The sequence below is a fragment of the Vigna umbellata genome, chromosome 5 (assembly GCF_029865625.1).
Source record: "Vigna umbellata cultivar VRB3 chromosome 5, Vumbellata_1.0, whole genome shotgun sequence".
Lineage (NCBI taxonomy): Eukaryota > Viridiplantae > Streptophyta > Magnoliopsida > Fabales > Fabaceae > Vigna > Vigna umbellata.
Window position 1 is genome coordinate 14,853,250 of NC_142169.1, and position 72,089 is coordinate 14,925,338.

Consider the following 72,089-nt stretch of genomic DNA (forward strand, 5'->3'; position numbering starts at 1 on the left):
TACCGAAGGCCTATTTATATCAATCACACGCAGCTTCTTTGACGCACTGCACATCCAACAACCTGAGCCCACTGCCTCATACTTGTCTTCACGGTCTGAGGGTTATCACCTTCATAATTAATTCACATCAAACAACCCAATAATTCAGAAAAAATTTCATCACATCTTAATCTACTTCAATCACAATCAACACAAATTAAGCATAGAAAGACCAAGATTTAAATGTCCTTATCTATATTTCTCAAAGAATTTGATAACCAAGAGATCAGCTAAGTGTTTACCTGTGGTGAAGATGGCAGATCTGGGGACTGCCATGCGGGGAAGGAGTGTCTTCGCAGTCAGATGCGGCAGAGGAAGACGGCGTGGTCCTGGTGGTCGTGGTCTTGGGGACGGTTCATCAACCAAGCAATCACCAAGGAAGATTCCACACTACACATAATATATACACAAAACAGAGATTTGGATTCAGTGATACATGAGTGTGTTAGATTTAGAAGGAAGAGAAACCTGATTTTGGAAAGAGTCGAAAAAGTGAAGAGGGTGAGCTGCAAGATAGGGAAAGGATTTGAGATGTGATTGAGAAGCACCATGAGTGATCAAGAAGAGGGCAAGTTGCAAATGCCCTGCCTCAGCAGCACAATGCAGGGGAGCGTAGCCAGCATCATCCACAGTATCAACCTCACCACCGTGTTCAAGCAGCACCTTCACGCTCTTTATTCGACCCTTGAATGCAGCCCAATGCAGTGGGGTCCACCCGTTCTGGTCCCTCCCGTTCACACTCGCCCCTTCCCCCAAACACCTCTTCACGCCCTGAACATCGTCAACCCTCACCGCACGCATCAGCGCGTCGCCCAACCCCAGCAAATCCACCAAACGCCTGCGCGCGTTGGACTCTTCACTCTCCGCCGCAACACAAAACGCCGTTCTCCCCTCCCTGTCCTTCACGCACTTCACGTCTGAGCATTCTAACAAACACTCCACGGCCTTCACGTGTCCCTTCCACGCCGCGTAATGGAGCGGGGTCCTCCCCTTACAGTCCACGCGATTAGGGTTTCCTCCCATCGAGACGCAGAACTCGATAACCCTCACGTGCCCCTCCCTCGCCGCCACGTGAATCGGAGTTCTCCCCTCCGAGTCCACCGAATCCACCTCCAACTTCTCGTCGCAATGCTCCAGCAGAAACTCCATCACGTCGATTCGATCCGTTGCCGCGGCCTCGTGCAGAACTGACTCCACGATTTCGCAACCAGAAGCTTCCAGAAGCTTCACCACGTCGAGGCTCCCCGACCTGATTGCGGGTGGCATGAGAGACTCTGCCGTCGCGGTAGCGTCCGCGCCGGCGTCGAGCAAGTAGGCGACGGCGTCTGCGCTGCCGTTTTCGACGGTGGTGCATGGACGTCCGGTTCCGGTGAATGGAAGAGGGAAATCCCAGGAAGAGTGGCGGTGGCGCGGGGACGGGAGTGAAAATTTGGGAGAAGCTTTCCCAAAAAGCATTTGGAAAATGGACGAGGGAAATCCCAAATTCAGATTTTGTCAAGTGAATGCATATACCGAGGGCCAAAAGCCTTCGGTAAATCGTGTGTGTATTACCGAAGGGCAAAAGCCTTGGTAATGACCAACTTTAATGACCGTCGGGAAATCCTTCGGTATTGTCATTTTTTAATTTCAATGATATATTCATTTCTTAACCTATATATATATATATATATATATATATATATATATATATATATATATATATATATATATATATATATATATATATATATATCCAACATAATATTTATAATTCTCTATTTTAATACAGTCTTAATGATCTATTACATAATACATGATCCTTTGTGTAGTAATTAAAAGAAATTATATCAACAGTTCCTAGATCTTTTATAAAACTTCATCCTTAATTGGAAATGCATTATTGAAAATCCACGTAATATAATATTTAGATAATTAACATTAGATATTTAATATACTTGAGTTAACCGTATTATTTCCTTCCATGAGTCAATAATGTTTGCGGATATAACTGTATATATGTGTTTCATCACATAATATTCACACTTATAATTTTTCGGTTAATGAACACAACAAGTTAAATATAAATAATATAGGTTTAATACTTATTTTGGTCCCTACTTTTATGGGTTTGATTCAAAATGATCATACCTTTCAAAAAAGTTCAGTAAGACCCCGTAATTTGTTAAAAAATGTTCAGTCTGGTCCTTTTCGCTCATACCGTTAAAAATCTAACCATGCAAATGCCACCGTGGCGCAACCTTATTAAGTTGTCAAGTTTGATGAATACGTGCATGTTACACTGTGTAAATATTAAAAAAAAAATTAAAATGACACATCAGCTTCCGCCTCCACCAGCTTCCCAAGCACACCCTCTCCCTCCCACTCTGATTTCGCCGGCTCCCACCTTCAGTTCCACTCCAACTCCGATGAAGAGGGATACAAATATCAGAGCAAAACCCTTTTATTTTTCACTCTCACACGCCCTAATCTCTTTGTGCACAGATTCTCTGGAAACCCCAAATCCCAAAAACTCAGAAACTTTGTGAACCCCAAATCCCAGAAACTCAGTCTTCGCTGGAAAATGGAGAATAAGCTTTATTTGAACCGAAACCTCGCCAAAGAAGATGCGTCGCTGATTCGATTTCTAGGGTTTCAATTTCTTAACATTTTTCATCGTGCTTTTAATGTCTCAGTAATTAGTGCAGTTTCTTTTGATGTGTGGACTCATTCATGGAATGTACTTTAATAAACCCAAATGTACAGGTGAACTCAAAATTGCAAAAATAACAATGTACAGGTGAACTCAAAATTGCCAAAGCTACCTGTTCACAAATTCAAGCTTCAACAAAAAAGCTGTAACAGCTTAAAACCAAGAAAAAGGTAGAAAGAGAAAAAGGTAGAAAGAGCAAGCGACAATTTAATTCCATGTTAGTAGGACTTGCATGCTAATTCCATGTTAGTAGGACTTGCAAGCAACAATTATGTAATCCTTGCTTTTTATTGTGGGGAGGAGAGGGAGAGGGGGAGGAAGAAGGAGACGACGACCTCTAATGTCACGTGGGAAAAAACCTAAATTCACAGTGAAGATGGAAGATGAAGTTTTAAATTTTTTTTTAATATTTACACAGTGTAACATCCACGTATTCATCAAACTTGACAACTCAATAAGGTTGCGCTATGGTGGCATTTGCACCGTTAGATTTTTAACGGTGTGAGCGAAAAGGACCAAACTGAACATTTTTTAACAAATTACGGGGTCTTACTGAACTTTTTTGAAAGATATGATCATTTTGAACCAAACCCATAAAATTAGGAACCAAAATAGGTATTAAACCAATAATATAATATAATTGATGCACTGTGGTTGAATAGTAGTAAAATGAACTAATTATATTTGGTGTAACATACTATAATTTTTTTCTAACAACTTGTAGAAATCTCTACAACCCCAAATGAGCTTTCGCTGCTCTATAAAAAGTAATGTACATTCATTAACTACTAAACTTAATAAAATAAATTATATTACACAAGAAATTGATTCATTAAAAACTTAAGCATCTAATATATTTCTAATTGATAAAATGTTTGTTTTTTTATACAATGAACACAAAAGAACTATAAGAGATTGTTGAGAAATAATTATTATTAGTTGTGAATGACCCTCTACAACTTTAAATAATCTTGGTAATAATTAAGTTTTACATAGATGGCATTAATTTATAAAATGTATAGTTATTGATGAAGTAAAGTTGAGGAAAATTTGCCTAAGTTGAGTCACATTGACTTAAGTTGAGATGAGTTTGCCCAAGCCAAAGGTTAGGATGAGTGTTGAAGAACTTTTTAGTCGCATTAAAGCCAACAAAATCTAAATTCCTCACTAATGTAGTAAAGAGCAACCTAGGATCTAATTCGTGGACTTGGTACTTGTTAAGGCTAGAATTGTAGAATTAAAACCTAATTGTTATTTATTAAAACTAAAACTAGGTGGAGAAAAGAAAAATTAGATGATATCTAAAGAGAGTAATTAATAAGTAATGCATATATCTAAGTAAAACTAATGAATGAATGGAAAGAAAGCAATGCATGATATATATCCTATACTAATGCAACCAACATAATCTCGACTAATGGAAAACAAAACCTAAACTTAGAATTCAATTTACACAATGTGGAGAACAATTACTATAAAGAAACCGCAATTGGGTATTACACTAAATGAAAGAAACAAAACAATATAAAATTGTAAATGTAAATGGACAAATAAAAGAAAATAAAGGAAAATGTCATCAATCAATTAATAGCACTCAGAAACAATAATTGTGAACAGAATTGAAAGAACTTAAAACAATAATTGTGAATGGAAGTTTAAAAAACTAATAACACCAAGAAATAGAATTTAAAACTAATCATAATCACATATCAAAGAACTCATAAAAGATTTTAGAGAAAAGAGAACATATAGATCATGCACAAATTTATTATTGAATTAAACCTGAATCCTTAAAGCAACTCATGATCTCAAGAAGACATCTTGAAAAGTTAGACCTATTTGGATCCTATAGTATCTAACCTAGACACTGGACATGGTTTTCTTTAAGTCTCAAGTCAAAGTCAATTACAAAAATACACTTACCAATACTCTAACACCTCTAAAATGTCTAAACAGATTTCCTATCTATACTATATCAGTTAAAGACACAAAGCAAATGATCTTCAAAAGAAATGGACACTAAGGAATGCTACTGGAAGTGGACAGAATAGCAACACAAATTTAGGGTTCATATTAACACTAATCCAAGGCTAAATTTATTCCGAAAATGCAAGTAAAGGGAAGCAAGAAACAAATTGAGTTAAAACTGGAACAAAGCAATAAAAGTCTAACAAAATCTCTAAAGTGCTATTCCTAATCAAACAATATCAATATTAAGTGCAGAAATTATAAAGGAACAAGACTAAGGGTGTGTTTACTTTGGGGAGATGATTTGGGAGAGAGTGAGGGGATGAATTTGAGGGTAAATTTTTTGTTGTTTATTTGAGTGAATTTGGAGGTGAGTGAGAATGAATTTGGAAGTGAAATTTGAAAATTAGTGTAAAATTTGACTAATGTGATAGATAAAAAAAATATTTAATTAATAAAAATTAAAGATTACCAAAATGCTCCTAGTAATAAAAGTAATATAAAATAATAATTGTTAATGTTATATTTAATTTTGAAAATGTTTATAAAGAGAAAAAAAAATTAAAATTAATTATTAAAAATAATTTTAAAAATTTGTAATTTAGTAAAATGAAATATTTTTTTTAAATATAATATTTTTGTAATATAATTTATTACCAAGTAGTATGTTGTTATTTGTTATTGAAGTGAAATTTAATATTTATAATTTTTATAAAAAAAATATGTTGCTTTAAAATTAATGTTATTAAAAAAATTGTAGTAAGATAACATCCACTCATATAACTTACAAGACTCATATATATTTAGATAATTTCATTTTTATTTCTTTCAATCCTCTGCTTTCCTTCATTAAAACATTAAACATACGAAATATTTGCAACAAGATAGATAATAAAATAAAAAAAGAAAAGAAAACAACAATCCATAAAGAAACAAAAACTGAAACCCTGGTGGTGGAGGATTAATTGAAGTCACTACATGAATATGGAAGAGATGATTCTCTCTGCTTTTATTCCTTTTCAAGAAAGCAAAGAAAGATAGCTCCTTCCAAATAATAAACAACAAGGCATTGAAGGATAGAAACACACAAACTCAAAAATAATCATGTAAAGAGGATTTGTTAGGAGATTGGCAGAGAAAAAGTGTGAACGGTAAAGAGAAAGGTGTCTCTGTCAACTCATCTCAAATGGATCTCCTTGCCTTGCATCACTCTCACAACACAAGAACACAGAGTGAAAGCGACCCTTTCCCACGTCAATTAAGACCATGCCATGGCATAATTTGCAATAGCTGAAATAAGATCCCACCGTGTTGTTTTTGTTGTGCATAAAGTGGTCCATGGTTGGGAACCGAGCAGGTTTTGAGTAATGATGGAACCGAATAAAACCAAGTGAGAACCGAATATAGCTTGCATGTAAATTCCTCTTAAGATTGGAACCGAATACGAGTACTGTGGGAACCGAATACGTCTCCAACAAATCACTGTTTTTTATCTTCTTCAGTTTCAAAACTCGTCTTCGTCTTTCAATCACTTTGTTCTTCTTCATCATCATCTACGATACACAAGGCTCCTTCTTGGTCATAATCTACAACCCTGCAACCTCAAAAACAACAACAAAATTGGCTAAAGAACGAACCGCCTTAGCGTTGTTCTTTATCCTCAATACACTCAACACTATTTACAGAGGGTAAATAAGACTTTCCACAATAAATCCTTCCAAATCTCTTCATTTTAGCAGGTGATAAAAAACTTATGTCTCCCGCAAATCGTATCAAATCATTGCTCCCATTTCTTCTCATTTGAACACATAAATTAGCTCATTTCATCGCTCTTAATTTCCTCTCAACAGTAAATTTTGTCCATGTGAACACAGTGTAAATCGAAAAGCAACATTAAAATTCATACATGAATGAAAAATCTAACAGTAGTAATGTAAGAAAGGTTAAACAAGAAAAAGAAAAAGCAAAAGCCTATAACAACAAAAAGAATTTTAATTTTATTTTCTGAATATTTTTCTAAAAAGGAAAACGACCTATTTATTTAAAACCCTATTTAATTAAATAAAAAGGGAAAATTAACTCTATTTCTATCAAAAACCTAGTTTTACCCTATTTACACTAATCTATCTTATTATTTCTAGAAAATTATAGACTAAAAGGACCTAAAAGAGGAATCTTATAATAGAAAAATGGGGAAAATATAGAAAAGGTATACAAAATCAAATAGCAACTGAAAACAGAATTTAAAAAACCAATCCTAATCATCTAACAAGTGGAACAATTCAGAAAAGGTAAAAACGGCCAAGTCCAGATTTGACATTGAGTTTAACCTAATTACTTAAAACATAACATGTCTTCAAGAAGACATCTTGAAAAGTTAGGCCTTCTTTGGAGCTTATGGCATCTGATTCAGATGCAGAAAATGTGCATGGTTCCCTTTAATACTCAAATTAATTCCAATTACCAAAATTTCACTTTTTACTATACTAGAACATCTAAATTAAATCGCGTATTATGCCTCGGTTTTTGAAAACCCGAGACATATAAAAACGCGGTGGCAAAAATGTAATTTTGGAAACACTATATGCCTTGGTTCTTTTAAACTCGTTTTTGAAAAGAGTATATTGCACCGGTTCTTTTAAATCCGCTTTTGAAAAGAGTATACTGCACCGATTGGAAATTAAACGAGACATTTATGATGCGGTTTTATTTTAACCAAGGCCTATATTTGCCTCGATTACTGGGTTTGAGGGTTAAAGTTCAAAACTTTATTCACGCAAAACCTCTCTTCCCGCAAAACCTCTCAGACTCTCGCTCATATCTCACGCTCTCGCTCATATCTCGCGCTCTCGCTCTCATCTTTGCCTCCCTCCCTCCGATTTCTCCTATCCACCAAACCCCATCATCAGCGCCGCAAGCAGCGCCTTTCAACCACGCCGCCGGCCACCACGCGCAAACCCGCAAGCACCGCCGTTCAACCACGCCGCGACTGCATCGCCTCTCGAGTGAAGAGCAAGCGGTGGCAGATCCAGATCCAGATCCTGTGCCAGTGGTGGAGTCGCTTGCCAAAGGGAGCCGCTTGTCGTTGACGATTTTTAGAAACTAGGAAATGGGGTTTGAGGCTGGGTTTCAAAAGTATGAATCCTTGGTTTCTTTGATTTTTTTTCCATTTGTTATATGCTTTGTAATGTATCTGAACTTTTATTTTCTGATTTTCTGATGTATCTGAACTTTGATGCTTTGATATGATTTTCGGATTTTATTTTCTGATTTTGTTTCCATTTGTTATATGCTCTGTAATGAACAACATGAATTCTTTCATCCCAGTGGCTTTCTGTAATGTATCTGAACTTTGATCTCTATAATGAACTTTGATGCTCTGTAATGAACTTTGATGCTCTGTGATGAACTTGATGCTCTGTGATGAATCCCAACAGGTTCAGCAGTATTTTGAATTTTTTTTTATTGAATTTTCTAAGATACGGTCTCGGTTCAAAGGATACAGTAAACAAATTACCCAGAACAAAATAGCATAACCTAAACTCAACAATGTTTAACAAAGGTAAGGAACCATTTTCCTAATCTAACCTCAAGCAAGTAAATAGAAACAAGGCACACAATGAACAAGGAAATTAAAATGCATTCTCCATAAGGTAATAGGCAATGAAAATAAATGTTGGAAAGAGACAATTCATGCAATGATAGAAATTAAAGACAATAACAAGTAAGAATAATAAGAAACACAAATTCAAAATTCAAAATTGGAACAATCTAAAGTTGGAAATATAAAGAAAGTGAAAGAAAAGAAATAGCACCAACTCAAGAATAGTAAAGAACAATAAAGCTATGACTAAAAGAATTCATAAAATACAATTTCAGATATTTCATAGCGGTGCAACGGAATGGTTAGCGTGTACAACAAACCAAGAGGGGGAGTGAATTAATTTCTTATCGTAAATAATACTTTTAGTAAATTTCTCCTAAAATATAAATTTCTTAACAATAATTTAAACAAAACAAAGAGTAAGGAAGAGAGAAAATTGTACAAGTGATTTTTATATCCAATTATTAATATCAAGCGAGAATTAACACTTCACTATCACAAACTAACAAACTATTACAATCACAAAGAAAATAACACAATATCTCCTAGCATATTCACAAACCCTCTTTCAATTTCTCTCAACCCTCACGAACCCTAGCTCAAAGGGTATTGAATTGGGGAAAGATCCACTTGCTCAAGCATTTCCCTCAATTTGCATTCCAGTAGCTTTTACACTAAAGTATTGTGTTCCATTAATTGGCATTTCGCTTTAGGACTTCAGTTCTTCTCTTTTGACCAATTTCAGCCCCTTTGACCATGGGTTGTTCTACAGATAAGAAAAAGAAATAAGGGTCGAAAATCAATTAATGCAAAAAGAAACCTATATAATCAAAAACATTTTTTTCAAAAATAATTTTTCTCTTTCTAAAGAAGAAGGACATTTATTAGTTCTAAAATATATTTAAAAACACTTTTTTAACTACATTTTTACAAAACTAAAGATTTAAAGGAAAAACTCAAAACTATCCTAATTCTAGAATCTTAAGAAACTAAAATAGACTTTTAAGACTAGAAAAAGAGGGAAAACTTAGGAGTTATCAGTGAGTTGCACTCATGACCTCAACTACCTATAAATATAGCCAACTAAACTACCTCATCTTCTTGTTATATTAACGACATAATAAATAGTTATATGTTGTCACTCATTTAATTGTATTTTACTAAATAAAATATTTCTTGGGTCTTACACATAGAAAATCTCACTTTTTATCTCAAACCGTCCCCCAACACCTTCTCATTCCCCAAAACCCTAAAGCTCAAGACCAAGCAACGAGAACTCCTCATTTTTTTTCCATAATTGCCCTTATTGATGTCCTTGCCTTCATTACGCGCCTCTTCATAGGCGATGTGCTTTACCACAAGCTCATGCTCACCACTTTCCTTCACTCTCTACTATACTTTCTTCGCCTCTTCGTTTAGATCTGCGAGGTCTATGTTCTCACCACCCCTTTATTTGCTTTCAATACTACTATCGTCGCGTACTTATTCGCCAAGGAGGTTTGAGACTTTGGCTCTGACATCACAAACACAATAAACACATTATTACATCTACATTTATTTCAATAGGAATAAAGAACCCTAAATTTGCGGAGCGAAAGGAGGAAAGTGTGAGTGCAAAACAAGAATGCTGGGGAAGAAGGAAATTAAACAGATTATTAACCGGCATAGAAAGTCTTCTACTTTATTATGAAATTATCACTACATTCCCTTTCTATATCGGTTCTAGTGATAACCAGCATAGAAAGTCTTATTATATTTACATCTTTTCCACCACATCACTTATTATGCTGGTTGGATTATACAAGCATAATAAGTTGTCATACATTACTGAATAATTATTTGAAGAATGAATCATCTTCAAAGTCTTCTCATATTAAGAAGAACATGGTTGCATTGACAAATCTCTACATTTTTCTACTAGTTTAGACATACTTGCACAACAAAACTACCACCTTTTTTTCTCTAGGAATTTAGTTTCTATCTATAGTATGAGCTTCATAAGAACCCTAAGGTGTAGTTGTCCAAGGTTATTATTACCTATTTGATACCTCCTTAGATAATAAGCTCTTAATTGTAGAAAATATATAGAAGCTTCTTTAGAGGACAAGCATCTAGCTAATAAGCATGAAAGGAAAATGTTGGAGTATCAAAAGCTAAATATTGAAAAGGTCAAAGATGAAGCCAAAGTGAAAGTTGATTCAAGAGCCAAAACCAAAGTTGAAAGATAAACTCTTACTTAAGTGAAAGATATTGTTGTTACAAACCATATGTAATACTTGATACTATTATATGCTCCTTCATCTAAATCACAAAGCATAACACCCATACTAAATCATTGTAGATTGTGTAACATCTACGAATATATTAGACTTGATTCAGTTGGCAATAAGAAACCATCTAAGAATAACGCAAAAAGACTCAATCTTAATTAATTACTTGAGATGGAACAAAAGAAAAATGTAATGACTAATTTTGTGAAAACATTTTTGTCACAACTTCAAAGGTTAATGACACAGCTAAATCACAAGGCGTAACACCCATGCTAAATCTTTCCCTATACCCACATCACCTCCTACATTGAAAACACCACTTATACCATCACCTTCATGGTCACAAAATGATGGACTAAAGATTATCACAAAAGGGAAAGAAATACACAATTTTATATGTCAAACATGTTAAACACATTATAAGCATCCCATGTTTTTAAAAGACTTGATTAATAATTCAGTCCTTATTATTGCTTTTTTTATATCTTTTTTATCAACTAAATTTCTATTTCAGTCCAAATTTTCTTTTCTTTCTCAACTATAATATTCTCTAATATTCTTTAATGATATAATTCCATACCTATCCTAACAACCACAACTATAATCGTGAGTCAATTAAGTATAAAAAAAAAGCAAAAATAACTTAAATAGAATAATTTAATTTCTTTCAAATTTTAGTTAGTTTTGTAAAGACCCGTTCTTTTCTTCTTTTCCTCTGTCACTCTCCTTCCTGTCTTCCTCTTCTCTCATCACTTTCCCTTTCTCTTCTTTCATTTCTCTGAAAACCCTAGGGTCATAGAAGGATGTGGGCTTGAGGGAAAAGGAGTTGTAGGAGGAAACTCATTCCTCTTTGCGATGCAATTGTCTCCGTTCGGGGGTGCGACAGCAGCGGCGTTCTCTTCACGACAACGGAGTTGCGACTTCTTCACGGTGATTTTCTGGTGACTCTAACACGACGTTCTTTCCCGATCGTTTTAAGGTTTGAATTTTGGGTTTCTTTTCTCTTTCTGATTTGTGGTGATTTGGGGTTTAGGGTTTCAAAGAGGGTTTCCTTCCACGTATCGTGATCTTGAGTGCTACCGTGAAGAAGAAGAGTTTTAGGTAAGGGAAGCTAGTTTTGTATCTTTAAATTATGTTGGTTGTATAATTTTGGTGCTTGCATGTAGGATAAATTGATTTAATTAGAATTTCACTTGCATGTTTGCGTTGGTTCATTTGAATGGGTATATTTGGTTAGTTGATGATTGATTTATGATAATATGTGATATTGATGTTATTGTGATGATGAACTGTGTGTTATTAAGTTGTGTTGATGTTGTGATTTGACTAAAATGTTCAAGGTGCAGTGAGCTATCAAAGTTCTGAATTTGTGTAGTTAAAAGTGGAGGTTTGATAGGCAAGTTGGAGAGATAAGGGTTTGAGTTATATACATGGTATTTCAGGTCTTGTTTTATGTCATTTGAAACTTGTTAGAGGCGTCTTTTGATTTAAATATGAGATGAAATAAAGAGGAGTAATTCATTGGGGAAATTTTGTAGTGTTTTTAGTGTAAAAGTGGGGTTTTGAGTAATGAGATTTTGAGGAAAGGGTTGTGAACGGTCTCGGGAAGTTTAGAGTGTATTGTTAGACCTATTATGATGTGTCTAGACTTTTAAATAAGTTAAATCTGGTGTGGAAGAGATAAGAGTAGATATTAGCATGATAAAATTGAGTTTAGACACTTTTGAGTTATTGAAATGGTTTGGTGCATCTAATTCCTATTCAAATGAGCAATATAGTACTCTATTTCATCTATAAACATGTTTTTGTATCAATATTAGTGTTATAGATTCTAAATTGATTATTTGGATATGTCTAAGATGCACCAAAACCATAAAAATCAGGTCGCAAATAATCGATTATCACATATGATAATCAATTATTGTTGTCAAAAAATCATCCACGATAGTTTTTGGTGGTTTTCGGGGTTTCAGGTACCATTTTTGGACATTCTTTAGGTTGTTTTGGGGGGTTTTGCACCTTTCCGGAACTGTTGGTGATGGTTTCAAAGTTGTTTTCCTTGTTTAAGTATGAGTTTAAGGGGTTTTTGGTTGTTTAGTGGTTCTTCTTGGACTGTTATTGTCTGTTAATGTACATGGAATGGTTTCATGTGATTTTTGATGACTTGTTAAGTTGTTTGTGGTCTTTTGAAGTATAATTAATATTATATCTATGTTTGTATGCAATGTAAAAGTGAAAGATTATATGTATATGGTTTCATATGGATTCAAATGGGTTCCACGGAGGAACTTCTTGGTGTTGGTTTCAAAGTAAGTTCCAAAAGTGAATCCTCTTGGTGAGGTTCAAGTATGTTTTATTCATTGTCACGTAGAGAGGATTGATCCATGTCGTGAGGAGTAGCAGAAGGTCTTAGTCTTGGAGGCAACTAGTATGCTCCAAGGCTCGAAACAGACTAACCTCGTGAGTGAAACCAATTGGCAATGACTTTGCAAAGCAGTAAAAGCCACCACGAGTGCACGACCCGCCATAGCTCGGCAATCATTCTAAGTCCAAACAGTCCATTCATAACAAGTGTCCTGCATAAAGTGTTTGATGATTGTGGAGTGATATGTTTGTTGTATGTAACATGTTTTACGGGAGTTTATAAATATATATCGTTCCTCAATTGTAAATTAGCTTATCCTTGCTTTTTTGTTGTATGTTGTGTGTTGTTTTCTCTTTTGCAATGATCACCTTAACTGGTGTGAGCTTAGGGAGGACATCTTTCAAGAGATTCAACTTTTGGTTGAAAGGAAAAAGCAATAGGATAGATAGTCTTTGGTCTTCAAAGATATGATTTGGTCTTCAAAGATATGATCTCTCGTTCTAGTAGCCTCAAGTTACTTGTAAGTTTTCATTTATGTATGTCTTATTTTAGTAGTTTTATACTACTAAAATATAGGATATTACAAGTTTTATCTATATCCTCTAAAATTTGTTAAAACAATTGCTATATATAATATATATTTATGCTAGTTGAAAATTTGTATTAGTATTTGTCATCGTAATAAAAAGAATATTGTTGAGACTAACTAGTCTTCTATTATCTAAAATCATTCTATTCTCCCGTAATAGATAAAATTTCGGTGATATCAAATATTAATAAAATACATTAAATTTTTTATATATTATTGTTTATATTATGAACTTTTTAACATATTTTCGATAAAATTGTAATATTATCATACTCTTCAATGGTCATTTAATTAAATAAAAACTATATAATAATTGATTGATTTTATTAATAATCACTCGCGCTGAAATTTTGTAATGACAAATATTATTTCTAAATATAAATATTAAGTTTATATTGTATATGATTAGAAATGCAAAAAATCCGTAATCATAAAAGATTAATTATTGTTTTATTATGTGAATTTAAAAACAAGTTTAGGAAAAATAATATATATATATATATATATATATATATATATATATATATATATATATATATATATATATATATATATATGTGTGTGTGTGTGTGAATGTATATTGATATTTTTCTATGTTAAAATCACGTTATAAGCTTCATTCCTTTCAGAAATAATGTCTAATTACAACCTTGTTATAGGTAATTGTAACTTTTTAAACAATCTAAAATAGATATAAGAAACTGATTCTTTGACAGAGAATTTGTCTTTTACACTTAAATTACAGATTTAGTAAATTATTATTTTGGTATAATGTTTTATTTTATTTATTAATATAATATTTTATTATAAAAGTACAGTTTAGAATGGATGTACAAACAAAAATAGTTGTCAAATATTAATTTTTGAAATATTATTAAAATTGCCTTGTAGAAGCTTAAAGAAGGTAGAAGAAAAGAAAGTGTTTGAAAGAGCAATCTTCCTTGAAAAAAAACTATATAAGACCCAACATTAAAATATGTCGAAGTAGACCGACTAAGTTGGCCCACGTATGTTCACTTTGATTAACATCTTAATTACTAAGCTTTCTTTTTCCCACGGTTTCGATGGCGGTGTGGGACTACTATCTTTCTCGATATCTTTCTCGAAAGCGTAAGCGCGTAAAACTTTCCTTCCAAACTCAACTACTAATATGATACCTCCTATGTATGTATCATTCTGAACCAACCTCATTTCCCAAAAACTCAATTCCATTGATCTTTCTCTTGCACATAAAACAACATGAACACCAACAGCGAAAACACCACCCAGAAGAACCAGCCGGTTCCAGAAGCACAAGGTGTGGCATCATCTTCATCGTCTTCTCCGCCCAGCGTTAGCACCGAGAATTGGGGAACTCACATCATGGGCACCCCAGCTGTTCCCAGCAGCCACCCAGATAACAAAAAAGCAGCTTTACAGAGCGGTGGTTCCGGCGGACAACCTCTGCCAGTTCAATACTACCAACAACATCCGTACGTCCAACACAGCCCTGTGGAGAAACCCAGCAACAGTCCCATGGAGTCCATCCTTCACATGTTCGATACGTGGAGCAAAAAGGCTGAAGCAACTGCCCACAACGTCTGGCACAACCGTGAGTTTTTCAACCTCTATATTAATTAATTCAAACATAGGGAATCTTTTGCTTTTACTAATGTTTTTATCTTTTTGTTAGTGAAAAATCTATTATAGATTTTGTCTCTAGAAGACTTTCATTCCTTTAGCAATGAGAACATCTCAAAATCCTACTAAACTGTAAAAAGTTATAAAGTACACCTTGTATGAACTTTTCATTGTGATTCATAGATCCAAATTAATCTCTCGGTTTTTTTTTTTTCATTTGATGTGATTGTTAGTCTGCTACTGTTACTTGCAGTTAGAACTGGTCCATCAGTGTCTTCAGCTGCACTGGGGAAGATGAATCTGACTGTGAAAGCAATATCAGAGGGTGGATTTGAGTCCCTTTACAAGCAAACATTCTCAACCTATCAAAATGAGAAGCTCAAGAAGAGCTTTGCTTGTTATCTTTCAACTTCAACAGGTCCTGTTGCAGGAACCCTTTATCTGTCCAATATTCATGTAGCCTTTTGCAGTGATCGCCCATTGTCTTTCACCGCACCATCTGGCCAGGAAACTTGGACCTACTACAAGGTACTTATTTTAATCAAAATACTTTATCAAAGATTTGTTCATCTTTGCAGAGAGAAAGAGGGAGAGAGTAAACTACATGAAGGTTATTATGTGTTTTAGTTCTCTCAAGATTTGATCAACACTGGTTTTGATTCCTTCAAGACTTAATTAAAATTTGATTCAGTTAAACTTTAAAAATGATAGTTTTACTATTCATAATTCTAAAATGTGGTAAATGTTATCTCTGGTGGAATACTTCATGTTGATTTGATCAGAGACAAAATTCATGAAATGACATGAAATTGTTACTGCGTCACAGGTAATGGTGCCTCTGGCGAAGGTTGGAACAGTCAACCCAGTGGTCATGAGAGAGAACCCATCGGAAAAGTACATTCAGATTGTGACTGTGGATGGACATGATTTTTGGTTCATGGGTTTTGTAAATTTTGACAAAGCAGTGAAGAACCTCTCAGAAGGTATCTCACAGTTTGTAGTGCCAGGAGTGGCTGTGCCAGCCACTGGTTCCGGAGAAAATGGAAAGAACTTTCAGTGATTTCTGTATTGAATTATTTTCGTGAATAATTCTGCTTAAATTTTTTTGTAGTGCATTGGACCAATACTTTATTGTAAATTTTTGTATGAGTATATGCTGCTATAGATTTCATAATACACAGTTAAAATATGATGTTTGTTCTTCATCTTCTCTTTTTTCTCCCTCTGATGTGATCTTACATTTTCAATGCTCTGTAAAATATAATAATGCAAACTAATCAAAATGCAATTAATTAGAAGAGATTCTGAAGTGGGAAGGAAGGAGTAGTTTTCACATTTCAAAGCAGCTTCATTCCAAGTTCTTTTTTTTTCGAGTCCATTTTCTAATCAACAATTTGCCAAGTGTGGAGTTCTCCAATCTGTATACATATCTCTATAGGGTAAAAAGAATACATGACGATAGTCCCTTGTGGCAAATCTGTTGTGTGAAACCCTCCAAGAAAAGTGGTGTGTAGATGGTAAAGCTTTTACCTTCCAAAACTAATTGAGAGAAAAACGTGTTCTTCTTCAATTAACTCATGTTGCAGTATTTTGTAAATTGACTTAACATGATATGTTTTTGTTTCTGTATCCTTCCATATCTATACACTTCTCTTGTTCTATGTGGGTATTTTTCTTCAATTACTTGTCATAGATTTTATTTAGGGAAGTTCTCATTCAAACCATCCTCTTCTCCGTCTCAATTTCCATCCCCACAAATTATTGTTCCAACTCCCTAATTTTACTATTGTTACCTTCCTATTGGTTTAGTTAGCATAGAGTCTGGGATATCCCTTGACTTCTGTAATGGTTAATATGATAAAATTATTTCTCTGTGACAATTGCTTTTATTTCAATGCTTTTAAGTTTAAGTGACAGATGATAAAGCTTTTTTGTTTTCTTTTTATTTTTAAGCAATTATTTTCTTTTTTCAAAAACTTTTAACTAATTTAATGCTTTAACACTGGATTAAATATAAAAGTGATAATATGCATCAAATATTTCTAATTAAAATTGTTGGGACAAACTATATTTGTGTTGTATATATTATCTTTATATAAGGAAGAAAGTATATGTTATATTTTATTTTATTATTTAAATCATTTTAATAAATATATTTAAAAAGTAGTTATTCAAATTTTTATTTAGAAATTCTTGAAATATGATAAACTTAAGAATAAATTATTTAAAGTATATATGGTTGGCAGTCTTAAACATGTGGATAATATGGGATATTCATGTTAAATAAATTGTTTCTAATTAATTTTTAGAGTATTTGTATCTTTATTTTCGCTTTAAGTTTACATTTAGTATCAGAACTTGGTTAAATGTCTTTTTCTTGTTTTAATCTATCGTAATTATCCTTTTGAATTCTTTATTCGTTTCTTTCATGTGTTTAAGGTCAGACCTAACATTACTGATATTGGAAAATGTGTCGTCGTGATGAGGTAATGTGTCTTGCTCCTTTGGGTGCAAAAGGTCTTAGAACATTGATGTTGTAGCTCGTCAAGGCTCTGTCGAAGTTACTCTGAGGAGTATGAAATCTATTTTGTATACTCATCTAGCATTATATCAATAACATCATTTTTGGACAATAGGTGGAGGAGGTAGTTGATTATTCTGATGTGGAGATGAAATAATTCACACATCTACAAAATAATGAGCATTGTGTATTTTGTTTTATATGCATGTGATCTGAAAATTTTAACATGACACTAGTGTAAAATAGACTTTTTATAGCAATTTATTTATACATGTTCAAATTTATCCAGTATAGAAAATGATGCGGTGACAGAATGGTAAGTAAGAAAAACTTTTTTACACCGGTTATACTAAAAATAGGTATAAAAAATAGCACGGTGGAAAAATCGTAATAAATGATAAATAATTCTACATCAGTTACACTTAGAACCTGTATAAAAATAATTTTTATACCTATTTTACTTAGAACCGGTGTGGAATATTAAATATTTTGCCCACCCCTTCGATTCACGCTTCACTTTCTCTGCGTGCATCTTCTCTTTTCTCTTAGTTCTCTCTGGCACTTCTTCTCCTTTGCTTCATGTCTTCCTTATTTCTCTCTAGTGCGTCTTCTTCTCCTCCACAAGCTCCTTTGCATTGAGGGCAGAGTTCAAAATCATCAACGCCGCGACTCTTTCCGGATCGCCTACTTGTCAAAACTCTCGTGCTCTTGGACCGCGACTCCTCTAGAAGGTTATATCCTCTCTTTTACTATGTTTGAGCGATTAGGGTTTCGCGACGACACAAGAATAAAATTTAATGTGTGCATATGCTTTGTTTTGTTATATCTAGCAATATAACCTACATATTGTGATGTTGCTCCTTTTTCTTCTAATATTGATGAGAAACTGAAACCTGTATATGTTGTTTTTCCTCGCAAATCTTATTTTCAGTTTCCATACATTATCCCGTATTAGGAAGATTTTCTTTGGAAAAGGAAATTTGGAATTCATAATATTACTACTTAGGTCAACTACTGCTTGAACAACTTTAAACAATACAAAAATACTCATGTAATAGGTTACACAACCTCAAGTAATAGGTTACACAGCCTCAAGTAGATCAATCTCCTAAGATGTGTCATGAATCATCCATGTCTAACACTTCCTTACACATGGCTAAATTGCACAACTGTGCAATTCCTTTAAAAAAAAGGCATTGTGTTCAGCAGCAGGTCAATTAGTCCTAACTAGATTAGTTTTCACAAGTTTGTTTTCAAGGGTTAGGAAGTAAAATCTTGCAGGTTGTGAAGAAGGGTGATACTATTTTTATTGGTCAATACCTGTATATTAATATCGTAAGTTTTTTAATAATTTATTTGTTGTGTATACATAACTGATTTTACTAAGTTCCTTAGGACTCATTTCAATATATTTAACTTTATACAGTGGTTGAGACATATTCAAGGTTGTAGGGAACACATATCGTCTCTAGAAAGAAGTTACAGTTCATTGCACCAACTATAAGTAGTTAATCTTTCAAACTATAAATATAATTATAAATTTTATGATACTTTATAAATTTAACTTGTAATGCTCACGTCAATCGGGAAGCATGCTAATGTTATCTCATGAGGCACATGCAGAAAATTATATCCGCCAATGTCTTTGACTCATGGAATTTGGTAACGTGAACATTTTACAATTAAGATCTTAAGCCATTAATATTATAACTTGACTCAAACTATTCATTGTGTAGATATTTGATGACACGTCTCCAATGGAGTAACATGTCATAAAGATGTTCGGAAGCAATGGCTGCATTTCTTTTAACCATTTGTAAATGTTTAGATGTTTTAATATTACATTTTGAGTTTAAGAACTATTTTATGTGTAACTAACTATGTTAGGTAAATATATTTAGGAACTTTGTTAGGTAAATATTACATTTTGATATGTTAATAGAAATAATATTGATTATTTTGCTTGTTATTGATTATTTAGACTATATTCTGTGATTGAATTTTATGCAGGTCTGGATATGAATAGTAGCACAAACAAATCAAATATTTTTTTAAAAAACTTCACTTTTTATACCACTTAAAGTCATAACAAGTATAAAAAAATTATTTTTTTAAACTAGTTATAACACAACCAAATATAAAAGTCAGACTTTTTTATACCTGTTCTAGCACAAGCAGGTGTAAAAAGTGAGACTCTTTTTATACCTGATCCAAGATTATCAGTGTGACTATCAGACTTTTATACCTGTTACAGACAAAACTAGTGTAAAAGTTTAAACATTTTATAGCGGTTCTAGAACCGGTGTAAAAAATCGAAAACTTTCTATATAAGTTACGAATTTAATTCTTTTATGTCAATATTATTGTTATTTGGTTGCATTATATAAATAATGTTGATGCAAATATTCAATTTTTAATGTTTGAGTGATGGATATAATTTTAAATAAATTAGAAAGTAGTCAACATCTTTGATTGATTAATATTTATAACAATATAATAAACATTAGTTGTAATTAATTATATGTGATTTGATGAATTTTACTAACAAAAACTTTCTTACATATATATGATTGATTATGTTAAAATATTAGATTATAGTTCTTAAATTACCTAGAGGAATTAAGAAAGGGAACATAATTTAGTAGTTTTATCATTTTGTTATGAGTCTAATTAAGTACAATTTTAGCCTAGAGGCAAGTTTTACTTCACCAAATTCATTAATTAAGACATGCTTACATTGGTAAAGCGTGAAATTTATTATAGAATTATATTATGATAATGAGCATGCATGACATGTATTTTAAAATTTACAATTTCTTAATATATGAATATTTCCATTATTAAGTGTGGTATTCTCAAACTGAAAGGTGATAATTATAAAATTTGGAAGGAGAAAGTTCTTCTCAATTTGGATTGGAGGGACATTAATTATGCTATTAAAAAAACCAGAACCACTGGTTATTACTAAGACCAAACACCGTATGTTATTGATCATCTTTATGAGAAGGGGAGAGATCAAATTGTCTCTCTAACATAAAAGACCAACATTTATACTAGAATTTGGTGTTTTGTTGATTAGCATGACAATGTAAGATATTTACTAAAGATTATTTATTCTAACTTAAGAATATTGATAAATTAGTGTAAATTAGAGACGGAACTGAAAAGGAAAAGAAAAATAAAGAACTGTGACTCTTCAAACTTTTCAAAATTTACTTATATATTTTAATTTTTATAACAAAATGTAGTTGAATAGTATTTTCGATCTTTAAATGTTACAACAACTTCTTATTAATCCTTAAATACATTTAAACTAAAAATTGGTACCTTAAATATTAGTGTCAATTTTTTATGTAACATCCCAAAAATATAGATGCCAACTATATTCAACATTTACAATATAATAGAACAATTACAGGAAATAAAGTTTAACTTACAGTTATCCTAAAATAACCATAAATTAAAAACTTTACAGAAAACAATACAAGTACACCCCAAAAGGCTTACCGATCGGTCAAAACAGAAGGTCTTGACCAAACGGTCATACACTAATACAAAAGGATTACAAGACCGAACGGTCTTGCTCTTAAAGTACCTTCTTCTTCTTTCAGCGCCTGCTCCGGAATCTTCTGCACACTCTACTCACACCCAAAGGGTGATCATTGCAAGGACAAGGATGACCGAACGGACAACATGACAAGACAGGAAAATAAGGGTAAGCTAATGTAATTTAATTGAATATGTTAACATAAAATTCAGATACCCACATAATACAATTATACATATACAGAAATCATAAAAGCATGTTATAACCGACCACTTTACACTGACTGTTCGGACTAGTATGAATATGAGCTATGGTCGTTCATGCACTCGTGGGTGGTAACCTAGAAAACCATCAGTATTACCGTAGCATGGAAAAACCTTTGAGCTTGCCACACGAGGTTAACCCGTTATACCTCACCTTAGGTCAAGGTAATACATACCGCCCAGGTTAGGGTCTCCTGCTATTCTCACCACATGCATCACCATTCTCTACTTGAGACTCAGTAACCATTAGAATTTCAGGATGAACGCCAATACTAAGCTTTCCCTATTCATACTTTTACCACAATACAATCAATCACTAAGACATTCCTCCTTGGAATTCTCTTTTAGATCCATAATACAATTTTCACATCATATTTTCTCATCCCATCACAATTATCCTATCATAACTTGATACCATCACACTTTCACATTACAGTAGAATTATGACCATTCCTCATCCATCACATCTTTAACTAATTTCAAACCAAACATTAAATCAACATCACCATGGAGCATAACTGGCTTGGAAAATATCAACAATTATTATAAACAAAACTTGATGGTAGAACACCTCCAATATGCGAATCTGACCGTACAGGATATGGTTTCCCTAAGATGAACCTGACTGAATAGGATATTGTTTCCCTATGGTGACATGACCTGAGCCGAACGCTATTAGTTTGATCTGAGTACTATTAAATTAGACCGAACACTTATTGATTAATGTCGACCACTACTAAACCATACCGAACACTATTATCTTAGACTAATCACTATAGGTTTAGGCCGAACACTGAGAGCTTATACCGAACGTTATAACCAGGCTAAACACTTTAGATGAACCAAATACTTATTGTGAGACAGATCATTTTCTTATTATTCAAAGAATATAACTGAACGACATTTACTAGACAGAATCCAAATAATTGGCTGAATGCTATAGAACATCTGTAATTGGACATAATCAAATACTAAAGCTTATAACCAAAAATCTAAGAACATAGACTGAACAGTACGAGCTTAGACCGAACAATCTGATTTTCAATTTCAATTACATAATTTGCAAATATGAAGAAACCGAGTGCTTAGTGCATCACCGAGCACTACTAAGATCGAGTGCTGACATCTGGCCGAGCACTACCAAGACAGTTCAAGACCGAGCGATCAATAACAGTTATAACCTATGACAAATCGAACGTCTTTTACAAACGAAATCTACTTTAATGTTGTATATTTGTGCGATGTTTTGCATTCTTTTAATATTCCAGAATTCAAGTGACAAGTGAGAAAAGAGGAGGAAAACCTTCTAAAGATGCGACAACTCCGTTGAAATTTTTCACCACCAATTTGTACAGATCCTCCCCAGACCAGATGAGATATAGCCTCACATAGCTCGCAATAAACCCTGCACACCACAACATTTATATTATACTTTGAATGATTAATAAACAAAGTATTTGCATATAACAACCCACAATTCACAACAATAGAGAAACTCTTTATAGGACCTATAATGAACTCTAGAAACTGCTCTTAAGAGATCATCCGGCATAGTAAAAGATATTTTTAAAGATAAAATGAAGATATTATAAAGACATTTCCTAGGTGTTCTAACAGACCTTACATTCATTCTCATTCCCAAAAACTGTAAATGAGTACTTAAAACTTGGTATGAAGAGGCTGGATAAACATGAAGTTCAGAAAATATGTCAATAAATCTCTTCCAGAGATGAACACATCCTAACAGTAAGAAAGAAGTTTATGTTTGTATCCAAACTAGTAGAAAACAAATACTTCTAGATGTAATCATAAATGAGAAGATCAATCATTTGAAACACTAATCAAATTATACTCTAAATCCTAAGCAACTTCTGAAACAAAATCTGAAACACAACATTTGGCATCAGATAACATGCTTGAGTTACATATCACATAAAAAGCCAGAGTCTGACATCATACATTATGTTTACAAAAGAGTAAACTGATATCAAACCAAAGTAAGAAGAGAAACCAAAACCAACAATTAAACACTTACAGATTCAATATGCCCAGTCAATGAGTGTACTAAGCTTCCGTCATATGCATTCCAAACACAAATTCTGCAATCTGCAAGAATATCATGCAACCAGATAAAATAACAATCTCCTAGCTTCAAATCATGAAAGAAGATTACAATGACTGCAGCATTATCGTGACACTTGCACAAGAGTTGTATGATACCAAGAACAATGCTTAAGTAATTAAGGGTTTGCTTAGTAAAGAAAATGATTTTACATTTTCATCACTTGTCCTATTACTCATAACAAGAGAACCTAGTTGTTTTCAAACATTTGCACGTTAAAGGATGAAAACACCGAAAAGTTGTTTTCACTCTTTCCTCTTCAAATCAAATATCTAAACACAAAAAATAACTTAAAAACAATGTGATGGTTATGAAACCAAGCAAGCCGCAGCTAATCATAAAGTGATTTCAGATACTGAAACAGGTGAGAACTTGTCCAATGAAAAGAAAAGGCTAAATACTTTGTTTATTAACAAGCAGCTCTGACTTTCGTTCACCAATACATTACTCAAATATTAACTTTTTATATATCTTATCATCTTGCAACTTCCTCCGTAGATAAAGTCTCACCATCAGCCGTATGGATGGCGTGACAGATTTTCTCTTATCCTTGTCAAGCCTTGAGAGGACCTCACACTCAAGACGATGCAGCTTCCACTCTGACCTCTGAACAACATTAAAAAACACAACGAAAGTTACACTGCTAGAGCAAATAAATTATTAACCCCATTAGCATTATTTAGAATCAAACTTTGTAGGAACTGAACCTATCAGTGAAAGGAGAAGAGATTATGAAGAAGAACAAGACCTGACATGCGGTTCCACAATAGTATGAAACATGGCAACATAAGCATCTTCTAAGGACATCAGATGTAATGAAACATCCATCACACCTTTTGGGGGTGGAAAGTGAGGAGTTGTTTGGAACACAAATGTAAGGTTCTTGGCCTATAATCACATCCCCTGCAACATCAGCGACGCATTTGACATTGATTAAACTCATTCAACTCACAAACAAATAATGAATGAAGCGAGAAAAAGTGATGGAACTAGAGTGAGAGACCTGGATAGAAACTCCTTGAAGCGAAAAGAGAATGACCCTTTTCTGGGACGGTGGAAACGGATAGAAACTGGATAGAAACAAGTATACTACACTTGTTTATTCATTCTCATTCTTCGAAAAAAAAAGTTTTCTATAATTTTGAAAAGATTCACATATGACAGAGCAAAATACCTGGATGAGCAGATAGATGGTAACTAGTCCTTGTAGAGAAAAAAATGAACTTGATAAAAGAATTAGTTGTTGAAAAAAGTCTTTAATCAATCATTTTTCTCACTAGTGCTATCCAATAGTAAAGAAGATGAAAATCAACTCTAAAATCTTTGAAAAGAATCAGAAAAGGTTTAGAAAAAATAATTTAGAGAAAAAGTAAAGTTTTAAAAATGAATAACTAAATAGTTCAACTTCCAATTGATATATTCAACATAAAATAAAATTTTAACTCTTATTATATTTTAAAATAAAAATTAAAACTGGATCTCTCCCTTTGGTATAAAAAAATGAAATAAAGGAGTTACCAAAATAGAAAATAATGAAAAAAATGAAAACGAGTAAAAAAGAGAAAACTTTCAATTTGATTTATTTATTATTAATATATTTTAAAAAAATTATTTATTTTTATAATTTTAAAACCAAAAAAATAGTTCCATCTCCTATTTAGGGGAAATTTTTGAACTAGGACAACGTTAAAAAACCATTATAATATTAATTATGTTAGGCTAGTATCATGTCTTTCTTTGCTTTTCTTGACATCATCACGAGGAAAAGAAAAATTGATCCCTCCTTGGATTTCGATGTTTTCGCTCTTCCATCCTATTAAAACCCACCGTAAGGGTAACGAAGTTCTTGTGGCATTATGATTTATTCTAATTGGCGAAAAGATGGTACGAAATGTAATTGTCCAATACCAAAATATGCTTCTCAGCCATTGTAAACTTGTAATGATCGATTTAACTTACATTTTTCCACCAGTTAATAGACTCTTTCAATTGAATCTAAGTTTTAGCCCTACTTCGTGAAATGCATAGTGGGGCAAAAAGTAGTCAATCAAAAACTTGTATTCCACAATCAAAATGCTTCAGGGAGTATCTGTCTCCAAGAAAAATGGATGCTTTTTCATGAAATAATATTTGCAACACAGCGTTTATTTCAAGTTTTCTTACATCAGGATTTACTGTGCAGTCAACAGAATTAAAGACGATCATATCGGTTGCAAGAGTAGGAAAAACATTATTTATTTTAACCTTGTCATATCAGAGAATATGCAAACCCTTCGGAAAATAGCAAAAACCAAACTTCAGAGTTCAAACAATACGTAACAAGAGTGTAAATAAAGTCACAAGGTCTCTGTCATACCCATACCTCATTTTAATGGTGATTATACTTGGATCATTATATAATCAAAACTCAGCTACCATGAAAGGAGTAATCATAAAGACCTACAATTTTACCATGACCTAGATTTGGTAAAGGGTCAAGTAATTTACCATGAAAATTGAACTTGAAAAGGTCATCAGAATATAAAGTTAAAAGCAAAATAGGTGGGAGATCAGGTAATTTAAACACTTTAGCTAGCTAAAAGTACATTCCGTCCAGTGAGAACCAAAAACATCTGTTTAGGCTATGCCGTCAAGAAATTAAGTTTTTCTTCTCTCACTAACTCATTTAACCATATATTCAAAAAAGTCTAACAACCAGGTAAAAACTGACCGCAGTCAGAATATCATGATCTAGCCTCCCAAGTGTCTGATTGCAAATGCACTAATTTGCCAATCATTAACGCTTCTTCTTGCTTCCTTTTGTGCTGGATTTTGATGGAGTAGCTACCAAGTATACAAACAGCACCACGATTGTGACCACTGAGATTAGAGATCCATACTTAGCCAGCAACCTCTGTGGACAATAACAGTTTCACATTAAGCAATAACTTAAAAGATTGTTTTCTAGATGAATCACACATTTATCATTCAAGAAAGTGATTGAGGTGAATTTCATTGAAAATATATTAAAGACTGCTTAATCCAGGGAGACAAATGCACGACTAAGCAACAAGCCAAAAACAGATAAACTTTATGCTGTGCTGTAAATGGATACAATTGATCGAATCAGTCATCATGCCTGACCAGTAACATGCAAAATGAACTACCAAAATAGGTATCTCTCGTGCTAACTAATGTCCTTTGCATAATTTTGAACTGCAATTATAGAGAGATTAGGATAAGTGTCCATACCTTAGCCTGAGATACCAGCGGTCCAACCATGTCATAGTATCCGAAACAAAAGGTAACACATCAGTCAACAGAAGCAATTGATATTGATTCATGTAATTGTGAAGTTCAAGAATATAGGAAACATACCCATTCAAACTTCTTCTCGGGTGGTCTATCAGCAAGAACATCTAAAGGCAATATGGGAGTTGAATAGGCCTCCTGATAGAAAAAAAGTATTATAATAAGAAAAATGTTTCTTTCAAAAAAATAAAAATAGACAACAATTACAACAGATATTAACCTGCAAAGCAGCCTTTGTGGGAACACGGAACTTTATGACAGCTGGTTCACCGGCAAATAACCCCTTGGATTTTGCCTCCAACTCAAATGTGTGAGAAAGGATGCCACCACTGAAGTGTGCGTATTCATTTGTAAAAGAATATGGAAAAAAGAAGCAGCAGAGCAAAATCAAGAGGAGGTAAACTCAAGTAATAAAAGAAGTTACAGAACAAACAAAGGAAACTCACGCATCAAGCCTTTCCCATGACTTTGAAGTGGTGCCGGTAACTATTTCAAAGGCATCACTTGGCCAGCTATCGTCCGTTAAACTCACATCATATGCCGTCCTTTGAAACAGCAGAATAAAACAGATAAGTAAAATTCAGCAGCAAACATAGATTACAAAGATACCATAAAATATGTTGTTCATTAAGACAATCCTAAATTCAACAACTCAACGAGTGGACAAGGAATTGCAATTTACAACAAGGTCCATTTTAAATAAACATGACCCATCTCATGGATTGACACCATTTTCTACTAACCTACCATTGTCCACGACAGACACTAAACCCAATCCTATAAAATACAAGAAATTTCACGTCAAGGCAGCAAACCAATGGTGTGTTTGATTTCACATTTTAGCGTTCATTCTCATCACTATTTCAGTGTTCATTCACATTCTTTGACCTCAAATTGAAAGGTGCCGTCATATCCATCGCACACTAAGCAATACAGCATGAACTCATTTTGAGAACACAAGCTCATAAAATTACAGATAGCACCACCGAAAACCCTAATCAAACCACCAAATCGCAGTTTTTTTTTTACATCAAATTAAGCATAATCAAAGTGTACAGGAACTCCCCATTTCGTCAACAATCAGATAAAAAACATAAGAGCAAAATCACTCTTCCTTCCACTTACCAACTCATACATGCAAAAGTGGAGTACCACATATACTTAGAAAATTGCTTATAAATAAAAAGTCTCCAACTTTAATCACACAATGCTTCATCTAAGCTGATCAAACATAACCTTTCTCCTTAAATTACCATACCGCAACCCCAAGATCCAGCTAAAATATATAATTTTTACAAACATTCGTCAGCAGCCAAGTAGCACAGACACGATCGAACAGATATTCACGAAATTAAAATTCCATAAACTCTAATTCAGGCATGAACGACCGCATGCATGAAAAGGGCAATTGGGATCTCACACAATGAAAATTAAAAATTGGTAAAAAGGAAAATTGGTGGTAGATCGGAGCGTACGAGGTTCCTTGGTTGTAGATGTCGATGGAAACAGAGACCCTTTCCGCACCAGACTTGAGTCTGTTGAGGGAGGCCTTCTTGTGCGCGACAATGAAGGGAACGTCAGAGGAAGCGTGTGAACACAGCAACAAAGAAGCTAAAAGCGCAAACGCTATCAGAGTCTTCGAGATTGGATCCGCCATTAGCACAGTAGATTGGAGAGGGAGATAGAGTCAATGCGAATGAGAGAGAGACACAGGGAGAAACAGAGGACAACGTGGGAATCTTATTTTATGTGGTTTGGTTGTGTTTTGTGATCTGGGCAAGGAAAATGGGCTTTGGAAGACTAGGGTTGGTTTGGATTTATTGTTTATTTTTTTAACATTTTAATATTTCATCAGTATCTTTTATCTTTATGAAATTATAATTAAAATTTATAATAAATAAATATTTTAAATATAAAAATCAGTTCAAATTAAAATTTACAATGCATATATTCTTGTCACTTAAATAAATGTTAACGGCCAATATATCCTCTTTTTAGTTTAATCTAATAAATTGGTTTTACAAGAATATCTAATAAATTATAAAACTTTGATTTAACTTCTTGAAAAAATATTTATTTATATCTTATCTTTACTTCTTTTAAAAAAATTTAATATATTTAAAATTTATTTGATTGAGACATTTTTTTTATAAACAAATGTGATAGATAATAAGAATATTTTGTTTGAAAAATTATAACTATGTTTAGGCTTAATATTAATTTTGGTCTCTAATTTTGTTATTTGTGTTTAAAATGATCTCCTATTTTTTGAGTTATTTAGAGTTGTCTCATGTTTTATAAAAATGATTTAAGTTGGTCCCTTTTGTTGACGGTGTTAAAAATGCTAACAGCATAATGTCTACCTTAGCCAATAATGAATTATCTTTCAAATTATTCATTACGTGGCCACGTGACGTGACAATGTTTAAAGTTTTTATTTTATTTTTTATATTTTTATTTTTATTCTTCATTTTCTTCTTCACAAACCCTCCACCATAACAACCACTATCTCCCTCGCAACCCTTGAGTTTCTTCTATGTTTGGTTTTTCTTTGCAGGTGCGTCATACTCACATTAGTTTCATCATAACTTCATTTTCATCATCATGTCCAATATATAACAGACCCGAATGTCACAACCATCTTCAAATACCAACACATTCTCCATTACCATTACAATTTTACGAACCCCATAAACATCAATTCGCCATCATTTTCATCAAAATTCCAATCCCTCCCTCATTTCCAACAATTATTTATCCTCTATAAATCAAATTTTAATGAATAACCCCAATTTGGTGAAATTGGTTTTAATTTGGCGTGAGACCTCCTTCGTTCTTCCATCAACCACAAATCCTCCATTAGCTGCACCAAACCCTAAATCCCTAATTTACAGAAACCTTAATTTCCCAATTTCCAAAAAACCCTAAATTGTCAACCATGACAACCCTCGAATTTGCGAATCAATCTCGCGACTTTTTCCTCCATCAGAAACCAAATCGCACTCATAAGAACCTCGCGAGCACTGTCGTGAACCATTGTTCTCCTTCAACCTTCAAGCAACATCGTTCTCATGCAACCACCCTCTTTCACCATGAAATCACACGACGAAAAATCCCCCAAATTGCGCCGCCACCATCATCGAGCTACCTGCAATCACAAATAGACCTGCAAATTCAAACACAGAGGAACCCCAACCATTATCGCGCCTCTTATATGCTATTCAACTTGCAAGAAACCACAAAACGCAGAAAACCTCAATGTCCAAAACGTAGAAAACCCAAATTGCTTAAATGAAACAACCTAAAAACAGTCGTTAGTGTTTTTAACGTCATCACTAAAACGGATCAACTCGAACCAGTTTTACAAAGCATGGAACCACTCTGAACAACTCCAAAAATACGATGACCACTTTAAACATAACTAACAAAATTAGGGCCTAGAATTTGTATTAAGCCTTATGTTTAACATTGATTGTATTTTATTTATCTTTTATCATTAGACTTTGAAACATTATTTCAGCCCATTATTAGATCATAGGTTGCTTTGACTTTCATAGCCATATAAGGCTTAATTCTACTAGCATATGCATTAAGAAAAAAGAAATCATTTGCAAACTTTTTAGAATTTTAGTTTTTCTCCTTTTTTTTCTTTTTTTTTTCTCTTTCTTTTTTATTTTTTCTTTTCTTTCTTGGAATTAAGATAAAAAATACAAATTTATTTTTGTATCGACGATTCTTTGCTTCAAATTTTTTTCTCTAATTTTTTTGCATTCAATCTTTAATATTATTCCAGGAAAAATTACTTTTGGAGTTCAGGGATTCAAAAACACAAAATACAAATTGTAAAGCAAAATTGAAATTAGAGAAAAAAAAAACAATATTAAAGCAAAGAAAAATCAATGGAAAACTTAGTTTATATTGTTTAATCTTGATTTTGCAAATATATTCTAAGAGTTTTATTGAGAACAAATCATTTAGAGAAACTAGATTGTCTAGGAATCCATGTTTTGAAGTTTATCACACAATACTTAACGAAATATTGCTTATAGAAGTCTTGAGAAGGGAGAAGCTTGTGATTAGTGTATTTAAAGGTGCAAGCGGTTCTTTACAAGTTGATTGAGCTGGTATTTCATTCCATCGTGTGTCGAAGGAAGATGTCTTCTACTCTTATTATTTCATCATTCTTATTGTAATCTTAAACTCATTTTTAGTAGAAAAGTTAATCACTCTTTTATAGTGATTAACGACTGAACATAAAATCTTTTGATTTGAACTAGGATAAAATCATTTTTGTGATTTTCTCTATCCCTTCATCTTTTATTTATAAAGTGTTTGACGAAAGTTTGAAAAAGAAAAAACAAAGCTTTTAAAAGAACCAATTCACCCCTCCCTTCTTGGTTATTGTCTGTTATCACGCTGTTTAAACATTCCACTATGCAATACCAATTTCTACAGTTTTAAATAGCAAAGCAATAAACCATACATTTTATACTGGTTTACTCAACTTGAGCTATGCCTTGTTCTTTCTTAAGAACTCTTAAGGAGTTTCACTAATCTTTAACAAGATTACATGAGTTTTACCTCTCTAGATTTACAATAAGTATTCTTACCACTCTTGGTTCCCTAGTCAACATGACTAGTCTGAGTTTAACCACTCATGGTTTTCAAGTATTCTAACCACTTCTAGTTTCAAGTATTCTGATTACTTTTGATTTAAACCCTAGAAAACACGTTTACACAAGTGTTTTAATTCTCTTTAAAATTTACAACACAGAAAGTGTTATGAACAAAGGTACAAATGATAACTCTAAAAGAGTGGATATGAACAACACAAAGATTCTTATGATTTGCTAAGGTTTTTCTTCTCAAAAGAAATATACAATATCAAACGATATATGAGCATAAGCTTCTCTTAGCATTCACGAGTTCACTATTCTATTCTTCTTATGTTCTCTTTCTTGTCTTCTCTTCAAACTTTTTCATTTGTGGGTAATTACCGACGACCTTTTTCGTCTGTAAATCCTTCGATAATTACCGACGAAAAAGTCCATCGCTAAATCTTTCGATAATTACCGATTGAAAAGTCCCTCAGTAAATCCGTCGGTAAATACTACGATCTGGTTCATCTTCTTCCTCTTCCTTCCTCCATTTGTTTCATCTTTTTTTTTTCATTTTCACGAACTCCGCCACCAAAAAAGCATCACGCGAATAACCATCTCATTTCCAAACAATCAATCAATCAATTTATTTCAATAGTTAAAATCATAGGGAATCATCAAAGGAGGAAGAAAGATGAGATTTTTCCACAAGGTAAGGTTTTGTTCTTTGCGATTCTCGAATCTGTACGAGAAAGAAGATGTTATCAGGACCGGTGATGTTCCTAATCGCACAGATCAACTCTGCAATGGCTCACCAGAAAAGTTGAGCTCGCCGAAAAATTTGAACAGCGGACAATTGTGGGTTGCAATGATGGTGAGCCCGCGGTGGTGGAGAGCAGCGGTGATGAGACTACGTGACGATAAGGAAAACTGAGAAGGAGAAATAAGTAGTGGTGGCAAGAAGTTCCGATGACTAAACTATTGGAGGATTGCAGTGCTGGTGGGAAGAAGTATGGCACTAAGATGGTAAGGAAAAATGAGATGTTTGTCACATATATTGACACTTGCGGAATCTGGACGGGAATTTTGTTGCTCTTTTTACCGACGGATTTACCGATGACTGTTTTTGTCAGTAAGTGACACTGAATGTGAAATTTGGGCGGAAATCTTCCCACTCTTTTTATCGACGGATGTATCGAAGGATTTTTTAGCCGTATATATTACCGGCGAATTTATCGACGGATTAGTTTTTATTTAATTAATTCACATTTTAAAAAGTTAAAGAATTTTATATTTTATCTGTGACACTCTAAATTAAGATGTTACATTACTCAATTCGATTCGATTTAAGCTTGATCGTCTCAACTTTCTCTTTGACTTTTAATAATTTAAGTTAAATTTGACTGACTTAGTTTAACTTAAACACACTTTCAAAATCCAAAAAATTATTTATTTTAGCTCGAATTTAAATTTAATGAAATAAATCACACCTAAAACTAATAATATGAATTTAGATTTGAGAATGAGCCATTGGATTCAAAATAATATAAATTTATATAATTATGATTTAGATTTGAAAATTTCAATCTTTTGAACACTCTTAAATATTATATAGCTTATTTATAAGAAAAAAACAACTTTAAATATAATATTTATGAACAGATGTCTTTGTTTAACAACTTTCCGATATAATATATTTAATAATTTTACAGGAAGCACCATCCAAAGTAAAATTCTGATTTAATTTATAAAAAATGTATATTTGAAGGGAAGAAATGAAGTGTGTTGGGCCGGCCCAGTGCAGAAGAAGAGCAACGGCCGCCCCGAGCGAGGTTTCTCGGAAAGAAAAGCGCATGGAGAGAGGGAAGTTTGCAGAGGAAAGGAGGTGCAAAAAGAGGTGGAGCACGCACATGCATGAAACACACTCACTCAGTCTCACTCTTACTCACTTACACTCACACATCACATACACAGGCTAGGCCAAAAAAGTGACCAAATATCTTTCCATTCCACCTCCTTCCTGTCCCCACCATCTCTCACTTCAGATTGCGTCTCCACCTTCCCCATGCTTATCATGTGCATTTCCCATCGCTAACACAACACAACACAACCTTTCTCTCTCACTAACCAACCATGTTGCCCTGCGATTACTGTCACACCAAACCCGCCTTACTCTTCTGCCGACCCGACTCTGCCAAACTCTGTCTCCTCTGCGACCACCACGTCCACACCGCTAACGCTCTCTCCCTAAAGCACGTCCGCTTCCAGATTTGCGACACCTGCAACACCGACACCGCCACCGTCCGCTGCTCTGCCCACAATCTCATCCTCTGCCACGCCTGCGACCTCGACGCTCACGCCCACGCCCCGGCCTCCCTCCACCACCGCCACCGTCTCCTTGGCCTCTCTGGCTGCCCCTCCCTCCACCAGATTGCCACCGCCCTCGGCCTTGATCTCCGGCTGCGCCACGCCAACTGCCGCGACGAGGTCTACGAGCAGTTCCTCGAAGTCGCGCGCACGAGGAACGAGAACGAGTTTGCGCGTTCAGAGACTGAGGAATTCAGGTTGGAGTCTGAAAATGACGTCGTCGACGAGATGTTGCTGCAGCAGACGCCGTTTACGTCCTTGCTCGGGATGCCTGATTCCCAATCTGAATTCGATGCCGCCAAAACTAACGATAACGGTTACGGAGCCCAAGTTGGAGATCTTCTCTGGACTTTTGATCCCAACTATCAGCCTCCTCAGGTTTCCCATTTACCTTCCAAATTCTACAAAATGAAAAGAATAAAAATGTGTATTCAAACACATTATATAAACAGGGTGCATTGAACGCAAGGGAGTTTCCAATAACTCAAGTGATAGTCATTCACTATAAGCTACGAATTTTAAAAGGGAATTATTTTTATTAGATGTAATAAATGAGTGCATAGTTGTGCTTCATCTCAGCTTTGGGATACGGTGGAGCACGAATTATGATTCATCTTGATAAGAAAAAATGTTCATTTTTTTAACTCCTTATAAGGTAATCTTAGAATAACGGTTGATATTTAGCTTATACTTACAACAATAAGTTAATTATGTCGGCTTGCTGGTGACTAATTTTGGTCATGAAACAGAATTTGAAGCCATTTTTACGGAATCACTGAGTTATGGGTGACTTGAGACGTAGTTGTTTCATATTATTTAATGGTCTTTTAGTTTAAATCTTAATTCTAATGAATATTCCGATGGGAAACTTGGTTACATTTTTTAATCCAATTAATAGCTTAGTTTTTGTGATTTTTTTCTTTTTTTTTTTGTTGCAAATTTTATTACACAATTGCAATGTGGCATAATTGCTGCCTTCTAGTTCGAGGTAAAAGAAGGTTGCATTGTTTGTCCTTTAATTTTATGCCATTTTGCATTGTCATTTTGGTAACTATCTAACTGTTCTTTTCTTTTCACATGATTGAGGAAATCTTTGTGAGTACAAATAGCTTCCTTTTCACATTGACATCATTCCTGTTTGCGATTTATTTTATCTGATGAATAATTGTTTTGTTTTCAAACAACTGAACAAAAATGTTATTTTTTGGTAAATAAGCTAATTAGGAACACTTTAAGAAACCTCTTTGAGTTCTTATCTTTGTCCCGTAGTTTTGTCCGTTTTATGTAACACTGTATCAGTTGAATTTATTATGATGTACTGGTTCAATCAAAATCCGGCACGTTTAGAATTTTAAATATGGAAGAGTTGGCTTGGACGTGAAACGTATGCCACAGTTCGTGATTATTTTTTCGTTCTTATATGCAGGTGTGGGATTTTGAATTACAGAAATCAAGAGGTTGTGATGAACCAGGAGTAGTGACATTTGATGGTCTAGAAGTTCCAAAATTATTTCAGGATGTGCACAATATGAATTACTCGACCACTGGTGATGATATTCTATCAAGAAATGTAAGCCATTACTTGTGCTGAATGATTTTCAATTTCTGCCTTGTGTGTTTTTGAGCTTGATGTACTGCAAGTTAATGGAGTTTGCCGCCAGATTATAAAACTTTCTCGCGTGTGTCAACGGAGCTTTCTGATTTAATACATGCAATTTACAAATTACAGGCTTGTTCAAGAAGTTATAGTCTGCTGTTATTGTAATATGACAGTCATTTGATTGCAACTGTTTATGAGAGTGATGAAATGTTTTTGAATGGGTGAGTCAGTTGATTCGGGCTTTCTAAGGAGGTTGATGGAGTATGCAAATGCTCTATAGGGTTCTTTGTCTTCCAATCATTTTGAGAAATGTGTTACGTTCTGACACACCTTAATTGTTATGAACCTGTGGATTTCATTTTTGAAAGAAATCAATGTTGAAAAAGAAATTTGCAGTAGAAATGGGTTAGTAGTTTTAATCTCTGAAGATACTGACAAAACTGTGGGCCTTCATAGCTTTGATTTAGTGTACAGACTTCACATGGGGAAGGACAATAGAGGACGGAAAGATTTAATTGCTAAAGATGCAGAGTCTTCCAACTTTATTTGTCTGTATTTAAACTTTAACAGCTGCATCCATATCATTTAAAATCCGCAGATGGAATCATACTTCTCATTCCCAAGTGCCAGATGATGCGTAGAGTATATGATAGTATGTAATAACCACTATTTCCATGTTTCACATGGGTGCTTTCTACAATTTATTGTGTTATAAACTGTCACGCAATGATTGCAGTAAAGTCCCATTATGATTTGGCCTTTCTCATTCATTTCGTCAGATATTTCCATTTCATGCTTGGTTTGACCTTTATCTGTGGGGAACCAGTAAATAACAAACTATTTATGCTTACAAAAATTGCAGAACCAATCGGATCAGTCATCATCAAGCCACGCAAAGAAGAAAGAAGAAAGCAACAAGAAAGCCAGAGGTGGGTTATCATCAGAGTCCAAATTGCTAGAATCAATACCGTATAGTGACACCAACAATGTGGTAGTCATGGAGCATCTTGTGGGTGGGAATGCAAATGTTAGCACCTTAAAAGCCAGGGTTAGCGTGGAAGAGTTGGCTAAGAATAGAGGTAATGCAATGTTACGCTACAAGGAGAAGAAGAAATCTCGAAGGTATATTTCATTTTTTATATGAAGGAAATAGTGTATGTATTAACCGTCTAATGAATTTATCATCAAAATTGATATACATGTTAAGTTTCTTGACTTTAATAATTACTTTAAAAGTCATACGCACCATGATTCATTTTTGATTGACAATGTAAAAAGATCTTACGATTAAACTCTTTTAAATTTTCGCACATGTAACGAATGCAAGTGAGCATACGTACAGAAACCTGTCTAGAAGGAGATTTGTGAATATGCACTTGATTTAATTTTGTAAAAGATGGTATTAGTTTGATCTTTAGTTTGAAGTTGGTGCATCATACTTTGGGCAGGTACGATAAACACATTCGCTATGAATCAAGAAAGGCCAGGGCTGATACTAGAAAGAGGGTGAGAGGGAGATTTGTGAAGGCAAGTGATGTTCAAGCAGGATGAGTACCTTTTCAGAAACCTCATCCTAGTTCAATGCTCTTGTGTGTATACATAAGTTACACTATCAGAGAAATATGGATATATTCTAGTTTTCATAAACTCCCTGAGCATTGATTGGTTGATTGATTTGAATAATTTTTGATAGATGTTTTATTTCAATTTTTATTTGTTACATTATGTGGGAGTAAATATTTCGTGTGAGATTGTCACATTAGAGGGCGATATTGATACACCAACATTAAATCGGTGAATTAATCCTGTTAAAATTTAGTGATTGATTGAAGTATCATTCAACACATTTCTCAATCTCAGACCACATCAAAATAATCTGAAAGCTCTTGTTTAGACACGGGCAGTGAGTAATACTTTGACACTTTCAAATTTTCTCTTACTTTCGACTTATACTCTAAAAAAATATTGTTTTATTATAATATTTTATTTATATTTATATTTATTACGTTAATGTAGTTTCTTGTTTATATTATGTTAATATAATATTTTATTCATATTTACTTTTATTATGTTAATATAATATTTTATTATTAAAACCTAGTGGTGTCAAATAGACTTAAAATTAAAGATGGCATCAACCAATCCTTTTCCATTAGATATTCTTAGATATTTGTACGGAGTATTGTACATTAATCTATACACTTTTTCTCTTGCACCCTTATTTTTATTAAGTGCATTTCATACTATACTAACAGAAAAAAAGACTAATTTTGTGTTCATTTCGAGTATCAACGTGCGATGGAAAGCAATGAAAGTCGTGTTCACTTGATGGAATTTGCGAGCAAGGAACGCGATTGAATTGTGGGATGTCCATCTTTTTGGTCACTAGCTATTTTGAGAAGATTTGGAGGGATCTATAGCATAATTACTCATGTGCCCCCACATTTAAAAAATTTCCATGTCCACTGTTTCATGTTTTATATAATATTGGAAGCTAATGTTTTATATAATATTGGAAGCTAATGTTTTATATAATATTGGAAGCTGCAAGGTACTGTGCACTCACGCGAGTAACTCAGCTGTAATTTGCAGAAGAGATTCCTGAGCCTTTGCTTCAAACAGACGTTCAACAGTGAAGATTTGCGCATGCATTAGCCACAGTACACACTTTGCAATAGCTTTTGACCATGTCGAAGAAGGATTAAATAGTGGTAGGTGTGGTTGTTGTTGTGTTAATTGCAGAACCTACAAGAGCATTGTGTGGTTGTGTTAATTGAAGAAGCGAGAATAACATTGGGTTGTGCAAGTTCAGGAGCTGCAAGTGCGAGTGTGTTTCAGTGCTTTTAGAAGAGAGAAAGCTAAGGTGAGCTTTGATTGTAGTTGTTTAGAGCTTCTGTCTATTGTTTTTATGTTGCAAGTGATGGAGGTAGATGAAGACATCAGCTGGATCAGTGGAGGAGATGAAGAACATAGTCGTTGATGAAGAAGATGAGTATGCGTGAAGGTGGAGAACAAGAACGGTTTCAACGTATTCGGATCAGAGATGGCGTATCCGGTTACACGGTCAATGAAGAAATTGATGCCAAATCGTATCCGGTTACAGTCATGCATATTCGGATACGACATGGTTTGCACATTGCGGCTTGGATCCGATTACACAGCCCGTCGTCGTTCCCTACAAGTCCTCCGGTTTGGTTCGTCATTGGCAGAGTTTGGCGTGGAAAAGGTCGCAATGCGCATCTGATGCAGGTTTAACCAGTGGACAAAGCTGTCCGTGATGATGGAGGATGGAGGCAGCATTTGATGGTCCTTCAACCAGCGACGACAGTTTGTGATTGGTGAAGGATGCACCGAGGTTGCTTTGACAGGTGAAGCAGTGGACGAAGGAGGAGGATGGGCACACATGAGGATGCTGAGAAGAACGCAGATCTGGTGTTATTGGTTCAAATATGATAGGACTAACGATTTGTTTGTGATGGTTTGTGAAGTAGGTCTTGTTAGAGTGGTGAAGGACAAGCTTGAACATTCAATTGCAAGCTCTTCCGTCGTGTAAGTTCATGAAGCACCATGTGTGTTGTGTGCAGGGAAGAAGTTGATCATGCTTTTTAGTATTTTGAAGGTGCTGGATCGGAGTTGTTGCTTTTGGTGAAGAAGGTTCTTTGTGCATGTTTTTGTCCACCAAGCACGAATTATTTCTTTGGTTGAAGAAGCTTATTTGTGAATGTTGTTCGGGCAGCCAAGATAATTCAGTTTCTTAGTTGAACATTGAAGATTTTGACTCATTTCTTTATATTCATTGAACATTGAAGATTTTGACTCATTTCTCTGCACCTGGTTCATGAATTGGATCTACTTTGTTCAAGGTAGATTATGAATTAAAATTTTTTTACACATTGCTTTTGAACCATGATCTAATATTATCATATTCACAGGTTTAGTGTTACATAGTTGAAAAACATAGAAAATTACCATCGAACTTGGCAAGTCAAGAATCAGTGAATCTTTCAGTACATTTGTGGTTGGGGTTTGAGTGTTTTGGCTAATTCATACTTGGAAATCTACATACACAGATCTTCAACAGGTAAGTGTGATTGTTTGTTTATTTTTAATTAATATAAGAATGTGTTTTTAATGTGTTAGTTAAATATATGTCCTTTAATTTTAGTAATATATGAATGTATTAGTTAAATTTGTTTATATATGAATATATGATAATATGAATAAGATATGTTTCATGAATATATGAATGCATGATTTTAATTATAGTATGATTATTTGTTTAAGTAAAAATAGATGGAAGAAGAATTAGATTTTTCGTACTTGGACCGTGAAGATATAGATGATGATATGGTTGGTGTAGACTTTAATATAGTCGCAATGCTACATCAACAATTACAAATAACGACGTCACTGGCTGCACTAACAATGTTATGCATTGTTTGTCATGCCTTCAATATATTGAATATGTGCTCGAGTGATCTAAGTAGTGTTAGCACTTTCCTTCCCGACAAAAACCGTCGCAGGCAACAGTTAATGTCTTATTTGGTGCATACTAATCAATGTCGTGACATTATTCGGATGGGTCCAGAGGCATTTATTAGTCTCTGTGAGAGACTAAGGACAACTGGGTTAGTTAAAGACGCCATTCGCTTGACACAGGAGGAACAAGTAGCGCAATTTCTTCATATAATTGGGCATAATGTTAAGAATTGAAGTGTCGCATTTTTCTTCCATCGATTTGGGGCGACGGTTAGCAAACACTTTCACAATGTGTTGGATGCTATTTTATCTCTAGAATCAGAATTTTTAACTCAGCCATCAGGAGACGAGGTTCATCCATATGTCTTAAACAATAATCGGTTTTATCCTTACTTTAAGGTAATCATATGAATCTGTCAGTTTTGATGTAAATTTACGAAATGATGTTTATGTTATGCAGTTGTATGATGACTTCTTAATTGGATGTTTAGGATTTCTTAGGGGCCATAGATGGTACTCATGTTCGTGTAAAGGTACCAAAAACAGATGCTCCGAGATTTCGTGGAAGAAAAGATTGACCAACTCAAAATGTGTTTGCCGCATGTGACTTTGAAATGAACTTCACATACGTTCTAGCTGGGTGGGAAGGCACAACATCTGATTCTAGAATCTTAAAAATTGCTCTTGATAGAGATGATCCGTTGGTCATCCCCCAAGGTAATTTTATCCCATTGGGATGTTATGATTGGTTGTTTATTAGTTAGTAAATGCTGATGTTATGCATTGTTGTAGGAAAGTACTATCTTGGCGACGCTGGATTTATGCTTAAAAGTACGGTTATGACACCATACAGAGGCGTCAAATATCATCTTAAAGAATTCACACGTAGAGGACCACAAAATGCACGCGAGCTCTTTAACCATAGACATTCATCATTGAGAAATGTTATTGAAAGAACATTCGGTGTGTTGAAGAAAAGGTTTCCAATCATTGCAAGTGGCAATGAACCACATTATGGATTGGAGACAATGACAAACATTATTTTAGCTTGTTGTATCCTACGCAACTTTATCCGTGGAGTTGATAGCGATGACCCATTGCTTAATGAGGTTGATAATGAGTTAAATGAAAGGGAATAACATAATGTGTCATCTTCTCAAGTTCGAGAAGATGATTATAGGGTTGGTAGTACTATTAGGGATGCCATTGCTGATGAAATGTGGCGAGATTATCAAAATTCATAGTTATTGTAATTGATAGTTTTTTATGACTCTGTTCTTTGAATATGACACGTACTTGGTTTTATGATTAACTGAACTTCACTTGTTACCATTTTCTTTATGAAATAGGAATAATATGGACAGGGGTAAGGGAACAACCATTGAGTCATCTGCTAGTACACGAGAGTTCATTAAATGGACTGAGGACATGGATGCTAGGCTTTTGCATTCTATGATCGAGGAGACTCGTTTGGGTAATAGGATTGATGGCAGCTGGACCACCCAAGCGTATAATAACATGGTTCAATACCTTCATAGTTGTGGTTATGTTAATGTTAATAAAAATAATGTCAAAAATCGTCAAAAGGTATTTGGTTGGAACGCCGTAACTATGAGATTTGAAGCTGAGGACAAAGTGTGGGCTGACCTCATTCAGGTATTTGTTAAATATTCAGACACGATAGATTTTTCAAATACATAAGTTCAACCACTATCTGTTTCATGTATGTTGTTTCAGTCGAGACCAAGTGCAACAAAGTGGAGAGTGAATAGCATCAGACACTACGATTTAATGGTGGAGTTATGGGCTGCGGATCGAGCAATTGGGAGGGGTATAAGGACCGCTCGACAAACGCGTCGTCAGCGGGTTGGGCCTCGTGTACAGGTTGATCTGAATCAGAATATGAAGCACATTCCTGAAGAGCCTACCTATCAGGAGTATAGAGACCCAACTCCACCATCACCTCCTCCATCCGTGGATGAGTCCAGGGCAGACTCAATCTGTGCCATCCGTTCCATCTGGAGGAACATCATCCTCACGAGGTTCCAAAAGGAAGGCACCTATGGTCGATGTGATAGATGCGCAATTTGATAAGTTGACCACCAGCCTCGATGGTTTCACAAATGTACTTGACTCTACAAATGTTCACTTCGGTGTAATTTCTAGTGCTGTCGTGCGTCAAGTCTCAACAATGGAAGATAGAAATCAAATACTCCGTCACAGCTCCACATACACATACACAGAGGGCGACATTTATGAAATGTTGAGTGCTATGAATATTGCTGATGAAAACTTGCTCGATCAATGTTATGATTTCTTATGTTCAAATCCCACATGTACAAAGAGGTTAATGGGACTTCTACCGAACAAGAGGTGGAACAAGTTATGTAAAATGATATTGGGTGGTGAATGTTAGAATGTTTTGCTTACTTTATAGTTATGTTTCTCAATTATACTATTACATCTTGGCCTTCATCCATGTTCAATATTGAAGTTAAGGTTATGGTTATGATCTAATGATTTGTCTTTAATTATTGTTATTATTAATATTCCTTAATTTGTTATGACTTAACTTGTGCATGTTTTTATGTATGGTTTTTGTTGAAGAAATTGTTAAATGGCCTCATCATCAAGCAAAAGGCCTAGAAAAAATCGTAAGGGAAAAGAATATGTAACTCAGCCAGAAGATGCAGCCGATGTCAAACCATCTATTGCAGAACAATTAGATCAGCGTCGTTTCTTCAGTCATAGCCATCAGATGGAAAACTACACAGCTGATTTCTACACAAGGAATATTGTTGTCCCAAAAATAATGAATTTAGAATCATTTGCCGGTTCAAACTTATTTTTTACTCATCATCTTCTGTTTCAAGGAGTGATTGAATTTGTGATGTTGCAAGCATCCTTCTATCCGGATTTGATCAAAGTTTTTTATTCAAATATGAAGATTTCTGGTAATGGATATTTGGTCAGTGAGGTCAACAAGACAAGAATTAGATTGAAACCTACTGATTGGTTGAATGTTGCTAATATGAAGTATGAGGGTCAAAAATTGTATTATTCAACTATCCCAGACGACTTTCCCTATGATCGAGATATGACATTAGCTACTATGGTTAGACCAGAAATGCAGGGTGAACATGTCAAAACAGTTTGATCTTTGAATATTAATGATAGACTTCTGCATTATGTTATTGTGCACATGTTGACTCCACGACCTGCAAATTTTGCAAGGGTATTGCAGGAGGATATCTTTATGATATGGGTTCTTAAAAATAATATAGGTATCAATTGGCCTCATCACATCATGCAGCATATGCTTAAATGCAAGGCCGGTGACACACCCCTTTCGTACGGTGTCCTTATCACCCAAATCATGCAATATTGTGGAGTGAATGTTGATGCCAATGCCAACACTCATATTGGGACCAGACATCATTTTTCAATTAATTCTTTGAAGAGGTTGAATATTGTTAATGTCAACGGTGTTTGACAACACGATGTCGGTGATGATGAAGAAGAAGAGCAACCACACCATCATGCCAACCCTGTGGAACCTCCTCCACATCTTTCAAATCCTAATATGATGACTCAAATGTGGGAGGGGTACAAGACTTGCAACACAGAATGCAGGGTATGGAACAAATGCAGATGCATGTTCAGCATATTGAAGATAACTTGACAAACCTATCTCTCGACATGAACCGACAATTTGCTCACCTGAATCAAAATGTTAACTTAATTCTTCACCAGTTAGATGATTAAGTTGCTTACTATTCCGTCAGTGTATTACATGACTTTTTTCTTGTACTTGACTTATGTGATTGATTGCTTACAAACCTCACTCAAGAAATTTCATCATGATCTATTACAAATATATTTCTATGTTATTATGTTCGCGGTTTTTATATTATGTTATGTAATAGTATAACTTTGTTTAATTATCGCCTTCATTAAAAATTAATAAATCTCACTTCCATAACAAATAAATTCATACTACTTGGAACTAAATTATATTCAAAACAAATACTACATTTTTTAAAAAAATTCGTTTTACTAAATTATAATTTAATTAATTTTTATAAATTATTTTTAAAATTCATTTTTAATTTTTTACTCTTAATAAACATTTTTACAAATAAATATAACATAAACAAATATCATTTTATATCACCTTAATACCTAGGGGCATTTTGGTAATCTTTAATTTTTACCAATTAAACAAAATTTTTAAAACTGTCACATCAATCAAATCCTACACTAATTCTCACAAACTTTACCTCTAAATCCACTCTCAATTACCTCCAAATCCACTCAAATAAACACACAAAAAATTATCCTCAAATCTCCTCAAATCCATTCAATCACTCTCCCCAAATCATCTCCCCCAATCAACCCCAAATGAACACACCCTAAAAGATCGTCTATTATTTCACTGTGTCATAATTGTTATTGCCATTGTGACCACTATGCCATTAGTGTTTACTTCTGTTCTCTATTGCAGAAGAAGAGAGAAAGTTCATACCTCATTCCAAAAAGTTTATGAAAAGTGCAATTTGAAATCTTTATTCCAAAACGTATTACATAGAAATGATATTTTAACACATTGTTTTACAACATACATTTGGATACAATGTTATTTTTAGGGTTAAATATGTTTTTGATCCCTTAAATTCAGTAAAAATTGGAATTAGTCCCTCTTCAAAACTTTGGACTAATTTAGTCCCCAAACTTTAAAAATGTATGAATTTAGTCTTTTTAACCAAATTTTGTTAACTTTATTTGATGTTTCAAACGCATTTCTCAGTTAACATTGAAGCAAAAATGTGTCAAACGGTATAAACAACTCAAATGCTATCATGAAACGCACCTGAAACATCAAATAAACCTAACAAAATTTAGTTAAAAGGACTAAATTTACACATTTCTAAAGTTTGAGGACTAAATTAGGCCAAAGTTTTGAAGAGGGACTAATTCCAATTTTCACTAAAAATTAAGGGACCAAAAACATATTTAACCCTTATTTTTAATTAGATTTAAAATATGTCATACTAATTTTTTTATATAACATACATTTTGATACAGTGTTATTTGTTAATTAGATTTAAAATATGTCATAATAATAATACCAAATAAATAATAAATAAGTAAAAAAAATATATGTATAAAAATGTTATAGAAAATCTGTATTAAAATATTTGTTTTCATTATAAAACTTTTATTTTGTTATAAACAAATCTGTATTAAAATATTTGTTTTCATTATAAAAATTTTATTTTAAAGATTTTGTACTGTAAATCTTATTTTGGAAATTTTATTCTTAGAAGTTTGTTATGAACATCAAATTCTAAATTTTAAAAGAAAAATCACAAACTTGTTCTGAAAATTTCTGAAAAATGTAATTTAAAATTCACTTTTACAAAGATAAAATTATTATTTTAAAAATTATGGAGGAGCAGCTAGAAATTATAGGGTGAAGGAAGAAAAAGGCTAATCTATAAACATGTTTCTTTAATAAAAAATGATTTTTTTAAAAAAACTGTTCTTAAATTAAGAGTGAAATCAATGCTAAAGGAATGTCTACGTCGATGTACATTATTGAAAAAAAAAGTCGGTTTCTTTACAAATTCCAACAATTATTGACCCTCAGCTCTGGATTTACCCAACAGAGAAAAGCAAACACACCACTTAAGCTGCCGTAATTTATTTGTGAACCAACTTATTTAATATTTTTTCATATTAATTAGCTCCCTGGAGTTAGGATTATATATATAAATCAAAATCACGCTCCATTTAAGAAAAAAAACTAAACTTATTAGTTTTTTCTTTGAGAAAAAAAGAAGATAACTGAGTACAACACTATAAAAGCATAGATTATAAATTATCCAAATTATTATAGAATGAACAGGATGGGGTGGCGTCAGAGGTTAATTTATTTTTATATTTAATTCAATTTTTAAAATATATTATAATATAGGATGAAGTGGTGACCAGCACGAAACGAGTGTTTCTGCACCTTTACCTGCACCTCCAGTTTTTTTTGAAATTTTTATGTGTCCTTCTCAAAAGTTCAAAGTACACACAAGAATTTTTTACCGGGTGCATCCACTAAAAGACCTAAAACCCTTACACTTCCTTTGCTCCTCTCTCATTGCCATTCAGAATTTTTTGACGCACTTCTTCATTCTCAGTTTTTTTCTTCTCTCTCTTCTCCCTTTGCACTGCTGTGTATGAAAATGATATGATTGTGTGGTTGGATCTGTAATGTGCTTCGGTTGAATGTTTCTCACTGTTCAGAGTGGTTGTCGGAAGCGCGACGAAGAGCTTGACGTACTTGGAATGGCAATTGAGTAGTTGTCGGTGTTGGAAGCGTGGCAGAGAGCTTCCGCACTTGGAATTGCGGTTGAGTGTCTGCCTCACTTGGAAGTTGGAAGTTGCAACTTGCTGACTTGCCCACTCCAAGTCGAGAGTTAAGCCATGGGTCCTTTGCGAAGGCATGTGTTTCTTGGTTCCTAGACATAAGGGCACCGCGTGAGGGTGGTTTCACATAGCAGCGACAATCTCCGGTTCTTGACAGTGGAGGGATAACAGGCTCCTGCACCTCCAGAGCTTGGTGAGCCTTGCTCTTGAACAACATTTTTTATTAAGTTGTCCAACATCATAAACTTAGGCTTAGGCGGGTAACTTTAAATCTCTGTTTTAATGCAAATTGAGTGCCTTGAAAAATAGTTCAAGTTTCAATAGCAGGCACCATATATTATCGAGTATTGTTAGTTCTACTCTATACATAAAATGGTCTCATATTCACCCAAAACATTGCTTTATATTATTATATCAGAATCCAATAAGAGGGAACTAACAACATACAAAATGGTGCATATTTGGGAACCCTGCATAAGCATCACCACCACCAACAACACATATTATTACCAGAAGAAAAAATGAAAATAAAAAGAACAGTCAGGCGTTGGAAGTGCGACAACCAACGTTGGAAGTGCGTTAAACACAAAGATAGAAATTAAATAAAAATTGGAGGTGCAGGACGAAACAGGTGAGGTGGAGGAAGAATACACGAAATCTAAAGATGAAGTGATACAATTTTAAAGTCAAATGATGACTTCAGTTTTTTTTTTTAAATAAAATAGTCAGATGAGGTGACTTAGGTGGATTTTTACTTTGTAATTTCTTTTTAATTTTTTTATTACATTTTAATGATATTTATTTTTTGTTTTTATTTAATTAATTTAATATTAAAAATTAATTTAATTAATTGAGTTTATCATATATTTTGAAATTTTTTTTATATTGTTATTGATTAATTTTATTTTCTAAGTCATTTTGTCAAAAATTTATTCAAAACCTGTTTTTTTATAACCGATAAAAAGTTAAATGGTTTTTTAAAATTAAATCATGTTATATGACTCCATATTATTTTTTCTATTAGTTATAGAAAATATATTGCTTACCATTATTTTTCATACAAGGCTTAAAAAATATATTTTAAAAGTTGTAATAATTTAAAAATAGTGAAATTTAATTATTTTAATATTAAAGTATTTTAATATAAATAGTTTCGTTATAAATGAATTTTATTATTTTAAAACATGTCATTTTTCTAGAAATTACTTTTTTAGAGTTTTTTGATTTCTTTTTAAGAGTTCTTCTTCCATATTCGTATGATTGAATCGAGACCCTATGATTGATTCTTATGGCGAGATCTTCAATCTAGATCGATCCGCTTCTCCATTTGAGTAAGTTGAGTTTTCAACCATTTTCTTTGGTCTTTTTTTTTTATATTTGTCCGTTTAGGTTGCATGTGTCTTTTAAGTCTTCAATTTGAGTCTTTGTTGATCAATGAACCTAACGGTGTACTTGATCGTGATGTGGTAGTTCGTAGGAGCAGATAGAAATTCTTGTGCGTTTAGGGCTGTGTTAGGCTCTCTAGAGCGGTTTTTTCATCTGTCAGGTAAGGGAAGCTAAATGCCTCGTTTTCTTTTAAAAGTTTGAGTAACTTATTAAATTGTTGGTATGTTGCAATTGTATGGGATAATGGTTGAATACGAGTTTGAGTTGAATGATGAGTGTCGATTTTAGTGAGCGTGCTGTTGAAATTTTTTACTGTGTGATTACTTTTGTTGAGAAATTTTGCATTGGTAGATCATCTTACAGTTGAACATTTGGTTTATTAATAAATTGAGACTTGGTTGAGAAATGGTCTTGATTTAAGGGTAGTCGTGGTGTCATATATGGTGGCTAGTTAGTCCTAAGAATGTTTTCTGGGTTGGTAGATGTGTCTGGGAGTGAAATTGAGTTATTAGACGTGTCTGGTGATGAGCGTCTGGTGGTGGACATCTAGTGATAAGCGTTTAGTGATGAGCATCTGATGGTGAACGTTTGGTAGTGAACGTCTGGTGGTAAGCATCTGATGATGAGCCTTAGTGGTAACCGTCTAGTGGTAAGCGTTTGGTGGTAAGCATCTGATGGTGAGAGTCTGGTGGTAAGCGTTTGGTGGTGAGCGTCTGATGGCGAGTGTATGGTGGAGAGCATTTAGTGGTGAGCGCCTGGTGGTGAGTAGGGATGATAGAAAAATTCGCGAGTACGGGTATCCGCGGATAAAATCCGCGGCGGGTTGTTATTATCCATGAATATTTATTATCTGCGGGTAATGGATAACGAGTATTTTAACATCCACTTTTAAATGGGTCGGGTGCTGGTATTAAACTATTTGCCTCGTGAGTACCCCGCTACTCGTAAAAAAGTACTAATAAAATATTAATTTTTATTTTTTTAAATTAAATTCAATTAAAAATAAAATTAATTTATATTTTATTAGGTTAAATTTAATTAAAATTAAATTTTAATTTATATTTAATTTAATTTACTTTATATTATATTATATATATATATATATATATTTTGTAATTTATTTAAATTTTATTTAAAAATATATAAAATATATCTTTTAATTTTTTGTGGGTATCCACGGGTTTTGAAATATCTACGAGTATTTTATAAGCAGGTACCCGTGTGGGTAGCGGGCGAGTTGCGAGTCAGAATTGTTTTGCAATGTCGGGTTGCGGGTAGGCACTATCCATGCCCGACCCGACCCATTGCCATTCCTAGTGGTGAGCGTCTGATGGTGAGCGTCTGGTTATGAGCATCTGATGGTAATTATTTTGGGCGTTTTAGATTCTTCCCGAGCTGTTGGCGAGGGTCTCCAAGCTGTTTTTCCTGCCTAGTGTGTGTATCGAATTGTTGTGAAGAAAATTGGGTTATTGTTTCCAGAGTATTATAAATGATTTTATACTTGAAATACTTTGAGTATGTGATGATAATGATGATTGTTATGAGGTGATTAATGAAGATATGTATATGTATATTTATGGCATAGTTCCATAGAAATCTTTGTAGGATTCTATGATGGCAGTTTAAGTATTGTAAGTATTGATGTCGGGATCCAATGGAGAGGTTATTTTGACACTCTAACCACCCGTACTCAAGTAGAGATTAGTGAATTAAGTCGTGAGAGTAATAGGAGGTTCTAATCTTCAAGTTTAGTGACCTAAGGCATTCAAGGATTAACCTTGTGGTGACTATATCCTGATGATCAAATCTAGTGTCAACACTCAATTTTGTCCGGGTTGAAAAAAGAAGTGTTTTTATTGGTTTTTTTTATTTTATTTTACCTTTTTGTTTTATTCTATTTTTATGTATTTAGATTTTTGCTTTTAATTCAATTTCTACTTTTCTTATCTTCAATTTTGTTTTAATAGAGTTAATAATTAAAAAATTAAAAAATGAAATTAAAACTGAAAATAAATAATAAATAAAATAAAAAAAATAAAAAAAAATTAAAAAAAAAAGGGGGAAAATAGAAAACGTGGGAAAGGGTTACGTGGGAGGCGTGTCTGGGGTGAGGGGGACCAGGCGGTTAGAAAGGAATATTTCCCAAGATTTTGGGAGGGGATTTTGTGGGGATCAGAGAGAGAGAATAGAAAGGAGGAGGGCATACGGGGAACGATCAGGCGGGAATCATCACCCAGATTCACCATCTTTGGACCTGAAGAAAAGAGAGACGCCAGCAAAAGGAAAGAAAGGATTGGAGACGCAAGGTTGGCAAGAGTAATAGAGAGGTAAGTAATATCTAACACTCCAGGGTCTACTCCGATTGTTGTTAAATTTGTGTGTGAATATTGTTGAATGCGCTGGATATTTGTATATGCTCATTATCACCAAACATCTTCAAGCTTCACCTCCAACACTTGATTTCCAATATCCATGATCATCTTCATTCCCTGCTGCATATTCCACCCATCATCACGGTCTCGCAAACTTGGTACTCCTCCATTTACTCAACCAAACCTCATTCCCTCATTCACTCATCAACCATTATCCTCAAACTGCATTATACAAAGCCACAGTCTAGAACAATGACCAATTTCCAGCATCCAAACACAAGCCCATACTTTACCTTCACTGAGCCAAAACAGGGATTGACCACTGTGTCATTCACTGTCGTCTTCAACCGCGCAACACCGATCTCCCTTTCCATTCATTCTTGTTCAATCTGGGAAGAGACACACGCCACCACCTTCAGGTTCACCATCCCGTTGTAGGACACTAGATTAGGGTAGTGGTGCTGAGGGGAAGAGGAGAAGGTTCTCTGTGCTATTCTCGGTGAATCGGACGACGGCTTCAGCGACAGGCGACGTTACTGGCAACGCCATAGACGACGTTTCGCGGTGATCGATTTGAAGAAGTATTGGCACATGTGCGGCGGAGGAAGACCCTCCCTGGAGATCAATGTTTTCGAAAAGAGAAGAGTGGAGAAGGTGGCGTCGTGGCTGGTGGTGGTTCTGGTGGTGCAAGTTGTCGCCGGCGAGCCTAAGGTGTGTTTTGGTTGAAGCAACGGTGGTCGGCCATGGCAGAGGTGATGATCAGTTGTGGTGCTAAACAAGAGACCTTGAATCTCTAGAGAAGGTGTGAACCGGCGTGAAGGAGTGGGAATGGGGATGAATCTCTGAACCCCTAGAAAATTCTAGGTTAGAAAGCATTGGACTGGGCCAGGCCCAGAAATGAGCGTACGTCCGGGAGCCTTGGGCCTCTTTAGGAACGCTCGTTTAACATTCTCACCAACGAGCGCTCGTTATCCAAACGAGCGAACGCTCGTTATCCTTAAGCCTTTTTTGACCGTTCGTTCAACACTCTCACCAACGAGCGCTCGTTATCCAAACGAGCGAACGCTCGTTATCCTTAAGACTTTTTGACCGTTCGCTCAGCACCCTCACCAACGAGCGCTCGTTACCCAAACGAGCGAACGCTCGTTATCCTTAACACTTTTTGACCGTTCGTTCAACATTCCAAACGAACGAGCGCTCGTTATCCAAACGAGCGAACGCTTGTTATCCAAACGAGCGAACGCTCGTTATCCTTAAGACTTTTGATCGTTCGTTCAACATTACAAACGAACGAGCGCTCGTTATCCAAACGAGCGAACGCTCGTTATCCAAACGAGCGAACGCTCGTTATCCTTAAGACTTTTTGACCGTTCGTTCAACATTCCGAACGAACGAGCGCTCGTTATCCAAACGAGTGAACGCTCGTTATCCTTAAGACTTTTTGACCGTTCGCTCAACATTCCGAACGAACGAGCGCTCGTTATCCAAACGAGTGAACGCCCGTTATCCTTAAGACTTTTTGACCGTTCGCTCAACCTTCTCACCATCGAGCGCTCGTTATCCAAACTAGCGAACGCTCGTTACCTTAAGCCTTCTTGACCGTTCGTTCAAATCTTCTCCCTGAAGAGCGCTCGTTATCCAAACGAACGAGCGTTCGTTTCCGAACCAATGAACGCTCGTTACTCAGCCTTAATTTCTCAACGTCCGTTCGTCATGCATTCAATGAGCGTTCGTTATTGAGCCTTCGTTCTCAACGTCCGTTCGTCATATCTCTCGACGAACGCTCGTCATTCAGCTCACATTTCTAAACGTCCGTCCGTCATGTTCCCCAATGGACGTTCGTCCTCTCCCCCAACGAACGTTCGTTCTTTACCTAACGAACGCTCGTTATTCTGAATCTCTTCCCAGCGTCCGTTCAGCCTCTCCAATTTCTTTTGTTTATTTATTTTTCTTTATTGTCTTATTTTATCTTGTTGTATTTATTTATTTTAGACATTTACTTATCCTAAAATATATATTTAATAATACAATATTGATAGTTTAAATAAAAAGAAATTTCAAAAATATGTTTTAAAGGTTTAAGCACACGTGTGACCGCTCGCGTCGTCTTTGTGCTAAAAACCTTCTCTTCTCCTTAAAAAGAAATTTCAAAAATATGTTTTAAAGGTTTAAGCACACGTATGACCGCTCGCGTCGTCCTTGTGCTAAAAACCTCTTCTTCTTCCTTAAATAAAATTTCAAAAATACGTTTTAAAGGTTTAAGCACACGTGTGACCGCTCGCGTCGTCCTTGTGCTAAAAACCTCTTCTTCTTCCTTAAATAAATTTACAAGAAAAGTTTTAAAGGTTTAAGCGCACGTGTGACCGCTCGCGTCGTCCTTGTGCTAAAAACCTTTTCTTCTTTTCTTAAATAAAATTTCAAAAATATGTTTTAAAGGTTGAACACTCGTGTGATCGCTCGCATCGTCCTAGTGTTCAGTACTTTTCTCTCTTATTTACGTAATATTAAACGAGGGTATGAGTGCTCGTGCGATCGTCCGCATCAGCCTAGCACTCAATACTCTCAAAAGTCTTCCTAAATAAGTAAATAATGGTATGTGTGCTCGTGCGATCGTCCGCATCAGCCTAGCACTCAATACCCTTAAGTTTTCCTAAATAAGTAGATAACGGTATGAGTGCTCGTGTGATCGTTCGCATCGGCCTAGTGCTTAATATCGTTATCTCTCTTTTCAAAAATAATTAAAAATATTTAAATATCATTTTAAAGGTATGAGTGCTCGTGCGACCGTTCGCGTCGGCCTAGTACTCATTACCTTCTTTTTCTCGAAAATATTAAAAACATAAAAATCTCCAAAAATTAAAAACATCTGCTTTTTTTCAAACAAACAAACAGTCTTTCAGCTAGAACTACGTAACCCTGATTTCTCATTTTGAATGAGAATACGTAGGAGCAAGGTCAATCCTTGTCGGGCCCAAAAAACTAAAAAATATATTTTGTTTATTTATAATTTTATTTTAGGGGATAATTAAACATTTTGAAAAACCACATCATATTCGTGCATTTAGTTAAAGGTACTGCCTTAGGGCAGGCGTTGTGGGGTGCTAACACCTTCCCCACGCGTAACCGACTCCCGAACCCAATCTTTGGTTTTCGTGGACCGTGCTTTATCGTTTTGAGGTTTTTCCATAGTTTTCCATAATAAACTATGGTGGCGACTCCAAATCTCTTTTCGAAACCCGTTTCTTTTTGGATCGTCGTCCCGTCGCGATTCCGGTTGCGACATCTAGAAATAGGTTATATTATGATATGAACATAAGATGATCTTCCAAGTGGGTTGATGAAGCTTCTCCAAAGGGTGGACTCCATATGAACAATGATAGTAGCAGAAGCAAATAGAGATGAAGAGATGAAGATGTTAGTGTTGTATGGTCTTGGTAGATGTCCTTCTAGGAGGTTAGGCCAACCATGAAGGAGAAGGTATGAAGAAGTTTACAAGAAGACAATTTCATAGGATGAGAACTCAAGAAGAGAAGTTTTGCAATTTTGGCAAAAAGACTTTACATTCAATCAAGTTCCAAGGATTAAAGGGTATCTCTCCTTTTATAGGTGAAAGAGAAGGATAGAGTACATGAAGTATTTAGGAGCCTCTCCATCATTTAATGAGGAGCCTCATCATTAAATGAGGAGCCTAAGCATTAAATGAGGAGCCTAAATATTAAATGTGAGGAGCCTTAGGCTTTGTAACTAATTTAGTCAAAGCATTTAATGCATAGGCTCCTTGCACCTAACTCCTTCCAAAACCTATATTTAACTCATTTCTAATCCATTTTAGGTGCTACCTTCTAACAAAGGACCTAATGGTGCACTAGCTCTCTCTTAAAGCCATCAAGCCTTCTAAACAAAGAAAAAAAAAGTGTCTTGGCAAAATACAAGGCCTAAAAAATGAGCTATATTACATATTTACCAAAAGTGTTTTAAGATAAAGAACAAGACTAAAATGTGACCCTTCACAATAGTAGAATCTTTCAAGCTCCATCTTCTTTGACCATGACTCTTTATGAGAGGTCCAATGTCTTCTAAGGCTTAAGGGAAATCAAGAACAAGCTTGAAAGTTCTTCTTCTTCTTCTTCCAATCTCCTTGCCTTAACTTAAGTTGATGCTCCCTTCATGGATCTCCATTTAGTTCTCAAAATGGATTCCATCATACCCTCCCTCTTGAAAAACGACCTGTCCTCAAATGGAAAAGATATTTGAGGAAGCATAACTTTGGTTTATTGATCTCATCCTGGATAAAAGATGTACCTACAACAAATCGAAAATAAGAGTATTATTAAAAGAATGGACCTAAACAAAAGAACAAAGAAAGAAGACCTTTTGTTTTTGGAAAGTGTTTTATGAGGAAGATTGTTGGCCTTTATTTCAAAAAGTTGTTGTAGTGATAAACACATATATAAAAGAAGAAAGAAATAAGACCTTTTATTTAAAGATTTTATTTAGGAAAATTATTTTTTGTACATAATATAAAACTTTTTCTTCACTAGGTGAAGAATAAGAGTTATCCAAGCTTCCAATGTGTTGATATTTTAAAAGGAATGTTCTTTTAGGAGGACATTGAAAATAAATGTTCCCTCTCTCAAAACACTTAAAGCATTGGACATCTATTGTTCTAGTTTTAGATTTTTCTTCAAAAGTTATAAGACCTACTTTACAAAAATGTTTTTGTTCACCTTGAGTTATTTGTAACTTGTGAGGTAACAACAACTCAAAGAGTGATTTTTCAAAGGTTATTGAGGAGTTAAAAATAATGGGAAATGAAAATTGAGGTAAAAGACTTTCAAAAGTAAATTTTGAAACCAAGAAATGAGAATCATTAATGAAAGGATAAGAGTTCAAAGTTTGGAAAACTCCCTTTAGAACTCTTGATTCAATTATGATTGGGGAGTGGGAAGTGCCTTGAGTAATACTTCTTCTTTGAGTAGGAGTTCTTCTTTAAGTAGAATTTCTTCCTTTGCTTTTTCTCTCCTCTCAATATCTTCTTTCTCTTTCTTTTGTTTCTCCTCCCTCTCTATTATCTCATTTTCTTCTTTCTCTTTCCTTTCTCTCTCCTCCCTTTCTGTTCTCTCATTTTCTTCTTTCTCTTTCTTTTCTCTCTCATTCCTTTCTCTTCTAGCTTCCTCCTCTCTAACTTGTTTCTCTACTTGTATTTGTTTCTTTTTTCTTTCTTTCAATTTCTCTTCTTTCCTTATCCCTCAAGATTTTCTCACGTTTCTCCTCAAACTCCTTCTCTTCATGAAAGAAATTTTTTTCACCTCTAATAGATTCTTTATCTTTCTCCATGAATTCTCTCTTTTCATGTTTAAGCTCTTGATTTCTCTTTGAAAAGATGGAACAAATATTCTTCTCAAGCAAGCTCTTATATCATTTCAATCTGTAATTGGTGATTTGATATTATTTTTAACATCAATTTTCCTTTGATGCCACCAATCATATGCATGCCTCACAAATCTAGAAGAACACAACCAAATTATGTGAAACTTACTATACTTAATAATGAATGACTGAAGTTTTTCAATCTTTTCTTTCCAAGCTAAGTTTGACATCAAATCAACTTCTCTATCAAAATGTGGAATGTCATTCTCAACTCTTAAACGGAACTCATTCTCACTATACCTATAATAGAAATTATCATTATCCCAAAAACGATCATGCAAACTAGAATGGTAGAAGTTTTCATTTTTGTGACTATTTTGAAGCTCATTTCTACTATGAGAGATGGATATTTCTCTAGTGTACCTTCTTCTATTGGATGACTTAACTTGCTGTTTTTCTCTCCTTTTTTCCATCATAAACTCAGTAAACATACTTTCTAACTTGCTTACTTTTTGTGAAGTTCATACCTAAGATGTAATTCCTCTTTACTATCTCTTATACTACTATGAACACTTGAATGATAATGATCACTCATGTTATAAAGTTTAAAATATTTTCACAAAGTTTTTCAAAACAATTTACAACTATGAGTGAGAAAGGTTTTCACAATTAAACTTTTTGTTTTTATTTTTGATTGATGATTCCAAGAGAGAAACAATAGAGTAAAGATATTTCAAGTAGCTCACAGGAAAGAGAGATGAGTCACAATGAACAAGCTTAGAAACCAAGTCTTTCCTAGACAAGGAATCCCTGAGTTGCCTTACTTAAGCTTCTAAGAAGAAATCTTCCAAAAAAATTTTAAATGCAAATGCAAAGAATGCTCCTAAAACCAAAGAAAGGTTTATCTAAGATGTTTTCAAACAACCTAAGTACCACAAAGACTTAAAAGAAAAATAAGACAATGTATTCGATTACTAGAGAATGATAATCGATTATCCATAATCGATTATGACTTACCATAATCGATTATCACAACTAATTGTTGGATTTTTTTAGTATCGATTACCTTAATTAGATAATCTATTATCACGTATGAAAAAGCTGACAATGGATTTTTTGGAGGTGTTCTTGAGTGAGTTCTTTATAAAGATGTTTTAGACTCTCATTCCAACACACTTCGTTTTGCTTTAAACTGAGAAACATGTGATCTAAGGTTTGTGTAAATCTTGTGCTTTGGCTTTGGTTACTTGGTGTTGGCAAAAGCGAGAACTTTCAGTAGGAGTGTGATTGAGTGCTACTGCTATTGCTGAGTGAAGCCTGTCATCCTTTATGAAGATTCAAAGGAAGTGTTCATCCTTCGTGAAGCACTCGGAGGAGGTGTTAATCCCTTGTGGCCTTCAGGGGAAGTGAGTTTCATCTCTTGTGGTGATAAGATATGTGTTTTTAAACCCTTAAACTTGTCTTTCTATGTGATTATAATAGTTTATTGGTTTTGTGATAGTAGATAGTTAATCTCTGTTTGGGATTAGCAACTGGACGTGGATTCTTGTGATCTAAATCAGTATAAAATCATTTGTGCAATAATCTCTCTTTTCCTACACTTTTTATTGTTGTTGATATTATTTATTAAGTAAGTTTAAAAAGAGAGAAGTAAAATTATTTTAATACACAAGATATCAATTCACCCCGTCATTTTGATTTTTTGTCAAAACACGCTAATCATTCCATTGCACTACTCTAACAAATGGTATTAGAGCTTTCTTTGATAGTTATTCAATTTTTTTTTTCGAAAATGTCTGGCTAATATCAAACTTTTGCATAGGGTGCTTCAATTGACAGACCCCCTCTTTTTGTTGGGAAAAATTATGCTTTTTGAAAAATAAGAATGCAAGTAGTTTTAGAGACTGTCGATATAAGTATTTATGCTGTTAAATATGGTCCTTTTGTTCCTACTACGATTGTAAATAACGTGCAAAAACCTAAAGCTATATGCCCAATGGACTGTTGATGAAAAAAATAAGGCTTAATATGATGTTAGGGCCATGAATATTATTTCATTTGCTTTAACCCTTGATGAGTTGTATAGGATTTCTGTTTGTAAAATCGCTCAGGAAATGTGAGAAATTTTAAGAGTAACTCATGAAGGCACAAATGATGTTAAACGTGCTTGAAAGAACTCTTTAATAAAAGAATATGAGATGTTCTAGATGAAACATTAAGAAATAATCCACTGTCTTTAGAGTCATTTTATACACATTGTCAATCATCTATCCGATTTAAGTAAAAATTTTGACATTAAACAGTTAAATATTAAAATTCTAAAATATTGAATAGGACATGACAACCAAAAATCATGTTTATGACAACTTTGTTTGGTACAAGATTAAACTTGAAAGGTTGAAAGAAGAAAAGAATATATGAATAAAAAGAAACATTGGTTTTAAATTTCCATGATAATTCTTATCACTTTCACTAATACAAGTCTTAATTTTCTTAAATCTCTTCTAAATTTTGGGGATGTTTAATCAATCATCATCCTTCATGCAAAGAGTCAATTGCAAGTCAATAAAGTTGGTCACATTTCCTACCTTTTGTTTGCAACTTCATCCTTTCTAATGACTAATAATCTTTTAAACGGTAGACATTGTAAGCAAGTACACTATAACACCTTAAGAAGGGGACCTTTTGTTTCTCCCTCACACTACACCTTTCATGTTCCGTTTTGAACATTGATAACGTATACGTCATACAGATTCAATGTTGGAAACTCATTTGGACATAATATACAATCAATTGAACATTTATATATCTTCTCCTTAAAAATGTTCGAGGAAGAACTTATATCATCAAATAAATCGATTGGTTGTGAAAATAGTTGTATACGTTGTTTCTTGGGCAAACTTGGTGATGTATTCTTTCCAGCATGCACGTGCGAGCATCTACATTTAACAGAAGGATACTGGGCCCACTTCGTCCTTCATCCTCAATCCACGTGCCAATACTTCGTTTCCATATCTAACCTACGACGGAAATTGCAATATAATTTCTCTTCAGATTCGATCCATCTAAATGAATCATATTCGTAGACTAAATAATACTAATTAGGAGAAGGTTAATTATGCTAAAGTTAGTTCATCTTCAAATATAGTAAGTAAAGATAAATCACTTTTAAATATATTGAAATTTATAGTTAATAAATATTCTTTTATCTTTTATTGCATGTACAATATCCAGCCACAAACCAATATCTCATCCCAACCAACGAAATTTATAAATTATAACTCTTCTATCTTTATTTCTCAATGAGACATTTATAACATTTATTCACAATTAATGTGATTAATGTGACAAACACTCAACAAGTCAAATATAAGAAACTTAGTATTTACTCTATTAGAAGATGTAAAATCCAATTTTTGATGGAGACATTGATAGGTAAAGCGTTGTTGCACTAAAATATAGATGCATGTAATTATAATAATAGTAACACCTAAGTCCTCTACACGTCCTACAAGTTAAGCGTTTAATGAAACCTAAAAAAAATACAAGTGAACGTGGTCCTTGGAAAGAAGCAGAGACTTATACGCCATGGCCATGTGAGACATGTCTCGGTTCTTGAGCTTCCAATTCACTCAGATACCATATTAACACGTTCTTCCTCCCCAAGAATCTTCCCTCCTTCTCTCCTCTCTGTATCCAGTAAGTTCTTCCAAACTTCCTCTCTCTTTTAATAACCCTTTTATTCTTCTCTTAACTTAATTCCTCAACTTCTCTTTCTCTCTGTCTTTTCTCCACCCATCATTTAGCTATTTTCATTTTAATATTCTTCAACAATCATGTCTGAATCCACCAGGATTAACTGTCTTTTCTGTCCCACACATGCAGATCATACAACTGTTTTTTTTGTTCTTTTTTTTCAATTATTATTATTAACCTTCTGTTTGCCACCCAACTATGGTCATGATGAAAACTGTGGTTAGATGATGTTTCTTCATTCCCAACCCACTTCGGCAGAGTTGAATTCCAGTACTTTTATGCTGTTAAAAAATGTGCCAGCAGCCATGCTTTATTACCTTATCAAGTTCATGTCATCATTAATGCTCGGTTTCTTCATAACACTGCCACTGTGATGGAATCGGGTTGTGGAAATGAATGTTTGGTTTGTGTAGGATGCTTTGCTTGAAAGGATGGGGTGCACTTACTCTGTGAATAGGAAAAAAAAGACAAACTTTCCTGAAGTGGTGGTGTTTGTTCCATCAACAAGAATTCCGGTGCAATCTGATCTTCAAAGGGTGCTTAAGGGTGTAATTCCACGGGATCTTGCTGATAAATTGACCTCACTAAGGAATCAGATAGTGTTGGTAGCAGAGGATACTGGTGTGTCTTTGCTTCTTCACTTGATTAGTATTTTTTATTTTATTTTGTGTATTTGTTTTACTTGTTTCTTGAAATATACAAGAATTGGATCATAAACACTAGATTTTAAACCTGGATGTTTTCACTATATAGCACAATAAGTGGGCAAAATTCAGAACTTATGTTATGCATACTCTACTTCTTCAATTAATAACATTCATAAAGAAATTATAGATTTATTGTAGAATGAATGGTAAAGTGTGAAAATGTCATGCTGATCTGAAGTTTTAACTGTGCAGGTGGGTCAGCTATAACTGAATTGCGGCGAGCTTTGAATGAGTACTTGTCTCTTCTGATTGGACTTACAAAGAAAGGTTTCTCAAATCCCCTTCTTCCGAAATCCTTTCAAACTTTTTATAGAATGGATATTGTTTCTCTGCATTTGTGAAAATGGGCTGAGTGATTTTCATTTGTTAACAGAGTATGGTCTCGAAGGACTAATAGATTTCAAATGGAAACATTTAGAAGATGGGAAACAAGTATGGCCATCATCAAACTCATTCTTCTTCACTTTTATTATTGGTAATTTTAGTTTCTTTAACATGGTAAAGTTTACTTGGCAGGATAGCAGTGTAGCAAATACCTGGTTTGAGGTGCTCTCTGCAGTGCACCTTATGGCTATGCTCACACTGTCTGAGGCTGACTCAATGATGACTCCAAAGGACTCGTCAGGCTCTGGATTCAGGGTTGTATCTTCAGGTTTTGTGTCAATACATAAGCTTTGGCGTACTAGTGAAACATGAACTTAGATCCTGTTAAACCATCCACAAGTTGAACAATCATTGATCATGCATATATTTGTATATTGTCAGATAGCAAGAGGGAAGCAATTGATTTGTTGCTGAAGGCCTCAGGATACCTGGAATTCTGTTTAAGGGATATTCTTACTCGGATACCTCCTGAAGTCAGGTACTTTTCTGAATAGATTTTAAGTTTGTGAAACTAGTTTTGGAGCAGCACTGAACAACCTTAGTAAAGTACATTCAAACAACATCCAGGAATACTTTTCCCCACGACTTACAGGAGGGTGTGTTGGAGGCTATTGCTATTCAAACACTTGGCCAGGTACTCCTTGATCAGTATCTCTAGAATTACAAGTGCAAGCATTTAATTCTTATAGCGTACAATTTGAGTAAACAACTTAATTAAACACTCAAATGTATTAAGAGCTTATAAACAAAAAGTATCTGTGTGGGAAAGTCACTAAAAACTTATGTTGATTTGAATAGATTATAAGTTAAGTTGACTGCAGTAAAATAGTTTAATACACAATCCCCTTCAGATTGGGTATAATAGTTCATCTTGATGGTTATTTAGGGAACTGAGATTCAACTTGGTCTTGCTGTGGAATGTCAAAAGGCAACTTTGTCTGTGAAGAGGAGATTGGCATGTGAACAGCTGATATACTTTAGTCAGGTTTTTGTTCAATCTGTTGAATATCTATTCATCATTACTGCTTTAAATCACTAACTTTATGACTGGAATCTGTTTTGTAAGTTCACGAAAACATAATATCTGTTGAAAGGAAATTATTATCCCTAATACTTCCTTTTATCACTATGGGGATTGTTGTTCCTCAAGTATAAATGTTTCACTTTCATGAGCAGGCTTATCACTGCTTGTTAGGATGCAACACCAACCAAGGGAGTGGAAGAAAGCATCTCCGATTCATCAAATGGAAATTCCTTGAAGCCAAGGTTAGTAATGGTATCAAGATTGATTAAATACCTTCCACCAAAAATAAATCTTTGACATAATTGTAAAGATTTTTTATCCTATCATTTAATCATTAGTTTTCATGTAACTAAAAGTTGTCACTTTGTAAAATTGCTTATAACATTATACTCTGTTAGCAGTATAACAATCTTTGCACCACATTAAACATAATATATATAATAACAAATAAGTTCATGATTATTATGAACTTTGACATCACTGCTATGCTGACACTTTTTCATTTGTAGCTGACAACCAATAATATAAGTTATAATGTATATAATCCATAACTTATATTTTTTTATTACGTTGTCAGGCTGCAGCCTACTACTACCATGGTCTGATCCTTGACAAGGGTAATGAACCAAACAGTTCCATTGGTGCTGTGTCTTGTTTTCTTGCTGCAGAAGAGCTTCTGGCTGAAAGCAAGAAGGCCAGCTTAAGCTTTTGCCTTGCAGCTCCAGTTACAAGGTTGGTATTGATCTTTGACTCTTGTCTGGATGCTTCTTTTGTCACATCCCTTTATCTTAAATAACAAATATGTATCTCTCTGTCAAGGGTTCCTCCACTCTGGGGTGCTATGAGATTTTTACACCAGAAAATTCCTGAAGTTGCATCAAGGAAGTCTCAGATGTATGGCTACCTCTGGGAGCAAGAGAAGTAAGGAGCTTTCTTTGTTTCCAAATCATGTGTTTTACTGTCTTGATTTATCAACTAAACTCCAGATTTCCTTTAGATATCATAATTATGATGATTGGAACTTTGTTAATGATGCAGGGGTCTCCAATCATTGCCAGATCTTCCTGAGTTCCAATTATCATTACGTCCAGATGACTATGAACTGCCTGAAATTGATCCAGCATGGGATAGTAGAAACTGGGAATCTCTAGGACAGCCATTGAAGGAGCACCTTATAGATAGTGATGAGAATCCAACTGATTGATGAACTTAAATGATCTTCTTTGTTTTCTATCAGTAGTTCAATACCTTCTTGAATGTTAAAACTCTTCTATACGTGCTAACATTGTCATACATATCAAGGTTACTATTCATTATACGTAATTAAAGTCTAATAAATTCGTAATTATAATAAATAAGATTAAGGTAAGAAATTTCCTAAAGTATTTCGACACAAAAAAAAAAAAAAAAAAACTAATTAGGAAGTGGTATTTGTTAGTGGGCAAATCAACACCTTGATTTTGGTAAGATGGAGGAAACCTATTTGTTGTACAACAAAAATTGTGAATTTTCCATTTTTGAGTTATCCATTGAAGGTGTGTGTAGCATGACTAGTTGAAGTACGTAATCCACATATAGACACACTTGATTGGAAGTTGTTTTACTACATATATTGTTGAGTAGGTTGTGGCTTTAGCCTTACTGATGAGGCTACGTTATCAATTTTTGTTTTCCCGGTGTTGATACTCCAAGGCAAAATTAGTTCTAACTTGAAAAAATGCTTGGCATAGTTGTATTTCACTCATGGTGAATTGTTGTAAGTTGGTGATCATGGTTTCTATCAAGTTTCCGGTCACGGTTGTGGTTTTATCTACACATATCCTCCACTTGTTGCATCAATCATGCTCCTTTATTTTCATAGAAATATTTGATAAGGAGTTGTTCACTTATTTGAGGCTGAAGAAAACTTACACATAGGCTCTTGAATGCCTCCAAAAATATCATATAAGCTTTCCTCATCAGGTTATTTAATGCCACATTTTTATTTCTTTTGAAAGTGCTATTCACATCAAATAGCAGAACATGTAATGTGGAATATCTTTAAATGTTTACACGGATAGTCACTTTCAAGGCCACAAAATCTCATAAGCAACTATATTAAACCAATTTTCAAAATAAAAGGGACATTCAATGCAGCCACTTTCCTTAGATTTCTTTCATCTGGGTTTTCAAAATTAGAATCACAATTTAGCTTTTCTTTTATGAAAAGTTTTTATATTCCTAGATCAAATGGTAGTAGATTTTTATTGACATTCAACAAATAAAAATAAAAAAAAAAAACAAAAAAAATCTCTAAAAATAATTGGAAATTCGTTGGCTAAATTAACAAATATTCTTAGGAAACAAAAGCAACTAGAATATCTTACTAATTTGAAATTCGTTAACTCGGTTAAGTCGATTTTAGAGTAAGCGTACATACTACATACTGAAAATAAGTCGATCAAACACCCACACCCGTGATTAATTGAGCATAACCAAAGTAGTATTAAGAATAATTTAAGGATTACTATGCTAAGCAAGGTTAGAAGGTTATTGGGTCGCTATTAAGGTCATGTTAAGGTAAAATCCTATCTAGAGTCCTATAAATTGTTAAGATAAGATCGTCTAACAACTTTTGTTTTGAAGTTTAACAAAAGTGTTTAACGAAATAATGTCTAATGAAAAGAAATAGTCTAGGATAACATGCTAAACGTTAACATCCTAAACACATAACGTTACTCTAAAAATAGAGTTCACTATACGCTATAGTGCACATATCAAGTTAAACACTAAAAGAATAAATACTTATACAAATAGTACTTTCTTGTCTATGGTGTTGTTTTCTCTATTTTTGTGCAAATCATAAAGAACAAAGCTTTATTTAAAAGTTATGCATTGATTCAGAAGAACGTTAAGAGTTAGGAAGACATTATGAGAATGTTTCATCAATGCCTTTTGTTTGACGTATCCATACAAGTAGCACAATTGTATCTAGAAAAGCAACATAACATTTGACCTTTAACCAAAAGGCTATACACTTACGTGAAAGTCAATGCTCTGAGTAACAAATCTCTTTTGAAGAAGCCTGTATAAAGAGAATCACATGAAGAGAAGACAACAAGAATCAAGAATTATTATACCACAAGCCAAATTACATTGTTTCAAAAGTTTATACCAAAAGAACTTTTAAAGAAACCCAAATATTTCCCCCGTCATCTCTCACATCTATCATGCTTCTAAAACATCTGCAATATCATCTGCTCATGTATAATATATTATATGATCATCGCCGATAATTTTCATTTTCATAAATAAACAAACACACACATGTATGGGTAACTTACTGATAAAATAATCATAAAAACAAGATATAAACACACTAATTATATCAACCATAAACAATCATCCCATACATAGTAGTAATAAAAATAGGATTCCTAATCCTCTAACATAAACAATTCAATCATAATGAATTACTTGATCCTCGATCCTTTATCTTTAATCATTGATGTCATCTCCAACATCTCACACCTAGACCCTTGGTCTATCTACCCATTAGCACATATGCTAACTACTTACTATAACCATCATAGTAACACCACTATCCACATAGCATAACTAGGAGCATATTCAATACCATGATTATCATCATAGATAGACCAACATCATGACTATCTCAATCATGAATAACACCATGAGCATCACCAAACCGTGAACTCCATTATGACAAGACTTAGTTACAATCATGTACCCTACCTCACCCGCCTAAAGTCGCTCTTATAGACCCATTATAGGTTCCCCTACAAATACACTCGAGTCATCCTTCTTTTGGCTTTGGACCTATTTTCCTATCACACAAGGTGAAACATTTATTCCCCCACCAAAGAAGATTCAACACTCGAACACCATTATCTTTTCTACAACTATTTACTAAAGAGAACATCACTCTCTTTTCAACAACCAATGCCAAAGAGAGTCACCCCCTTTTCAACAAATAATGCCAAAGGGAATATCCCTCCATTTTCAACAACCAATGCCAAATGGAGCATCTATTAGTAGATAGTCTTAGGATTTACTAGGTACAATAAGTAGACTAATCTCCCATGCCCCATGCTCATTAACCGCACACACCCTTGTACCTTCTATCATCCACTCATGCTTTATCGCCAATTCAATAGTCAAACCTAACCCTAAACATAACCATTAATCTCATTCTCTAATTATCATCACGTTCTACAGCTCCTCAAGCTTAGTCCACATCCATTCTTCATCAAATTTCCTCAAGCTTAGTCCACATCCATTCTTCATCAAATTTGTCATTTTTAACAAAAATGCACTAGGATAACCGATTATCATAAGTCATAATCTATTATTCCCGAGAAGTTCATAATTACACAAAATACACTATGATAATCGATTATCACTTATAATAATAAATTATTCCAATGGTCTTAGATAATTGATTATTCTTGAATCAAAACACATATTGGACAAAATTCAAGTGTTTAAAACACATACATCAATCCTAAATCACGAGAAAACATACTCAATACATCATGCATTTATTCAAGTCTCACATACCCTTATGAACAGACCCTAATACATACTACATCACTTGAATCATCCAAAACCCATCATTATGTAGATTACAACCTAAACAACCCCAACATACTGAATATGATCATCATACCACTCTTTATAACATATACTTGTATAGGAAAACCTTTAGCATTAATACATATCATCATGGGATAACCTAACAAAAACATACATACTTTCATAGGGAAAACCCAACACAAACATGATATAAACCCTATCATCATGCATACAGAAACCCTTGCCCAACAATAACAACAAATAATCATAATCATAATCGCATAAACATGTATCAAAACAAGAATTTCCATGTAAGAAAATCAAGAATGCATAGCATACAACAAACAAAGGTAATTTTCCCCATAACTTGGCCGATCCTAAGGCTTTCTCTATGCCCAAAGATATTCTCCAATGTAGTTGCACTCTCTTGTTGACTCTCTCTTTTCCTCTCATTTTCAAAGTTTCTGTCTTATTTTCCTATTGGCCAAAGTTTATATATGAGGTGCCTAATATAGTTACAGTTATGTGTAAAATATACCTAAGGTACTCTATTTATAATAAAAGCCCATAAAGAGTAATAACAACTAACTAAAATAAAAGATATAAATAATATAAAATAAATTTATCTTTAACTTAATTAATTTTGATAAGTCCTTAGATAATATATCCTATCTTAATATTTTTATTCTAATTAATTATGATAAGTCTATCAATAATATATATTATTATTATCTAGCCATAATATCTAATTATATATAATAATATCTCAATATATCTTTTAGTTAACTATATATCAATGCTCAAGAATATCTTTTAGAATATTTAACAATATCTAATAATATCTTTTTCTAATAATAGTATCTCTTTTAATCTCAAGATTATATCCCCTATTTTCTTTCAACTACTTTTTTAGAATAACAACTAAATCTTCTAAAAGATGTATTTATTATCTTTTTATTAAATTTTCATATTATTTAATTTGCATGTTTTTTCTTTCTACATCCCCTATTTTAATTTATGCACCTAATTAATAAATGTAAAATATCATTTTTCCCCTAGACAGAAATATAAATATTATAAAAGAAAATAACATAATAATTATGTCTTAATAAATATGTACACACAAGAACATTAATTAACAAAAAAAAACAAATTCTCAAGACTAATTTATTTCTAATACCCATATTTTCTCGGATCTTACAACTTGCGTTGATTAAAGGCAAATAAATAAAGTAGAGAAGGGATGAGAAAAATTACACAAGTGTTTTTTATAATGGTTCGAATCAAAAGATTTTATGTCCAGATGTTAATCTCTTAGAAAGAGGGATTAACCTTTCACTAAAATGAATAACATTTTACAATAGGGAATTAAAGAAGAGATTAGAGAACACCTCTCTTAACGAATAAGAGATTATCAACACTTTCTTTTGACTCACAAAGGAACGAACATCTTGATTCTGCTTTGTAGATAAACATTAACAACGTAAACACACTAAGTAATAGTTTTTCTTCTTCAAGTACCGAAACCACAAGCTTTTTTAAACACTCAGAGAGTTTTTCTAGACACTCTTGCTTTGTAATTGTTTAAGTAACCCTTAAAGAACTTTGAAGCACATTATTTATAACCCTAGGTTCGAACTAGATGATGGATTTTGTGATTTATGTTGAGTGATTCTCCTTTTGATAGGACCAAGGGTTGGGCCCTATTCCATTAGAACCATAACTCTAAAACTATTTTGTTATACATGATGGGGAGCAATAAATGGGAAATATACAGGGAGGCACTCACTCATAATGACATGGAATTTTTTAATTTGTATGTGTGCTTTTATGGCAAGAGTATAACACATCTTATTTCATGCTGTTGTTAAATTCGTGGAATTTTAACTTATGAAAATATTTTTTTTTCATTAAGTATTTTTGGAGAAATTAAGAAACACTACAAGAAAAATTAGAATTACATACTGCTAAAATCCGTATGTAACATTCAAAATCCGTATATAATGATTAATTACATACGAAATACATACGGACAAAAATCCGTATATAATATACTCGTAGGTAAGTTATATACGGATTTATCCGTATGTAAATTACATACGGATAAATCCGTATATAATATCCGTATATAAGTACATATATAATTACATATGTAATTACATACGGATTTATCCGTATGTAACATATGGATAGAGAAAAAAAAAATAATTCCTTTATTTGTAAAGATCAGGGAGCCTTAAAACAAACAAATAAACTTATAAATACAATATAATATTATATAAGGCACAATTGCAAGTGTCGTAGCAGTTTTTGTAGCCACATCTAAACTGGGTTGTTTCTGTCTACTTTAAAAACACTTCTTCGGAAGTCCATGTCCTCAAATCTCTCCTAACAACCATCAAAACACATTAAAGACATGACCACGAAAAAACCAAAAGCGAGTGAGCAAATTGGAAACCAAATATTATTGGAGCGCAAAACCAAAGAAAGAAAAAAGGGTTAGATAGATGAAACCCTAGATTTTGGGGGTGGAAGTGGGAAGAAAGATTTGCACCTTGCAAAAGAAAACCCTAGATTAGATAAATTTAGGATAAGAAGGTTAGGGCTTGAAGGAAGAAGATTAGGAACTTACTGAAGAGTCACCGCCGATAGTGAACGACGACGGCAGTGAGTGATAGCCACACTAACGAAATGCCGGTGTGAGAGTTGAAGTGGAAGGGTTCTGAGTTGTGGGAGGAAGAGGGAGAAACGCGATTTTGACAGTGGGAGAGTGCAAATGAGAGGTTGTGTGAGGAAGAGGAAAAAAAATGCGAGTGATTTCGAGAGAGGGGAAAATGGAAGTGGAAGGGTTCTGTGAGTTGTTGTGGGAGGAAGAGGGAGAAACGCGATTTTGACGGTGGGAGACTGCAAGTGAGAGGTTCTGTGAGGAAGAGAACGCGAGCGATTTCCAGAAAGAGGGGAAAATGCGGGTGATTTCGAGAGTGTTAGGTTAAAGAAAAAATTAATTTTAATTTTTAATCATTAGATACAAATCTTATATACGGAAAATAAGAGGCAAAGATGTTTTCTATCACATACGGATTTTTTCGTATCTAACTCAATTTTTAATATCCGTATATAATATCTGTATATAATAAGTTTTTTATATACAGATTTAAATCCGTATATAATAATATGTAGATAAATAACTATTTTCTTGTAGTGAAAAAAAATTCGGATTAACTTGGAAATTACCTCTGGGACAAAGCATGGATGATTACTTGGTCTTTTGGATTGGACTTGATGATTCAGCTTTTGCTAATGTTGTGCTCACATTCAATACTTGTGAAATAGGTTGACAGTTTCCCGTCCTTTAATTTCTCCATTTAATTTATGTTTTCCTTTACATTGTATTTCTATCATGAAATGACCCTAGGAAAGCTATTGGTAAACATGTGTCATGTATTGTACGACATCTCTAACAAAAAGGTATATTTTGGGAAGCTAATATCCCTGAAATTATTTCTTTGTTTAAATATTTCTTTATACATGTATAACATCTATATGAAATCAAAAGTCTTCTCAACTTATTTTCTACTTTAGGATTTTCTGAATCATGATTATAATTATTATGATTTCTGTTGCTTTAGTAAGATATAATGCAAATGAAAATCAAACGGTGACAAACTTGTTTCAACAAAGGAGGATTCTTAAACATAGGTATGTATCCCAATATAAACGCACTACTCTGTCTTGTGTTGTGTAAGTCATTTTATATCTTCAAATTTACTAAGCTAGAGTGATGACTATGCAGATATTACCTTGTGGAGAGAGCTAAGGATGCTAATATTGTTGGGATTTTAGTTGGAACTCTTGGAGTTGGTATGTCGTCTTGGTAAAACTACCGTGTTCTGTGTATATAGATATATTTCTTAATTTGATTTGTTTCAATCTTACATCTTTATATTTCTTTTTATAACAGTTGAATTCATTAAGGATGGATTTTGAAGAATTATGTGCAGCTGTGTTAAGTGTGCATCAACTTGAAGTTCTTGATTGTTGGGAATAACATGCTCGTTGTGTCTACTATGAACTATATGTATCAAAATCAACATTGTTAATGAACATCTTTCTCAGTCATATTTTTAGTATTTTAATTTAGTATTAAACATTTTTTTTAATTTTATATATAAACAATTAGATGTATGAATTATATTAATATATTAAATAATGTAGTTTATTTTATATATAATATTCACTTTTAGTTTATATTATTTCATTGTCTGTGTGGTTATTAAAACTAATTTGATCATGATTCCATTTTATCACAATCAAAAACTAAAAAAAATAATCTGCACACATTTCCAGCGGTTTTTCCAAAACCCTTGGAAATACTGGCGGTTTCTGAGGAACCCCATTAATATCGACGGTTTTTCCAAAACTCCCGTTAATACCGTCGATTTTTTCAAAACTCCCGTTAATACCGACAGTTTTTCTAAAACCTTGCTAATACCGACGGTTTTTCAAAATAATATCGACGATTTTTTAAAACACCGCCGGTAATTATTTAGCAACGTAAATTTTTTTAAAGATTTTTCGAACCGCATTTTTCAAAAGTTAAAGCCGCCAGAAATAGAAAAAAATAACTTCCAAAATTGTAATTTTTTGTAATGATCGATGTACCGTATAGAAGACCAGGTATCTCAAGTCTCCTAACCTCAATAATAATTGTCCTGACACACTTAAAAGTCTTACATTATTAAGAGTCAATGAAAGTTTATATATATAGTCCTCCTTCACCGTGTGAAAACAATTTTCAAGACAAAATTGTTATGAGAGTGAATCTAACCTTCAAAGAAAATAATACCTCGTATATAATGACTTTAATTGATGTTGAACGTATTCACATTTATCAAAGCACTTTTTTTATATTTTAAAATTTTAATTTTCATAATTTTTGTTTAAATTTTAGCTAATATGATATTTTTAAATAAGACGAAATATAATAGCCACTTTATAAATATATAGAAAAAACAAATATTATAGATTAAAAATATAAGCGATGAAAATGTCTATTTTATTAAAATTGGATGCCAATTTTAAAACTAGAAAAGAAAATAAATATTATATAACAATATAAAAAAATAATTAAGCTCAATTTCTTCTAGAAGCTTTAATGTAATCAAATAAGTCCATTTTACAATTTAATCTGGATTGACGAAATTACCCATTTCACAACTTCAATATTTGCAATATATTAGAGTGAAGGTGGAGGAGCACAATCTTCCCATAGCCTCATGACATCACCGAGCCATGAAAGCTAACTTGTCCTTGAAGATATGCATGAGTAACATTGATAAGACACGTAAAGTAGCGTGGCTAAATGAGTAATTTTCTCTTTCTTGGATTAGACGATTTCGCTAGAAACGTTACGATCTCAATGTGGAAAACTTATTTTGGATGCATCTCATACACCAAATGGGAATCACTTATGTATCTGTATATCTAAAATATCACAATTATTGCCTCTTTTAAAAGGAAATAATAATAGTTCTGAGATAGGCGTGGGGTTGGGCTTAGAGAAAATATTACAAACTTCCAGTTTATACAACGCAACCATCATTGATCTTTATTTTAACTTTATTCAAGGTTGAATACGAAATAAACAAGTAGATATTAGTTGGAAGAGTCTACTAGTAATTCCAAATAATTATGTTTTGAAAGTCACTACGATAAAGAATTTAAACTTTCGAAAAAAAAGATGTAAATTATTCTTTCACGTCTTGCTTAGATGTTTTTCTCTTTTAGTAAATATTCTTTCTTACACACGACTTTGGAAAATCTAGAATAGAAAAAAAAAATAGATATTAATTAAACACTTTTGTGACCATTTGGTAATGGGTTAAATATGTTTTTAGTCCCTGAACTATCAGACGATTTTGTTTTTAGTCCCTGAACTATCAGACGATTTTGTTTTTAGTCCCTGCTCAGAACTTTGATGGTTTTTAGTCCTTATAGTTTTGAAACTCTGAGTATTAGTCCTTCAAATTGAACGGTGTTAAGTTTTTGCCACATCCACAAAAACTTAATACCGTCCATTTTTAAGGACTAATACTCAGAGTTTCAAAACTATAAGGACTAAAAACCATCAAAGTTCTGAGCAGGGACTAAAAACAAAATCGTC

General features: G+C 33.8%; 4 protein-coding genes, 2 long non-coding RNA genes and 2 pseudogenes across 7 annotated transcripts; 5 read left to right on the forward strand and 3 right to left on the reverse strand.

The window, feature by feature from the left end:
- Nucleotides 1–441: 441 nt before the first annotated feature.
- Nucleotides 442–1,494, reverse strand: LOC124848119 (protein VAPYRIN-LIKE pseudogene; annotated as a pseudogene).
- Nucleotides 1,495–11,272: 9,778 nt separating this feature from the next.
- Nucleotides 11,273–16,349, forward strand: LOC124830016 (GEM-like protein 5). 2 transcript variants are annotated; one of them, XM_088092114.1, is made up of 5 exons: nt 11,273–11,500; nt 11,604–11,671; nt 14,778–15,115; nt 15,398–15,672; nt 15,971–16,349. In XM_088092114.1, the coding sequence occupies exons 1-5, from the start codon at nt 11,426–11,428 to the stop codon at nt 16,202–16,204; spliced, it is 990 nt and encodes a 329-aa protein (XP_087948240.1). In that variant the 5' UTR covers nt 11,273–11,425; the 3' UTR covers nt 16,205–16,349. The 2 variants fall into 2 exon arrangements, with proteins under 2 accessions (XP_087948240.1, XP_047159576.2); XM_047303620.2 differs by lacking the exons at nt 11,273–11,500; nt 11,604–11,671 and having other exon boundaries at nt 14,422–15,115.
- Nucleotides 16,350–21,046: 4,697 nt separating this feature from the next.
- LOC148197788 (uncharacterized) lies at nt 21,047–24,708 on the reverse strand. The gene is made up of 6 exons (XR_015786494.1): nt 24,601–24,708; nt 24,346–24,500; nt 24,108–24,203; nt 23,511–23,581; nt 22,779–22,880; nt 21,047–21,303 (listed from the first exon to the last, which is right to left on the reverse strand). It is a non-coding gene; the product is annotated as an uncharacterized LOC148197788 (long non-coding RNA).
- A 1,438-nt stretch (nt 24,709–26,146) lies between these two features.
- Nucleotides 26,147–28,600, reverse strand: LOC148197789 (translocon-associated protein beta (TRAPB) family protein). Its single transcript, XM_088115055.1, has 5 exons — nt 28,364–28,600; nt 27,335–27,433; nt 27,109–27,217; nt 26,829–27,026; nt 26,147–26,490 (listed from the first exon to the last, which is right to left on the reverse strand). The coding sequence occupies exons 1-4, from the start codon at nt 28,543–28,545 to the stop codon at nt 26,934–26,936; spliced, it is 483 nt and encodes a 160-aa protein (XP_087971181.1). The 5' UTR covers nt 28,546–28,600; the 3' UTR covers nt 26,147–26,490; nt 26,829–26,933.
- Nucleotides 28,601–33,424: 4,824 nt separating this feature from the next.
- On the forward strand, nt 33,425–37,210 carry LOC148197790 (zinc finger protein CONSTANS-LIKE 14-like). The gene is made up of 4 exons (XM_088115080.1): nt 33,425–34,231; nt 35,280–35,423; nt 36,316–36,575; nt 36,902–37,210. Exons 1-4 carry the CDS (start codon nt 33,620–33,622, stop codon nt 37,002–37,004), a joined length of 1,119 nt encoding a protein of 372 aa, XP_087971206.1. The 5' UTR covers nt 33,425–33,619; the 3' UTR covers nt 37,005–37,210.
- A 9,149-nt stretch (nt 37,211–46,359) lies between these two features.
- On the forward strand, nt 46,360–46,539 carry LOC148197791 (signal recognition particle RNA; annotated as a pseudogene).
- Nucleotides 46,540–59,007: 12,468 nt separating this feature from the next.
- On the forward strand, nt 59,008–62,669 carry LOC124830569 (Endosomal targeting BRO1-like domain-containing protein). The gene is made up of 12 exons (XM_047304326.2): nt 59,008–59,179; nt 59,650–59,857; nt 60,136–60,210; nt 60,317–60,375; nt 60,460–60,595; nt 60,709–60,805; nt 60,895–60,961; nt 61,214–61,312; nt 61,504–61,593; nt 61,929–62,083; nt 62,171–62,272; nt 62,390–62,669. The coding sequence occupies exons 2-12, from the start codon at nt 59,668–59,670 to the stop codon at nt 62,553–62,555; spliced, it is 1,236 nt and encodes a 411-aa protein (XP_047160282.2). The 5' UTR covers nt 59,008–59,179; nt 59,650–59,667; the 3' UTR covers nt 62,556–62,669.
- A 6,840-nt stretch (nt 62,670–69,509) lies between these two features.
- On the forward strand, nt 69,510–70,105 carry LOC148197792 (uncharacterized). The gene is made up of 3 exons (XR_015786801.1): nt 69,510–69,625; nt 69,720–69,787; nt 69,888–70,105. It is a non-coding gene; the product is annotated as an uncharacterized LOC148197792 (long non-coding RNA).
- The last annotated feature ends 1,984 nt before the right edge of the window (nt 70,106–72,089 follow it).

What these genes read in the sequence shown, in the direction of transcription:
- LOC148197790 (XM_088115080.1), top strand. Translation starts at nt 33,620, where the DNA reads ATGTTGCCCTGCGATTACTGTCACACCAAACCCGCCTTACTCTTCTGC. An exon ending in CCAACTATCAGCCTCCTCAG is followed by an intron (nt 34,232 to 35,279) that starts GTTTCCCATTTA and finishes TCTTATATGCAG; the next exon opens with GTGTGGGATTTTGAATTACA. An exon ending in ATGATATTCTATCAAGAAAT is followed by an intron (nt 35,424 to 36,315) that starts GTAAGCCATTAC and finishes CAAAAATTGCAG; the next exon opens with AACCAATCGGATCAGTCATC.
- LOC124830016 (XM_088092114.1), top strand. Translation starts at nt 11,426, where the DNA reads ATGCAATTGTCTCCGTTCGGGGGTGCGACAGCAGCGGCGTTCTCTTCA. An exon ending in GGAGTTGCGACTTCTTCACG is followed by an intron (nt 11,501 to 11,603) that starts GTGATTTTCTGG and finishes TTTGGGGTTTAG; the next exon opens with GGTTTCAAAGAGGGTTTCCT. An exon ending in GTGAAGAAGAAGAGTTTTAG is followed by an intron (nt 11,672 to 14,777) that starts GTAAGGGAAGCT and finishes GAACACCAACAG; the next exon opens with CGAAAACACCACCCAGAAGA.
- LOC148197789 (XM_088115055.1), bottom strand. Translation starts at nt 28,545, where the DNA reads ATGGCGGATCCAATCTCGAAGACTCTGATAGCGTTTGCGCTTTTAGCT. An exon ending in TCATGGGAAAGGCTTGATGC is followed by an intron (nt 27,218 to 27,334) that starts GTGAGTTTCCTT and finishes CGCACACTTCAG; the next exon opens with TGGTGGCATCCTTTCTCACA. An exon ending in CCACAAAGGCTGCTTTGCAG is followed by an intron (nt 27,027 to 27,108) that starts GTTAATATCTGT and finishes TTTTTCTATCAG; the next exon opens with GAGGCCTATTCAACTCCCAT.
- LOC124830569 (XM_047304326.2), top strand. Translation starts at nt 59,668, where the DNA reads ATGGGGTGCACTTACTCTGTGAATAGGAAAAAAAAGACAAACTTTCCT. An exon ending in GTTGGTAGCAGAGGATACTG is followed by an intron (nt 59,858 to 60,135) that starts GTGTGTCTTTGC and finishes TTAACTGTGCAG; the next exon opens with GTGGGTCAGCTATAACTGAA. An exon ending in CTTGCAGCTCCAGTTACAAG is followed by an intron (nt 62,084 to 62,170) that starts GTTGGTATTGAT and finishes CTCTCTGTCAAG; the next exon opens with GGTTCCTCCACTCTGGGGTG.